The following is a 65,451-nucleotide window of genomic DNA, read 5'->3' as shown; positions in this document are numbered from 1 at the left end:
AGCAAAGACAACACAATACTCCACAACATCCACTAGAGGGAGTCACACACTTTTAAACTTTGAACAGTATGTAATGACACAGTCTAGATTCTTCGTAGAGTTGACAATAACAGAAAATGAAGCACTAAAGATGAAAGGGAAAGTGTTTCATTCAACAGTAACTGATGATAATGAGGTGTTTTGGGATATTGTGTTTATGAACAATACCTCATAACTGATTGTAGCAGCAATTCCCTTGACATCCAACAGAGCTCTATTTCAACTCTGGTTAGCATCACAGAAACAGGTCATAGTTTTGTTCTCATCTTCATAAAATAAGTTTGTTTTTTTCTCTTAAGGCTGATTCATTGTGGTGTACCACAGGGTTCAATCCTAGGTCCCCTCCAATGCTTAATTTGTAAAGTGGGAGGTCCTGGATCGCAGTGGGTTGGTGGATCCGGCAACTCAAAACTGGGGTTGGAGGTTTACGGAACAAAAAAAAAAAATTTACACTGCCTACGTAGCTTCTCTGAATAAAACAACCTAAACAATGCTGTGTGTACATCAGGGCAATGTTTATTTTAATTTCAGAACATGCACTTCCTGGGGATGAAATGTAATGTCTCCACATTCTTGATCGGCGGAAACGATTTTTGCTTGTTTGGGACCCGACTGGCCAGCGTATTTGAAAAAGTTAAGCAAACTTTGGTGTCTTTTTGACATTTCTCCCCTGAGTGAAACGAGGCTAACAGCAATCTCAACCAGCACAAGCGCATGTGTACTTAAAGTGCTTCCCCTCCCTCAGTCCCTCTGCCCCCTCTATTTTACCCTGAAAATTCCCCTCAAAGCGCATTGAAAATGCAAACACAAGATTTGTGTGGTACTTCAATGAGGAATAAAGCCTAAGAAGACAGATAACAACATTGAACACTACAAAAACAGAATTTTGTTTTTTCATTTACGCAATTAATTTTTCATAGTGACACAGCAGGTGCCGTATCCAATAAAAAAGGTTCCGGATCCAATGTCAGAACATGTTCTGCTGTGTTCCGGCTCAAATTAAGCCCTGGTCCCCTCATTGTCTGTTTACATGTGTTTGGATGATATTATTTCCGTTTTTTCAGACAATCGGTAATTCAACATTAAATTAAAATGTAGTAATTGTGGCCACTGGTTTTTATAATATACAGTGTTTCTAAAAATGATTACGCCTGGAATTGAGATTGAATTTTCCTCCCAAAATTCTGTGAATCAGGTCAAATTAAACTATACTAAGATATTTAGTGATAAAATTACATTCATTCAAATTCTTCATCGTTCTTGTGTTTGTAAACCCTGAAAAGTTGATCCACGCAGAAAGAGACATTCAGGGAGGAGCTGAGCTGTTACTGAAATATAGAAGAGAGAGGAACTTCTATACTCAACAGAGTTCAATACACAAGCCATCAACATTACTATACATTATTAGTCAACATGCTGTCACTGCAGGATTTTGTGTTTTATCTGATGTTTCTCATTATTCTAACAGGTTTGTTAGATTCTGCATTGAGGAACACTTTAATTTCAGTATTTTATATATCTGTTCAATTGAATCAATGAGTTTTATAAAATGCTATGAGAAGTTATCTCTTCCTTTAGGCGTCATCTGTGAAGAACTCACTGCAGTCAAGACAGAAGAGAACAGTTTAGAAGGCAGCTCTGTTACTCTGTCCTACAGATACTTGGAATTGTCACCTAGTTATTATTTCTTCTGGCATCGACAATATCCAGAGGCCTGTACTACGAAGCGAGATTTGGCGTTAACGAGCTAACTTCAGGTTCAACCCAGGGTTTTCTGTACTACGAAGGTGGATCACTTGTGATCGGGTTCAATCGCCGTGGTAACTTATGCTGAATGCCTAACCTGGTCAGGAGCAGGTTAAGTTGGAGATCAGAGATCAACTGGTATAAAAGCACCGCCCACTGACCAATCAATACTCGACTGATAACGGCGTCACCGTTCTTAGAAGATCAGTTGGAGCTCGGTGGAGAGAGAGAGAGAGAGGTGCGCTAATAAAAGTTAAAACATTTAGAGACTGACAACCCTGTTAACATTCCCTGATGGGTATCTTTATGAAAGATAGATTTTCAGCGGAGGGAATTACTTATAGGCTATTTGTTGGCTTCTTTAGCTGTGTGTTGCCAATGCGCACATCGGTTTAAATTATGTTTTTATGCTTTTTCTTTTCTTTCTCTCACGATTGCGTACCACTGCTGGGGTTGCAACTGAAATAAAAGCCTAAAGCAACGACAGTTTATGGAAAGCAAAAGTGTAATTATGGTCAGATCTTGGTCCTGACTGATGGGGAAGTGACCAGTTTAGTCTAATGTATTGTAGTGGGTGTACTGTACTGTATATTGGCCAGAATCTGCATCTGGGGGAGGAGGGGGGCATATCATAGTGGGGGGTCTGGGTGTCCTCCCCCAGGGAAGTTTTAAGCATCAACGACTTCATTTCCTGCATTCCGATACACTTTTATGCAAAAAAAAAAAAAAAATAGGTTACCTTAGAAAAAAGCACGGATAACAATTCAAAATCTATCAAAAATATAATCGAAAATATGTTACGTGTCATTGGGCATTTTTAAGTGGGTATATAGACATCCTGGAGCTATCACGTGGACTACACCACTGGAAGTGATATTGATAAGCATTGTGATTTACAAAACAGCGTCGGCTTTTTTGCCAGCTTTCCTTCCTGCGTTTTGCCTGTTAAACCGTGTCTGTGTTCTTCATATTTATGTAGAATTATAGTTTGCTCTTCTTATGTAAAATATGCGGCTCTGGTAGATGTTTGCGATTGGTCATGGTGCGCAAACACCGCCTCTTTTATGTGAACACGCCGCTGGATTGGGAAGTCCTGGGTTGATTGAACTAGTTGTTAACCAGAGTTGTGATACAGGTTATGTGGGACCGTGGTTGTTAGGTTAGGTGAAGTCAGGTAACTGAAAGAAATCCAGGACAAGTTGATCTTGATTCATAGTACAGGCCTCTAGAAAAACACCAGAATTCATCATCTCTCATTTAGGAAAAGGAGGAATATTGAAAAGTCCAATCCCTGGACTGACAATTGAAGTGGAGGATCTGAGAATAATCCACATGAACATCTCCTCAGCTAAGGTGTCTGACTCTGCTGTGTACTACTGTGCTGTAAGGCACACAGTGACAGGAAACACCAAAACTCTGTACAAAAAACTTTAGTGCAAAGACAACACAATACTTTACAACGTCCACCAGAGGGAGTCACACACTGTTAAACTTCAGTATGATATAGTCTAGAATCACTTTACCTCAGTAGTGTAACTGAAAGAAGTGAAACTACAGAGCTACGAGGAGACAGAGAGACTCAGGGAGGAGCTGAGCTGTTACTGAACTATAGAAGAGAGAGGAACTTCTATATTCAACAGAGATCAATACACAAACCATCAACATTACCTTTATTCAACATGCTGTCACTGCAGCATTGTGTGTTTTCTCTGATGTTTCTTTCCATTCTAACAGGTATGTTAGATTATGCAGCTTGAAACAATTGAATCCTAATAACATCTGATTGTGAATAAGTCTTTTACACCATTAAATAACAGTTATCTCTTCCTTTAGGTATCAGCTGTGAAGAACTCACTCCAGTAGAGACAGAAGAGAACAGTTTAGAAGGCAGCTCTGTTACTCTGTCCTACAGATACTCCAAACAAGCAACTGGTAATGATGAGTTTTACTGGTATCGACAATATCCAGGAAAACCACCAGACTTCATCATATTCATTTCAGATTAAACTGTCTGAAGAAAAGCATCGTGTGGATCTTCAGATCTCCTCTGCTGCAGTGACAGACTCTGCTCTGTACTACTGTGCTTTGAGGCCCACAGTGACAGCAAACCCACAGTCTCTGTACAAAAACCTTTGGAGCAACGGAAACAGAATACCTCACAACATCCACTAGAGGGAGTTACACACTGTTAAACTTCAATATGATTTAGTCTAGAATCACTTACCTTAGAAGTTAACAGAAAGAAGTGAAAATACAGAGCTACGAGGAGATGGAGAGACTCAGGGAGGAGCTGAGCTGTTCAACTCAACCATAGAAGAGAGAGGAACTTCTATAATAAACATAAATCAATGAACAAAACAGACCACTTTATCCAGAATGCTGTCATTGGATAATTGTGCAATTTCTCTACTGTATATTTCAATTATAGCAGGCAAGTAATATTCAGCATTTTCTGTGTTTGATGTGAATGTTTTATAACTGATTCATTTATTGAAAATGTTTAAAAATGAAAAGTGATCTCTTCCTTTAGGTGTCAGCTGTGAAGAACTCACTCCAGTCGAGAAAGAAGACAAAAGTTTAGAAGGCAGCTCTGTAACTGTAACCCTGTCCTACAGATACTCCAAGACTATAACTGCTACGGATCATTACTTCTGTTATGAAACCACCAGAGTTTCTCCTGTACATTTCAGGGCTTAGATTTACCAGACCAGGAGAGTCTCTACAATCAGACACAAGGTTCTCTACTAGACTGTCTGAAGAAAAGCTTTGTGTGGATCTGCAGATCTCCTCTGCTGCAGTAACAGACTCTGCTCTGTACTACTGTGCTGTGAGGCCCACAGTGACAGCAAACCCACAGTCTCTGCAGAAAAAAACAAGCTGATCCAGAAGCTTCCGTTATCTGACTCTGCTGTGTACTACTGTGCTGTGAAGCCCAAAGTGACAGAAAACACCAAAACTCTGTACAAAAACCTTTGGAGCAAAGACAACACAATACTCCACAACATCCACCAGAGGGAGTCACACACTGATAAACTTTAAGATAATCACACAACAACTCAACCAACATCAGAAACATCCACCAAAGGTCTTCTTTCTCTTCACTGCTGTTTTATCTTTTCAACTTTCAGCAAAAGGTTATTCTCTGGCCCCGCCCACAGACGTTTAACTCAACCAATGAGATAATTTCTGTCTCCAGAGCAGAAATGTTTGAGGAACTAAAAGCCCAATCAGCTTAAATTTGAGAAGAAGGGCTGCACATCAGAGAGGCTGTTTAGTTTTTCATTCTACTGCAGTGGAAGAACATTGTTCATCTGCTGTCTGTTTGGCTTTAACAACTCCAAAGACATGTTGCTTTACCTGTTTTTACTTTTCTCTCCCTTTATAGGTGAGTGTTAGAACAGAGATCAAAGTCTCATATAACCTGCTGTTTTAACCAGATATTTCATAACTAGAGGTTTATCTGTGTAAGTTAATGATAACTGACGTGAATAATACTCATTTTGCAGCCTTGGGTTCCATGAACAGCATAAACCCAGAAAGTACTGAAGAACATGTTGCAGAGGGCAGAAACATCAACCTGACCTGTACATATGAGGGTGTTATCAACAATATCCAGTGGTACCGACAATACCAGAGATCCAGACCAGAGTTCCTGCTCTACATCACAGAGGGAGGATTGATTCATCCAACTGGTTCTGATTTCTCAGCTCACATTGACAAGAAAACTAAACGTGTTGATCTGGAGATCATCTCAGCTAAGGTGTCTGACTCTGCTGTGTACTACTGTGCTCTGAGGCCCACAGTGACAGGAAACACCAAAACTCTGTACAAAAACCTTTGGAGCAAAGACAACACAATACTCCACAACATCCACTAGAGGGAGTCACACACTGTTAAACTTCAGATAAATTACAAAGTGTTGAGAGTTCCTCAACAGATGATAAAGAGGAAGGACCAATGATGTGAAGGCCCAGATCCATCAGAGTATCAATGCTCTTCCTCTCTCTCCTCCCCTCTCACTGCAGACATGAAACACTGGCTGACTAACATCCTGATTCTGACTCTCTGGCTAGGTAACTATTTAAACTACTGATTGTTCTCCGTTACAGATTGTAAACACGTCTCTTCTCTCAGGTATCTTCCAACAGGCCCTGAAAACTGTCATTAAGCCACTCTTAAAAAAGCACAATCTAGACATCTCACTAATGAGCAACTATAAGCCGATATCAAACCTTCCATTTTTAAGTAAAATCATTGAAAAAACGGTTTCTCAACAACTCAACCTTTTCTTGTCACTAAACAACAGTTTTGATGCCTTCCAGTCGGGTTTTCGACCACACCACAGCACTGAGACAGCTCTTGTTAAAGTCTTTAATTTCAGTCTTAGTATTACTTGATCTCAGTGCTGCATTTGATACGGTCAATCATGACATATTACTAGACCGATTGGAAAACTGGGTTGGCATTTCTGGCTCAGTACTAAAGTGGTTTGAGTCTTATTTAAAGAATAGGGACTACTTTGTGTCTATAGGGAATTATACATCTGAGCATACAAATATGACGTGCGGCGTTCCCCATGGCTCCGTTCTGGGGCCTCTCCTGTTTAACATGCTACATGCTTGCACTGGCTCAAATTATGGAAAACAACAAAATAAGTTACCATAGTTATGCAGATGACACACAAATTTACATAACCTTATCGCCAGGGGACTATAGTCCAATACAACAACTGACTAAGTGCATTGAACAAATTAACGACTGGATGTGCCAGAACATTCTTAAATTAAATGAAGAAAAAACTGAGGTGGTTGTTTTTGGAGCAAAAGAGGAACGATTAAAAGTCAGCACTCAGCTTCAAACAATAATGTTAAAAACAACAGACAAAGCCAGAAATCTTGGTGTAGTCATGGACTCAGACCTGAATTTTAACAGCCACATTAAGACAATTACAAAGTCAGCCTATTACCACCTTAAAAATATATCAAGGGTTAAAGGACTTATGTCTCAGCAGGACTTGGAAAAACTTGTCCATGCTTTAATCTTCAGTAGACTTGACTACTGTAACAGTGTCTTTACAGGTCTCCCTAAAAAATCAATCAGACAGCTGCAGCTGATTCAGAACGCTGCTGCTCGAGTCCTCACTAAGACCAAGAAAGTGGATCACATCACTCCAGTACTGAAGTCTCTACGCTGGCTTCCAGTGCCTCAAAGAATTGATTTCAAAATACTTTTGCTGGTTTATAAATCACTAAACGGTTTAGGGCCAAAATACATTTCTGATCTGCTAGTACACTATGACCCACCCAGACCTCTCAGGTCGTCTGGGACAGGTCTGCTTGTTGTCCCCAGAGTCAGAACTAAACAGGGGGAAGCAGCATTTAGTTTTTATGCTCCACATATCTGGAACAAACTCCCAGAAAACTGCAGGTCTGCCTCAACTCTCAGTTCTTTTAAATCAAGGCTGAAGACCTATCTTTTTGATGTTGCCTTTCTTTAAATAACTGTTCATTTCTTATACTGAAGTTGCATTGTTGACACTGTATGACAATCTATATAAGCATATGAAGAGAAATTCCTATTTTATCTGCTTGTATATATTTAACTGTTTTAATTGCTCTTCAATGTTTCATTTCTTATACTGCACTGTAACTTTTATTCTCGTATTTTATCTGTTTTAAATGTTTTAATCTGTTTTCATGTAAAGCACTTTGAATTGCCCTGTTGCTGAAATGTGCTATACAAATAAAGCTGCCTTGCCTTTAAGGCGAGACATGGCAGGCAAAAACATTGTTTTTTTTTCACCGGTCAATTTTGAGATTTTGGGCTATTTGTCTTTAATAACATGTCTTCTTTCAGACTTGTGGTGAAAAAAAGTCAAAAATACACATTTGGGTCGTAAATTCAACAAAAGTTGGCGTTCTAAATCATCCCGCTGCTCCGCGATCGCTGTCTGCACCCTGTCATCACATATACCGTTGGAAAGCTCTCTCTCTACTCTATAATGCTGTCGGATCCAAATATGGTCATTTCCTTTTCATCAGCAACCAATCATGAAAGTAAAAGGGGGGATTTAACTCTAAATGCGCAATCTCATTGGCTGATGCCAATTTCTGACAACGTGATTTGCTTAGAATGGTCATGTGACGCGCTCTGACATTTCCGCGGTGGTTCAGAATGTCGAAAGAAGTGCGTCGAAAAGGGTCGAAAATCATCTCAGAGATGACGAAAACAGGTGTTATTAGCAAGAAGACACACGGGATTACAAACTAAGACAGCAGATGATGAAATGCCTTCACATACTACGTTGACGTGTCGTTCAGAACACAGGAGTTTTCAGACAGCGGAGGTAATCAGACTCTCTCTCTCTCTCTCTCTCTCTCTCTCTCTATCTCTCTCTCTCTCCCTCTCTCTCTCTCTCTCTCTCTCTCTCTCTCTCTCTCTCTCTCTCTCTCTCTCCCTCTCTCTCTCTCTCTCTCTCTCTCTCTCTCTCTCTCTCTCTCTCTCTCTCTCTCTCTCTCTCTCTCTCTCTCTCAGCAGTTTACAGAAATTCATAGCCTACATGTCATATATTATATAGGTAGGTGTCACATATATACAATTCTACTATAATTACTATAAAGTACTAAACAAATCTGTAATTGTGGGATCCTAAAGTAGTTGTGAGTCCCCCAGGCAGTGCAATACTCCACAACATCCACTAGAGGGCGTCGCACACTGTTAAACTTCAATATGATGAGTCTAGAATTACTTTACCTTAGAAGTGTAAATGAGAGAAGTGAAATACAGAGCTACGAGGAGACAGAGAGACTCAGGGAGGAGCTGAGCTGTTACTGAACTATAGAAGAGAGAGGAACTTCTATATTCAACAGAGATCAATACACAAACCATCAACATTACCTTTATTCAACATGCTGTCACTGCAGCATTGTGTGTTTTCTCTGATGTTTCTTTCCATCCTCACAGGTATGTTAGACTATGCAGCTTGAAAAAATTGAAACCTGATAACATCTGATTGTGAATAAGTCTTTTACAACATTATATAAAAGTTTTTTTCCTTTAGGTGTCAGCTGTGAAGAACTCAATCCAGTCAAAAATGAAGTGAACAGCTTGGAAGACAGCTCTGTTACTCTGTCCTACAGATACTCCAAACAAGCAACTGGTGCTGATCAGTTTTACTGGCATCAACAATATCCAGGAAAAACACCAGAGTTCATATTATTCATCTCAGGGATGAACATTACAAAAGAAGCTGAATATCTGACATTGGACACAAGGTTCTCTACGAAACTGTCTGAAGAAAAGCATCATCTGATTCTGACAGCAAACCCACAGTCTCAGTACAAAAACACAAGCTGACACACTGACAAGCTGCTGGAAGACTTTTTTTCTACACTGTTGTAATGAACATTGTACCTCCACTAGAGGGCGACATTATCAAGTAGGAGGTGCACTACTTCTGCACTGTGTTCAACCATTCAGTCAATAATAAGTGCTGCTGTGAGGAGAACAATTCTCAGACTGAATGTTGAACATCAGCTAGTTTCTCCTGTTGATTTAAACCTTGTTGTAGAGATGGAACTTTGGCTGTGGATTATTCTTGCTGCTCTTTTCTTTGGTAAGATACAAAGAACAACATGGTTTCATTATTTTCTAAATAGTTATATAAACTGCAGTTCAGAGCAGAAATCTCTGAATAGTTGAACTGTTTCTGTCCAGAGTAAAAATGTAGAGTTCATATTTCCCACTGTCTTTTCCTCTCAGCCTCATGAACAATGTTAGTCTGATGGCTTCATTTTTTCTACTTTTTTCAGGAATGATAACTGGAAACAAAATCTCTCCTGTAAAACCGCATGAAGTCAGTGAAAGAGAAGAATATTCTGTTACACTCAAATGTGAATATGAGACAACATCAAATATTCCTGCACTTTACTGGTACAGACATCATTCTGACCTTCAAGCACATCAGTTTATACTCTGGAAAGGAGCAAAAGACAACACATTCGATTATATACCAGATAAGCGATATGAATCCAAAACAACAGTGAAAACAACTGAACTGACCATAAAGACACTAACCCTGGCAGACACAGGTCTCTACTACTGTGCTCTAGAAACACAGTGATACAAAGTGTAGAAGAGGCTGTACAAAAACCTGAACACAGATATCTGACTACTCTTCAAAGAGGAGGGAAGTGGTATTCAAACCACAGCTTCCTATCAGATGGATTCTGATTATTCCAGTTTTATCAGAGTCCCTGTGGTTACAGCTGCTAATGTAACACTGTGGGAGGATTCACATGAGCAGCAAATCCACATCAATGACAAACCAACTGTATGATGGTTCAAACACAAGACACCATGACAACAAATAAATGAACACTGACTTACCTACTAAATCCTCTTCATATCCTGTGGGCCATTAGGCCACAATGAGCTCTTTCCATTGTTCAACATGTTGATCTGCATCCCAAATAGACACTGAAACACTAAATAATTAAACTCTGATATCACTGGCAGTTTATATTCCATTGAAAAGAATGAAATGCCCACACTCTGCTGATACTCCCATAAGTTTATTGTGCTGCAATGTTTCAACCCCTGCTGGGTCTTCCTAAGTCAAAAAGCATATATCAGTGGCTCAAGCATGGACATAGGGCACAAACTGCAATCAGCTGAGCTCATTTAAACTGATTACCAAGGCCTTGATGGGCCTAAGTGCCACCTTTACCATAGTCACCACATAAAACCACTAGTGATAAAATTACATATACACAATCTGCACACAGACAATGAAAAAATGAAGAAAATTACATCATGTGCTCCACTATCCCACATTTACACTATTTTTCACATTAGACCAATCCCACACACAATATCACAAAAAAGACATTACACAAAAGGATTTCTATCAAATTCTTCATTTAACCTGTTTGGAGACATTGTGTTGAGGTAATAAATCCAAAAAGTTTCTCTCTGCCATGATCACGCCCTCTTGGAGGGTTCTTAACATACTCCACCGCAACATTTCTCAATGCACTAACATTGTGACCAGTTCGCTTAAAGTGGGCAGCTACGGGACTGTGTTCGTCCCCCGTTCTAATGCTGCTCCTATGTTCACAGATCCTCGTGCGCAACGCACGCATGTTTTTGCCCACATATGCCAGGCCGCAAGGACAAACGATCATGTATATGACATGTGTGGTGGTACAGGTGATAGCACCACTAATGTGTGTCACTTTGCCAGTGTGCGGGTGGTTGAACGTTTTACATTTATGAGTGTATGAACACTGTACATAGCTGCCACACCTAGAATTTCCATCTGGCACAGGCGGTAGGAGTTCTCTTAGGTTAGCTGCACGCTAAAAAAATCCATACTCCGCTTATCTGGGAACATTTTTTTTAGACTGGGATCTGAATCAATGATGTGCCAGTGTTTTTGGACAGACTTATTACACTAAAAGACCCAGTGGGGAGTATTTTACGCAACACATGGGGGCATTAGTCTTCTTACCAGTGCTCTTTTTTGTAGCCCGAAGGCATTCATCTTGTGAGATGTTGTCAAAACGTTCCATTGCAGTATTTACCCACTCTTGTTTGTGCCCTCTGCTGAGGAACCTATTAGATAAATCCTTAGCCTGTGTAAATGTATGGGAGTATCAGCAGAGTGCGGTCACCTCATTCTTTTCAGTTCAGTGCACACTACCACTACTGCTCTAAGTTTATATTCCATGACATCATAATTCACAGAAGAACTCAGTAGAATCACATTTTTACTAACATAAGAATTTCATGAAAACAGAAGCTTCTCCAACAACTTCACCATCTTTGAATTTGACTTCAAAGGCTGCAGAGGACCAAAAGATACTAAACTGTCACTTTACATTCAAGAAACATTCTGAAAAAAGCATGAAACGTAACATGTTGAAATATTAACTCAGTTTACTTTCAAATTTTCTATGAATTAATATTAAAAGGCATGTACATGTTCACTATAATTACCACCTTTTATACGTTCGACAACAAAGTGAATCTGCACCAGCTGTAAAACAGGAACCATGTCAGCTGAAAAATACAAAGACCACTTCATACAAGAACAGTTACACTAAGAAAGGAGAGAGACACAAAAAGTGTTAGGTGTAAAGTTGTCAGTAGGGGGAATAACCCAGGGCTGTGAATGAGTCCTGTCACTGTGATCAGGTTCCTCCTTCTAATCCACCAACTTAGTGTTGATGAAGACTAAACAGAGAGATCACAGCCTTCTTTATACTTGCTGTAGCTCAGAGTTACTCCACACTGCAGATATGAAGCCTCTGTTCATCTCAGTGTTGCTGGCTGCTATGAGCCTTGGTATGAACACAACTCTGTTTCATTGATATCAATCCAACATTGATATGATTCTTTAACAGCACACTGATTCTGTTTGTTGCTGTTTTACAGAATGCAGAGCACAAAAAGACAACGTGCTGCAACCAAAAGGAGATGTGACTGCTACTGAAGGAGAGGCAGTAACACTTGGCTGTCAATATAACAGCAGTTCAACTACTACTAATTATCTCTTCTGGTACAAACAGGATGGAAACAACAGCCCCAAATTCATTCTGATGCGCATTCAAGGGGATGAAGGGAACACACCAGACGAGTTCAGGGAGAGATTTTCATCTACACACAATTCCAGGTTAAGATCAGTTCCTCTGAAGATCCAGAAGCTTCAGCTGTCTGACTCTGCTGTGTACTACTGTGCTCTGAGGCCCACAGTGACAGGAAACACCAAAACTCTGTACAAAAACCTTTGGAGCAAAGACAACACAATACTCCACAACATCCACTAGAGGGAGTCACACACTGTTAAACTACACATTTTTCATGATGTAGTCTAGAATCACTTTACCTTAGTAGTGTAACTGAGAGAAGTGAAAATACAGAGCTACGAGGATACGGAGAGACTCAGGGAGGAGCTGAGCTGTTACTGAACTATAGAAGAGAGAGGAACTTCTATATTCAACAGAGTTCAATACACAAACCATCAACATTACCTTTATTCAACATGCTGTCACTGCAGCATTGTTTGTTTTCTCTGATGTTTCTTTCCATCCTCACAGGTACGTTAGACTATGCAGCATGAAAACTTTTATTCTAATAACATCTGAATGTGAATCATGTATAAAGTATTTTACAACATGAAATAATAGTTATCTCTTCCTTTAGGTATCAGCTGTGAAGAACTCACTCCAGCTGAGAAAGAAGAGAAGAGTTTAGAAGACAGCTCTGTTACTCTGTCCTACAGATACTCCAAACAAGCTGAATATACTGATTATTTTTTCTGGTATAGACAATATCCTGGAAAACCACCAGAGTTCCTCATCGTTCACTTGGTAACGCAAAATCAAACAAACTCTGGACTGTCTGCTTCAGTGAGTGATGATAAAACCAAAATGGTTCTTCAGATCTCCTCTGCTGCAGTGACAGACTCTGCTCTGTACTACTGTGCTGTGAGGCCCACAATGACAGCAAACCCACAGTCTCTGTACAAAAACCTGACAGCTCCTCACTGAACATATACACATAACATAAATCACTGAATAAATGCAATATTTCATTGTATACAATGAAATACAATGATTATTTGTGCTTACAACTTCATAAAAAAGATGTAGTCCAGTTCATTGTTTTTGTGGTTCTTAACTCTTGTTAAGAATCACAAAAACAAAAACAAAAATGACAAGAAAGATATTTTTCTCTACAGTTTGTTTGTCATTGTTGATAAGTGTTACTTAACAGACATCCTGTTGTCTTCTCCAATACAATCTTTGAGACTCATGACAATCACTACATATGCTAAATATGATGTAAATGTTTAGAGTCCCTTAACAAAAGGCGCAGACTTAAGTCACAAATTTGATGAATTTAGACACTACATGTTAGAGCCATTTTCATTTTTTGTAGGACACAAATTGTCCACTGGTGTCACCAGGTTTTTTTTATTTAACCTTTATTTATTCAGGGGAGGTTCACTGAGAGGCAGCCTCTCTTTTGCAGCAACGCCCTGATCACATTCACACAGTTGCACACATTCACACCTGGAAGCTGCCCAGCACAACCACAGTCTGATCTGCTGGCCACTGAGCAGCTCCACTGGAGCGGTTGGGGTTAAGGGCCTTGCTCAAGGGCAACTCAGTGGTGGTAATGAGGGACACTTTCACTTTCCCACCCAGATTTTATCCTGTTGGTCTGGGGATTGAACCGACGACCTCTCGGTCACAAGCTCTCTAACCTCTAGGCCACCACTGCCCTAAGATAACAGGGGGTGCTGTTAATCGGAGGAGCACAAATAGTTTTTGACCGCATCAAATTGCTACACACCGCAACACTCATGGGGATGTGTACATGTTTGTTGATGGAGTTTAATGGACACATGGATTCTTGCACGTTCATTTGAAGAACATAGTGATCAAAAAATGACCATCAAAACGCAGTAGGCTACTGAGCGGTGTAAGGTAAGAACAGAGCGCGCCATCTAGTTTACTAGCCATAGACTGTTTGTTTCAAGTCCGTATAGCAGCCCCTCAGTGGCTTTAAGTTTTAAGGCTTAGCCATTATACTACTCAAGAAGAAAAGACTTGCAACTCCACTTGGACTTCAACACCAATGACTCATGACTTCACTTGGACTTGAGACCTTTGACTTGAAAGACTTGATACCTTTCCCCAAACTGAAAGAGGAACAAGTATAATAATTGAAACTTGTTTCACCTATAAATTCATTTACATTTATTTCTTGAATCAACTGTTATTACAGTTTTTCTCATTTGCTAAAACACTAAAACCCATTGGCTGAACAAAGTTCTCAGTTGCCTGAACTCATTTAGATACTTGTGCAGTCTGTTGTCAATACCTTAAACCATTTCACATGGTACAACACAATTTGCAAATCTCACGTAGACTTTTCAGCCAAACTCTAAACACATTCTCATTCTCAAAACACATTCTGTACTCAAACACACATGTCATCCATACTGGTAAACACAAGTTGCAACAATCAAATACAAATAGAGAAAACGTCATCGATTGAACACAACCACTCAAAATTGATTTCACTTGTTTCAAATGATGTGACACAACCAATATAAGCCAGTTCAGAGAGCAAACAGGTTGTTGAAGGTGGGAAGGAGAAAGTCTGAGAATGGATAGAAGAAACAATGTGAGAGGATGAAGACGAGGAGGAGTGCGTATGCGAGGTGTCAGGGATGGATACGGCACACAAGAGGCTTCTTCCCCCGTTGCCTCAGGAGGGACAATATTGCTTGTGATGTCGACGAAGTGCTCTGGCCTGACCCAGCCCAAAGACAAGAAGAAACACAGTGATCACATGTTTACTCCTTTGATTTTTGTCTCTTTTAGTATTATATACTGTAGTACAGTGCATTGTAGGCTGTATAATGTACAATGAATAAAGTGTATGGCCCTGAACATTGTGCTATCCATTTGTTACTTTAACAGTACTGACTGCTCAATAGATTTTGACTGGTTGCAGGTTTATAACAACATATAACAAGAATTACAGTATCACAGAGACAAAGGACAAGTTTGTGAGATGCAGGGTACAGGACTGTAGAAATAGGGGTACAAGGAGGAGGAAGAACAAAAAAAAATGAAAAGAGCAAATCAGAGTAGTAATTGCTGATCAATTTTGAGCTACTATGATAGAACATGTTTTCGTTCATCTAAAGACAATGAAGGAAAAATATATAAATTTGTTTTGAGATTAAAAATGTACTTCTTCCTGAGAACTATATGTTTTGAACAACGTGTTTTCTATTTTTTGGTGTATTGTTTACTGACTGCTTGATAATGAATATCATTTTGATCACGTTGTTTATGATTTGAGAGCAGTGTTTGATTTTGATCACAGGTAAAACTGTTTTGAGGCGAAAGTTTAATTTTGCGAGAGGAGTCCGAGGTTTTGTAAATAGTGCTTGAAGATGAGGTTTTGTGTTTAATGTTTTAGAAAATGGAGCAAGGTTTCAGAAATTGTGTTTTGGCAATTGAGAAAAACTGTAATAGGAAGAACCAATGATGTGAAGGCCCAGATCCATCAGAGTATCAATGCTCTTCCTCTCTCTCCTCCCCTCTCACTGCAGACATGAAACACTGGCTGACTAACATCCTGATTCTGACTCTCTGGCTAGGTAACTATTTAAAATACTGATTGTTCTCCTTTAATCAATCATCTTTATTGATTCATCTCTTCCTCTGCATGTTCTCTTCTTCCCCAGAGTGTAAAGGAGAAGACAGAGTGATCCAGCCTACAGGAGATGTCATTACTACTGAAGGAGAGACAGTTACTCTTGACTGTACATTTGGGACAACTGATCCAAGTCCATCTTTATTCTGGTACAAACAAGAAATAAATGATTTCCCAAAGTACATGCTGAAGCGTTACTCAAACTCAAAAGATAATGCTCCAGATTTCCAGAAAGACAGATGATGCTACAATCAACAAGACATCAGTTCCTCTGAAGATCCAGAAGCTTCAGCTGTCTGACTCTGCTGTGTACTACTGTGCTCTGAGGCCCACAGTGACAGGAAACACCAAAACTCTGTACAAAAACCATTGGAGCAAAGACAACACAATACTCCACAACATCCACCAGAGTTAGTCACACACTGTTAAACTTCAACATTTTTCATGATGTAGTCTAGAATCACTGAACAGAGAGACTCAGGGAGGAGCTGAGCTGTTACTGAACTATAGAAGAGAGAGGAACTTCTATATTCAACAGAGTTCAACACACAAACCATCAACATTACCTTTATTCAACATGCTGTCACTGCAGCATTGTGTGTTTTCTCTGATGTTTATTTCCATTCCAACAGGTATGTTAGATTATGCAGCATTAACAAGTTTTTAACATCTTAATGTGAATCATTTATTATGTCTTTTACTACATCTAGGTATCAGCTGTGAAGAACTCACTCCAGTCGAGAAAGAAGAGAACAGTTTAGAAGACAGCTCTGTTACTCTGTCCTACAGATACTCCAAACAACCAACTGGTGGTGATTATTTCTTCTAGTATCGACAATATCCAGGAAAACCACCAGAGTTCATCATCTTTCACTTGGGAACGCAAAATGAAACAAAATCTGGACTGTCTGTTTCAGTGAGTGAGGATAAAACCAAAATAGATCTGCAGATCTCCTCAGCTAAACCTTATGACTCTGCTGTGTACTACTGTGCTCTGAGGCCCACAGTGACAGGAAACACCAAAACTCTGTACAAAAACCTTTGGAGCAAAGACAACACAATACTCCACAACATCCACCAGAGGGAGTCACACACTGATAAACTTCATTGTATTTTATGAGACAGTCTGGATTCTTTTCACTAATGAAACACAGTTTGTGATGAAGACTTGGAGGAATGAAACTAATTCAACATCTGAGTCTCCTCCTACTGACTGCAGAGGTGTCTTCATGACAGAGAACTGTTTGATTCCAGCTGTGAACATCAGACCAAACAACTCACAAAACGTATTCATCCTGAACATTCATAAACAGCATTTCACCTCTGCAGACATGGAAAAACTCACTGCAATTCTGTTCTGCTTCACTCTCATAGGTATGTATCTTTATGATTATAAATCCTGAAATACAAAGACATTTTCAAAGTTTTATGGATCCAGTTCAGATTTTAGTTCAAACTTTAACATTTCAAAGATACAAATCTAGATGTCATCACTGTATCACTAATAAGTGTGATGTTTTTCAAACGTTAGATATGTGACTTTGGAACAGAAGTGTAAATCTAACATGTTGTTTTCCTCACTAGGTAACACGATGGAAGATGATATTACTGCCAGCAGTGCTGAAGTCTTTTCATCAGAGGGCCGTAGTGTTACTCTGTCCTGTACCTATTCAGTTAAAGCTGAAAATCTCCAGTGGTATCGACAGGATCCTGGATCAGCTCCTCAGTTCCTTCTCCTGATCACTGATACAACATCGCCTTCAGTAGTGGAAGCAACACCTCCTCACCCTCGACTGAATGCTACACTGAATAAGGAGAAAAATCAAGTTAATCTGATGATCATCTCAGCTGAAGTGTCTGACTCTGCTGTGTACTACTGTGCTGTGAGGCCCACAGTGACAGGAAACACCAAAACTCTGTACAAAAACCTTTGGAGCAAAGACAACACAATACTCACAGGTATGTTAGATTATGAAGCATGAAAAAGTATTATTCCAATAACATTTGAATGTGAAACATTTATTGAGTCAGTTTCTACATGAAAAAATAAAGTTATATCTTCCTTTAGTTGTCAGCTGTGAAGAACTCACTCCATTTCAAGAAAGAAGAGAACAGTTTAGAAAGCAGCACTGTTACTGTGTCCTACAGATACTCCAAACAAGAGATATATGATGATTATGTCTTCTGGTATCGTCAATATTAAGGAAAACCACCAGATTTTCTCATCTTTCACTATGGAACGCAAAATGTAACAAACTCTGGACTGTCTGTTTATGAAAGTGAGGATACATCAAACATGATTCTTCAGATCTCCTCTGCTGCAGTGACAGACTCTGCTCTGTACTACTGTGCTGTGAGGCCCACAGTGACAGCAAACCCACAGTCTCTGTACAAAAACACAAGCTGACACACTGACAAGCTGCTGGAAGACTTTTTTCTACACTGTTGTACTGAAGTTTATACCTCCACTAGAGGGCGACATTATCAAGTAGGAGGTGCACTACTTCTGCACTGTGTTCAACCATTCAGTCAATAATAAGTGCTGCTGTGAAGAGAACAATTCTCAGACTGAATGTTGAACATCAGCTAGTTTCTCCTGTTGATTTAAACCTTGTTGTAGAGATGGAACATTGGCTGTGGATTATTCTTGCTGCTCTTTTCTTTGGTAAGATACAAAGAACAACATGGTTTTATTATTTTGTAAAGATTTATATAAACTGCAGTTCAGAGCAGAAATCTCTGAATAGTTGAGCTCTTTCTGTCCACAGTAACATTGTACAGTTGACATTTTCCACTGTCTACTCCTCTGAGCCTCTTGAACAATGTTAGTCTAATGACTTCATTTTCTCTACTTTCCTTTTTTCAGGACTAATAGCTGGAGACAAAATCTCTCCTGTAGAAAATGATGTCAGTAAAAGAGAAGGAGAATCTGTCTCTCTCAGATGTGACTATGGGACAAATGACGACGAAGTCTACCTTTACTGGTACAGACATCATTCAGATATTCAGGCACCTCAGTTTATACATTGGAAAGGAGCAAGAGACTCATCCGAATATGAATATATCCCAGAAAAGCGATATGAATCCCAAACAACATTGAACTCAACTGAACTGACCATAAAGACACTAACCCTGGCAGACACAGGTCTCTACTACTGTGCTCTAGAAACACAGTGATACAAAGTGTAGAAGAGGCTGTACAAAAACCTGAACACAGATATCTGACTACTCTTCAAAGAGGAGGGAAGTGGTATTCAAACCACAGCTTCCTATCAGATGGATTCTGATTATTCCAGTTTTATCAGAGTCCCTGTGGTTACAGCTGCTAATGTAACACTGTGGGAGGATTCACATGAGCAGCAAATCCACATCAATGACAAACCAACTGTATGATGGTTCAAACACAAGACACCATGACAACAAATAAATGGACACTGACTTACCTACTAAATCCTCTTCATATCCTGTGGGCCATTAGGCCACAATGAGCTCCTTCCATTGTTCAACATGTTGATCTGCATCCCAAATAGACACTGAAACACTAACCAATAAAACTATGAAATATCATTATTCATAGAAGAACTCAGTTGAATCACATTTTTACCACCAAAGGTTTTACTAACTTAAGAATTTAATGAAAACAGAAGCTTCAACAACTTCACCATCTTTGAATTTGACCTCAAACTGCTACAGAGGACCAAAGATACTAAACTGTCACTTTACATTCAAGAAACATTCAGAAAAAAGCATAAAACGTAACACATTGAAAACATAGACTGTTAATATTAATGGACAGAGTGTGTGTGACGTCACCCATTGGTTTGTGCAGAGCAGCTCTGAGATGTCGAGTTTGCTGTTACGGGCGCTGCCATCTTGGTTGCATTAAAAACGGATGTGAGGATTTTTAGATGAGAGGGAGGAGCTGGGGAGGAGTTAGGGAGGAGACTGACTAAAGCTGTGAACGCTGTTTACACCCACCTGCACCGGCAACCTGGCTGTAGCTGCTGCTAACAAAGTTCAAAGAACATTGCTCATCTGCTGTCTGTTTGGCTTTAACAACTCCAAAGACATGTTGCTTTACCTGTTTTTACTTTTCTCTCCCTTTATAGGTGAGTGTTAGAACAGAGATCAAAGTCTCATATAACCTGCTGTATTAACAAGATATTTCATAACTAAAGGTTTATCTGTGTAAGTTAATGATAACTGACGTGAATAATACTCATTTTGCAGCCCTGGGTTCCATGAATAGCATAAAGCCAGAAAGTACTGAAGAACATGTTGCAGAGGGCAGAAACATCAACCTGACCTGTACATATGAGGGTGTTATCAACAATATCCAGTGGTACCGACAATACCAGAGATCCAGACCAGAGTTCCTGCTCTCCATCACAGAGGGAGGATTGACTTATCCAACTGGTTCTGATTTCTCAGCTCACATTGACAAGTCAAAGAAACATGTTAAACTGGAGATCATCTCAGCTGAAGTGTCTGACTCTGCTGTGTACTACTGTGCTCTGAGGCCCACAGTGACAGGAAACACCAAAACTCTGTACAAAAACCTTTGGAGCAAAGACAACACAATACTCCACAACATCCACCAGAGGGAGTCACACACTGTAAAACTTCAATATTTTTCATGATGTAGTCTAGAATCATTTTACAGAGAGAGTCAGGGAGGAGCTAAGCTGTTAATGAACTATAGAAGAGAGAGGAACTTCTCTATTTAACAGAGTTCAATACACAATCCATCAACATTACCTTTATTCAACATGCTGTCACTGCAGCATTGTGTGTTTTCTCTGATGTTTCTCTCCATCCTCACAGGTATGTTAGATTATGCAGCATGAAAAAGTTTTATTCCAATGACATATGAATGTGAATCATTTATTGAGTCTGTTTCTATATTAAATAATAGAGTTATCTCTTCCTTTAGGTGTCAGCTGTGAAGAACTCACTCCAGTAGAGAAAGAAAAGGACAGTTTAGAAGGCAGCTCTGTTACTCTATCCTACAGATACTCCAAACAAGCGACTGGTGGTGATCAGTTTTACTGGTATCGACAATATCCAGGAAAACCACCAGAGTTCATCATCTTTCACTTGGGAACGCAAAATGAAACAAACTCTAGACTGTCTGTTTCCTTGAGTGAGGATAAAACCAAAATTATTCTTCAGATCTCCTCTGCTGCAGTGACAGACTCTGCTCTGTACTACTGTGCTGTGAGGCCCACAGTGACAGCAAACCCACAGTCTCTGTACAAAAACACAAGCTGACACACTGACAAGCTGCTGGAAGACTTTTTTCTACACTGTTGTACTGAACTTTGTACCTCCACTAGAGGGCAACATTATCAAGTAGGAGGTGCACTACTTCTGCACTGTGTTCAACCATTCAGTCAATAATAAGTGCTGCTGTGAAGAGAACAATTCTCAGACTGAATGTTGAACATCAGCTAGTTTCTCCTGTTGATTTAAACCTTGTTGTAGAGATGAAACATTGGCTGTGGATTATTCTTGATGCTCTTTTCTTTGGTAAGATACAAAGAACAACATGGTTTTATTATTTTCTAAAGATTTATATAAACTGCATTTTAGAGCTGAAATCTCTGAACAGTTGAACTTTTTCTGTCCAGAGTAACAATATACAGTTGACATTTTTCACTGTCTTCTCCTCTCAGCCTCATGAACAATGTTAGTCTAATGACTTCATTTTCTCTACTTTTTTTCAGGATTAATAGCTGGATACAAAATCTATCCTGTAAGGAATGCAGTCAGTAAAAGAGAAGGAGAATCTGTCTCACTCAGATGTGAATATGAGACAACGATCAACTCTCCTACACTTCACTGGTACAGACATCATTCAGACCTTCAGGCACCTCAGTTTATACTCTAGAAAGGAGCTAGAGGAGCTAGTAGTGATGAATATATCCCAGATAAGATAAGATATGAATCCATAACATCAGAAAACTCAACTGAACTGACCATAAAGACACTAACCCTGGCAGACACAGGTCTCTACTACTGTGCTCTAGAAACACAGTGATACAAAGTGTAGAAGAGGCTGTACAAAAACCTGAACACAGATATCTGACTACTCTTCAAAGAGGAGGGAAGTGGTATTCAAACCACAGCTTCCTATCAGATGGATTTTGATATTTCCAGTTTAACCAGAGTCCCTGTGGTTGCAGCTGCTAGTGTGACAGAGTGTGTGTGACGTCACCCATTGGTTTGTGCAGAGCTGCTCGGAGTCGTTAAGTTGGCCTTCATGGGCGCTGCCATCTTGGTTGCATTAAAAACGGATGTGAGGATTTTTAGTAGCCGTCGCTGCTACGTTACCTGGATCGTTGGTCTGATTGGTTAAAGGACTATCCAATTGCGCCCAGAGGCATTTGAGCGGCGTCCGTTGGTGACGCCCCTTTGGAAATGGACTGTGAATGAAGATTGCCCAGACTCACTCTCAGTTACCACTGAGAATATATATATATATATATATATATATATATATATATATATATATATATATATATATATATATATATATACACTTTTCTCTTTATTTCTCTTAAAATAATTCTTAATGACGTATGGATAAATATGAAAGATTTAAAAAGGTCTTCAAATCAAAGAAAGAACAAGAAAATCTAATTCTAATTATCTAATTTGTAACAAGTATTTATTTTTTAATAATGCATTCACTGCCTTTTAATTGAAATAGAATATATGGCAATTTGTCCATGCTAGTATTTATCCTGTTATATAACTTTATTATATTTCAGTGTTGCATCAGCAGAGGGCAGCACAGACCACCCAATAAATCAGGGGTTCTTAATAATGTTCCCCTAGGGGGACACGTACCCCCATTTGAGAACCACTACAATAAGGGATGTGTAGAGAGGAGCTTCTTCTTTTATTTAAATAGAAACACACCTCTTATCTTTTCTCTGGACAATGAGCTGTTCTATTCACACATAGGCTCAATCGGATATTACACAGACTTAAGCTAAAGAGCGTTTAATGTCTGGTCCAGCTGAGTCAGACATTTACGTTCTCACATGCAGCTTCTCTGGGTAATGTAAGAGACGTTGTGTTAAAGGGGCTCAGGAGTCACCTAGTTTTATTCACAGTGGAAGGATTTGGAGTTGTTTGAAGGCAACTTTTGATGGGTTTTTCTCTGGCCGATGCCGATCTTTAGAAATCAGTAAATACATGCTGCCGATTTATTTTGGCCAATATTTGGCCGATATGTGCTTGTTTTTAAACCTCTATTTGAAAGATGAAATCTAACACTTAAGATACACAAAATTTCTCAACAAAAACATTTATTTAACACTTCACCAATCTACACTTGTATACTTAAATTAAAAATGTATAATGTAAAAACATATATTGTATAAATAATGTATACAAAATATATTAAATAAATGAAACAGTTAAGAAGAAATTAAACTTTGTCAAATAAACTTTTCAATGAAAAAATAAAGTTTAGTGCACTTAGCAGCATTTATTAAACTTCTGAGAACACAAATCTGCAAACTTTCATAAACAAAATAAATTCACAATTTTAATAATAGTAGTGCTGCACACAGTAGCAACTAGCAGCATTTCTTTGTTTTTGGTCTGAAGAAAATGTATAACACTTGAACACAAAAAATCGGCTTGATATACTCGGATATCGGCCGATGCCGATTATTCAATTCAATTCAATTTTATTTATATTATCAAATCATAACAGGAGTTATCTCAAGACACTTTACAGATAGAGTAGGTCTAGACCACACTCTATAGTTTACAAAGCCCCAACTATTCCAGTAATTCCCCCAAGAACAAGCATTTAGTGCGACAGTGGCGAGGAAAAACTCCCTTTTAGGAAGAAACCTGGGACAGACCCAGGCTCTTGGTAGGTGGTGTCTGACGGGGCCAGTTGGGGATGTGATGAACAGTGGCAATAAAAGTCACAATAAAGATTATGGAACAGTGATTACAAATGGTAGTCGTAGTAGTTCATGTCATAGCAGCGCACTGCAGGGCGTTACAGGATGTAGTGTGGCAGGACACTGCAGGGTTCAGCAGGACGTAGCAGGACACTGCAGGTCACTGCAGAGCGTAGCAGGACGCAGCATGGTTCAGCAGGACGTAGCAGGACACTGCAGGGTTCAGCAGGACGCAGCAGGACACTGCACGGCACCGCAGAGCGTAGCAGGGTGTCGCAGGGAGTGCTGCAGGACCACGGCGACAGCTGCAACCAAGATCTTGGTGCCATACTAATCCAAGGAAATATGCTGGGCGAAAAAAAAAACATAAGGATTCCGGGAAGTAAACTCCCCAGAGCTAGGTTAGTAACAAGCATTGCTGGGACAAGGATGCACACAAATGGAAACAAATGGAAAGAGAGAGGAGAGAGCACCTCAGTGTGTCAAAGGAAGGAAGGAAGTCAGCCAGCAGTCTATAACAGCATAACTAAGAGAGACAGGTTAAGGAGAGGAGCCTGCTCGGGCTAGAACTCTCCCCAACTGGATGGGGCTGTACTGGCCTGCCTCCTTCTACTCTGATTTTATTATTGATTATATGGTAGATTAATCTGACGACTATGAAGAGAAGCAGGGGGGCTGGGCTAGGCGGACGCTGCAACTCCTCACTCCCTAACTATAAGCTTTATCAAAGAGGAGGGTTTTCAATGTATTCTTAAATATGCTGACGGTGTCTGCCCCCTGAACCCAGACTGGGAGCTGGTTCGAGCTGGTTCGATTAGATTATGTAAAGAATGTCAAAAATCGGCCGATTAATTGGCCGACCTCTAGTGAGTAACCAAAGTACAGTAACACATTGTTAGTAATTAGTGATTACCCATTTTGAGTAACTTGCCCAACATAGTGACAGGGGCCACTGGTCCAAAAGGTTGACGCTTAGATTCAGCAGAAGTCTGCAGCCACGCTGACATCGATTCTAGGGTCAGCTGTGAAGAGGTTACTCCTGGATCAACAATATCTAGGAAAACCACAAGAACTCCCTGTTAATCAGTACAAGACCAGCAGAGTCTCCGAGATTAGACACATGCTACTCTTGTAAACTGACTGGATCAAATCACGGTGAGGATCTGCACATCTCCTCTGCTGCAGTGACAGACTCTGCTCTGTACTACTGTGTTGTGAGGCCCACAATGACAGCAAACCCGCAGTCTCTGAACAAAAACCTTCCAGCTCCTCCTTTTATTGAACAACAGCGTTCTGAAAAACCAGGGTGGCTGATGTGCTGTAAATGTTGAGAGATCTTCAACAGACGAGAAAGAGGAAGGACCAATGATGTGAAGGCCCAGATCCATCAGAGTATCAATGCTCTTCCTCTCTCTCCTCCCCTCTCACTGTAGACATGAAACACTGGCTGACTAACATCCTGATTCTGGCTCTCTGGCTAGGTAACTATTTAAAATACTGATTGTTCTCCTTTAATCAATCATCTTTATAAATTCATCTCCTCTTCTGCATGTTCTCTTCTTCCCCAGAGTGTAAAGGAGAAGACAGAGTGACCCAGCCAACAGGAGATGTCATTACTACTGAAGGAGAGACAGTTACTCTTGACTGTACATTTGAAACCAGTAACCCAACTCCCACTTTGTACTGGTACAAACAAGAATTAAATGATTACCCAAAGATGTTGCTGCAACGTTTCTCTGTAAAAGCTGATAATTCTAAAGAGCAAGAGAGAGTTGATGCAACAATCAAGGATAAGTCCGTTCCTCTGAAGATCCAGAAGCTTCAGCTGTCTGACTCTGCTGTGTACTACTGTGCTCTGCAGCCCACAGTGACAGGAAACACCAAAACTCTGTACAAAAACCTTTGGAGCAAAGACAACACAATACTCCTCAACATCCACCAGAGGGAGTCAAACATTGTTAAAGGGGTGTTAGAATGCAAAACCGAGTTTACCTTGTCATAGTTGAATAACTACAGTTCGGTGGGTAAAATAGGCATACCTAGAAGCTCAAAGTCCTATTGACACCTCTTTCCTATGCAAATATCACAATTTCAAACTGCCGCTGAAAACGGGCGAATCCAAACGAAGCTAGTTGACGTCAACTCGGTGGCTGTACCTTAATTGGCTCTAGTCTGTACCTTTGTCACGCCCCAAAATTTACATACAGACCACTGGTCTGAGACCAGCTGGTGTTTTGAATATAGGTCACGCATGCAGATCTCAGACACGAGCTTAGCTGCGAGCTAAGCTGTGTACTTTAGAAAGAATAAAGTTTGGAAGTTTTTCAACGATATTGAAAATGAGCCACTGTCGTAAATGCAGTGTTCAAGGCTGTACAACGGAATACTGGCCCAGAGAAAAGTGTTCAGATTGAGTAGATATGGGACAATGGAGCGGGACTTGTGGATCTAATGCAGCGGCGCAGAGGATATGCCTGTGGGCTTCACTCTCCGCTAAATGTCCCCGTGCTAAGACACTGTACTAGCTACAGGGTGAGTTGTGATTCCTTGTCTGGAAGTGGAGCTTTTTTATGTCCCAAGGGTAACGTTACAACAACACTAGTTGTAATGAAAGTCTCAAAACTTTGCATTGGTGTCTTTGTGTGCGCGACTACTGTGCTCTGCAGCCCACAGTGACAAGAAACACCAAAACTCTGTACAAAGACCTTTAGAGCAAAGACAACGCAATACTCCACAACGTCCACTAGAGGGAGTCACACACTGTTAAACTTCAATATGATCGAGCACGGCTAATTATTAGCTTCCTTTTGCCAACTTTTGTAATGAGAGAGCTAAAGTAAATGTTTAAAATTATATTCCGTTATAAAGGAAATAAGTTACATTCAGTTTGACACCTTTAAACTAACTGAAAACATTACAAGATCATTTTTATTTGTATTTAAATACATATTTTGATAGAACGTTAACCAAAAAGTGTCCAAGCATGGACACAGTTCCATTATGTTATGTTTGTAAAATGATTAACACACTGATCATCTGTTGATAACTGGATTATGCTGCTGGAGTAGTTTGAAGTTTTGTTTTTGAATAGTATGGCATTTCTTAATGATTCTGATGTCCAATAGATGACTTTGTAACTGCTGTTGGTGTAAGTTGAAAACAGATACTGTCTGAGTGATGGAGTGAGTTAAGTGTCTCAGACGGACATTTTAACCTTTCAGGTGATTAGTATTTAAAACTCAAAAGGACTTAAGATTACTTAAATAAGCTTTTACATTACATATTCAAAGTAAATCTCTCATAATTAGCAGAAGTTGGTTGACTGTCAAAATGCATAGGATAAACGGGACGGAATGATATTTCTCTGGTACTTAAAATAATTGCAAACATTTAATTTAAGTCATGGAAAGGACTAACTCTATTACTGATATTACATTCCATTGACAAAAAGCATTACTGTGCAGCCGTCTAAATTGATCTGTCCAAGGCCTTTGACTCTGTTAACCATCGCATTCTTATCGATAGACTCAACAACCTTGGGTTCTCTCATGACTGCCTCGCGTGGTTCAATAACTATTTCTCTAATTGGGTACAGTGCGTTAAATCTGAGGGCCTGTTGTCAGAACCTACGGTTGTCTCTATGGGGGTGCCACGAGGCTCGATTCTCGGGCCGACTCTTTTCTCCCTTTACATTAATGATGTGGCTCTTGCTGTCGGGCGCTCACAAATCCACCTCTATGCAGACGACACCATCCTTTACACATCCGGCCCTTCATTGGATAATGTGCTATCAAACCTCCAGGAGAGCTACAATGCCATACAACACAAACCTCCAATTACTTCTAAACTTTGTCAAAACCAAGTTCATGCTTTTCAATCGATCACTGCCTACCCCTGCCCATCGGACTGGCATTAACAAGCTCGATGGGTTGGAATTAGAAAATGTGGCAGTGTACAAATACTTAGGAGTCTGGTTAGATAGTTCCTTCTCCTTCCAGCCACACATAAACCACCTCCAATCTAAAGTTAAGTCTAGGATCGGTTTTTCTATTCCGCAACAGGGCCTCCTTCACTCATGCTGCCAAACTCGCCTTGGTGAAAATGACAATTTTACCAATTCTCGATTTTCAGTGATGTCATATAGAACTGCCTCAAAGTCTCTCCTGAAAAAGCCTCTATGCATTATTTGGCTGGCCCTCGTTAGACACTCAACGCTTAACTCACTGGTACCAACTCATTTACAAGTCCTTGCTAGGCAAAGCCCCGCTCACTGGTCACAATAGCTTTACCCACCTGCAGCCTTTGCTCAAGCAGTTACTCTTTGGTCATCCCAAAAGCCTGCACCTCCTTTGGCTGCCACTCCTTCCAGTTCTCAGCTGCAAATGACGGGAATGAACTACAACAAACCAGGAATCTAATCCATCTGCCCTGGAATGCTCAACTGTTATTTGTCCCACCATTGTTGTCATACAATTTTGCACATCTACTGATCTACCGCACTAACTAGACCACAATTTGCACTCACTGTATATTATGTATATTGACTCTTTACTACATTTCAACATTTATATAGACTGTCTATTCATTTATATTGTGTTATTACCATATCACTTTTGCATATCCATTGACTTACCTATACCTCACTTTGCACCAGCTTGTAATACTTACTTAATCTGTACTTTATGTAGCCTATTGTATTTTGTATTTTTGTACAGTATTGAATGTGAAACTGTATGTTGTCTTGCATGTTTATGTCTTATTCTTGGCCAGGTCGCCGTTGCAAATGAGAATCTGTTCTCAATGGCCTACCTGGTTAAATAAAGGTTAAATGAAAACAATTAAAAAGTAGTGGAAAGGACACTGATGTTGCAACCACCGTCATATAACTCATGTTTTAGAGATGACGGCAGAGGAAATGTAACTGAGAGAAGTGAAAATACAGAGCTACAAGGAGACGGAGAGACTCAGGGAGGAGCTGAGCTGTTACTGAACTATAGAAGAGAGAGGAACTTCTATATTCAACAGAGTTCAATACACAAACCATCAACATTACCTTTATTCAACATGCTGTCACTGCAGCATTGTATGTTTTCTCTGATGTTCCTTTCCATCCTCACAGGTAGGTTAGATTATGAAGCATGAAAACATTGAATCCTAATAACATCTGATTGTGAATCATGTATTAAGTCTTTTGCAACATGAAATAACAGAGTGATCTCCTCCTTAAGGTGTCAGCTGTGAAGAACTCACTCCAGTAGAGACAGAAGAGAACAGTTTAGAAGGCAGCTCTGTTACTCTGTCCTACAGATACTCCAAACAAGTAACTGGTAGTGATGAGTTTTACTGGTATCGACAATGTCCAGGAAAACCACCAGAGTTCATCATCTCTCATTTAGGAACAGGAGGAACATTGAAAAATCCAATCCCTGGACTGACGATTGAAGTGGAGGACAAAAAAATCCATATGAATATCTCCACTGCTGAAGTGTCTGACTCTGCTGTGTACTACTGTGCTCTGCAGCCCACAGTGACAGGAAACACCAAAACTCTGTACAAAAACCTTTGGAGCAAAGACAACACAATACTCCACAACACCCACTAGAGGGAGACACACACTGTTCAAGGTTTCAGGTTCACTATAATTACCACCTTTTATATTTTAGGGAACAAAATGAATCTGCACCAGCTGTAAAACAGGAACCATGTCAGCTGAAAACTACAAAGACCACTTCATACAAGAAATGTTAAACTAAGAAAGGAGAGAGGGACAAAGTCAGTAGGGGGAATAACCCAGGGCTGTGAATGAGTCCTGTCACTGTGATCAGGTTCCTCCTTCTAATCCACCAACTTAGTGTTGATGAAGACTAAACAGAGAGATCACAGCCTTCTTTATACTTGCTGTAGCTCAGAGTTACTCCACACTGCAGATATGAAGCCTCTGTTCATCTCAGTGTTGCTGGCTGCTATGAGCCTTGGTATGAACACAACTCTGTTTCTTTGATATCAATCCAACATTGATATGATTCTTTAACAGCACACTGATTCTGTTTGTTGCTGTTTTACAGAATGCAGAGCACAAAAAGACAACGTGCTGCAACCAAAAGGAGATGTGACTGCTACTGAAGGAGAGGCAGTAACACTTGGCTGTCAATATAACAGCAGTTCAACTAATGATTATCTCTTCTGGTACAAACAGGATGGAAACAACAGCCCCAAATTCATTCTGATGCGCATTCAAGGGGATGAAGGGAACACAGCAGACGAGTTCAGGGAGAGATTTTCATCTACACACAATTCCAAGTTAAAATCAGTCCCTCTGAAGATCCAGAATCTTCAGCTGTCTGACTCTGCTGTGTACTACTGTGCTCTGCAGCCCACAGTGACAGGAAACACCAAAACTCTGTACAAAAACCTTTGGAGCAAAGACAACACAATACTCCACAACATCCACCAGAGGGAGTCACACACTGTTAAACTTCTATATTTTTCATGATGTAGTCTAGAATCACTGAACAGAGAGACTCAGGGAGGAGCTGAACTGTTACTGAACTATAGAAGAGAGAGGAACTTCTATATTCAACAGAGTTCAATACACAAACCATCAACATTACCTTTATTCAACATGCTGTCACTGCAGCATTGTGTGTTTTCTCTGATGTTTCTTTCTATTCTAACAGGTATGTTAGATTATACAGCTTGAAAAGTTGTATTCCAATAACACCTAAAATGAGTCATTTGAGTCTTTTGCAACATTAAATAACAGTTATCTCTTCCTTTAGGTGTCAGCTGTGAAGAACTCACTCCAGTCTAGAAAGAAGAGAACAGTTTAGAAGGCAGCTCTGTTACTCTGTCCTACAGATACTCCAAAGGTTCTGCTGATTATTTCTTCTGGTATCGACAATATCCAGGAAAGCAACCAGAGTTCCTCATCTCTCATCTGGAATCAGGAGAAATAATGCAAAATACCAACTCTGTTTCAGTGAGTGAGGATAAAAACAAAATGGTTCTTCAGATCTCCTCTTCTGCAATGACAGACTCTACTCTGTACTACTGTGCTGTGAGGCCCAACTGACTGACTCCTAACTGTCTTCACTCCTCAACACCAACAGCTGTTTTCACAGAGTCGAGGTTCTGCCGCACCTTAGATAGTCCTACTTCTAGCTCAAAAACCCTAACTCCTATCGCTTAATATTTAATACTGTGAGAGATATCATGACACCCTGCTGATCATCCTGTGCAAGAATGGTGTGTGTTGTGTCAGAAATGTGAGGACAGTAGCTGTCCGAAAAGGGCCTGTTTCTGTTGTCCTCCTGGTATTTCAGTGCAGCAGTTGGACACGGCTTCACTTGGAAGCTCACTGTGCCTTAAATAATGCCACTCTGAGTCTGTACATTCTATCAAAAACACACTAATGTAAAAATGTCAGAAGGGCTTTCTCAAAGTCTCAAAGAAGGTTGAATATCTTAAAAAGTGTTGTCATTTGAAAGTTGAATACTACCCTGAATGTATGAAAGATGTTTCTCGAAAATTCTGAATAACCCAACACAAACTCCTATCCTATCCTCCTATCATGGAGACTCTTTATTGTAGGCCGTGTCAAACAGCAGATTTACTGTTAGCCAGTGTTATTCGGATGTGCACCAAGGTTATTATAGTTTTGCATTTTTCATTAGTTTTTATTTTTATTTCGTTTTGACTTTTTTTTTTCAAATTCAGTTTAGTTTTAATTAGTTTTTAAAGCGGGTTTGCTAGTTTAGTTTAGTTTTTATTTTTTGAAAATGCTTAGTTTTAGTTTAGTTTTTATTAGTTTTAGTCTTTTTTGTAATATGGGTTATTTATCGGGGGATTCAAAAAGATCAGAAAAAGTATTGTGTAATAATAACTGAACAAAAACATCATACATTTTTAGAAATATGTACTCACAATGTATTCAACACTAACACCAGTACATAAAATGTAGCCTACATATGGTCATAAATATGTAAACAGTCTACACAAGACGCTGCAGTATGTGCAAAATGTGTAAGTGACGTGTTCCAGGAAAAAAACCTAAATAACCAACAGACTAAAGAAGACATGAACAGGTGTTTTCAACTTTGGTTCAAGTAAAGTGGCGAACTTTTTGAAGTCAATTGACTCACACAGTTGTGTAGACATCCCAGAATAATCCACATATTAACCCACGCTTCCTCCCGCTTTTGGTGTTCCTGCGTATTTACAAATCAGCAGCTATCAGTCGCCGGTGAAAGCCCTCCTGAAGTGTTCTCTGTCCTACTGTTGTCTCTGTCATGCTGCCTGGCCCTGTATCCATACATCCATGTCCTGTATCTATACATCCATGCCCTGTACCCATACATCCATGCCCTGTACCCATACATCCATGCCCTGTATCCATACATCCATGCCCTGTATCCATACATCCATGCCCTGTACCCATACATCCATGCCCTGTATCCATACATCCATGCCCTGTATCCATACATCCATGCCCTGTATCCATACATCCATGTCCTGTATCCATACATCCATGCCCTGTATCCATACATCCATGCCCTGTATCCATACATCCATGCCCTGTATCCATACATCCATGCCCTGTATCCATACATCCATGCCCTGTATCCATACATCCATGCCCTGTACCCATACATCCATGCCCTGTACCCATACATCCATGCCCTGTATCCATACATCCATGCCTGTAACGTTACCGGGGTTAGCTTCTGTTTCGGGGAAAGGGGGCTTTGCGTTCTCCTTTATCTTGTTAAGGTAAGCTAGGTTAGCCTCCTAGCTTGTGTGCGCTTCTCAAATGTACTTTCATATTCGTGGGATTTTTCCCTGTAATAAACTGACCACATATTTTACCACCTTCCACTGCAAGGCGCTTTTATCTGACACAGTCATAATCAAATAGGACTGCCGCTTTCTTCTGACTTTCGGTACCACTATGATGCCAGGCGAGAGGGACGGAGCCACAGACATGTTGTGTTCAATTTGACGTGGAATGTCGGAATTTCTGGGTTCCCAGTCCTATACATGTCTACATGAAATGTCATGGTCGGAGAGATATAATGTTATTTGCTCTATGAAAGATCGACAAAGACGAAAACTAAGGACATTTACTCGATAATTTTATTTTATTTTAGTTAGTTTTGCCAACAGATATTAAAGTTTTAGTTTAGTTATCGTTTTTTTGTAATGCCTCGTTTTTTTTTTTATTTCAGTTAACGACAAAGTTTTTTCCCACCTAGTTTTCGTTAACGATTATAACCTTGATGTGCACCAAGTAGTAGGCACACTGTCAACATTTCTAGCAGAATTTTCTAGTTGGAAATAAAGATCATTCCATTTACATATAAAGACTAAATGTGGTGGCCAACAAAAAATTAATTGCAATATGCAAAACATGCAGGACAAAAATTACAAATGGATATGCAACAACTTCAAACTTTGTTTGATTGAAGCGGCACGAAGAACGGTAAGTTGAGGCTGAGTAATTTCATTAACAGCGGTGCCATGTCGGACATTAACGACTATTCTTGTGGATTCTTTGGGTTTCCTCCTTAATTCATCATTTGATGTTCACCCAAACTGAGATGACGTCTAAAGTTAAAGGCTACGTGCTGCAATCTGCTAAGGTTATAGCAGTAAAACCATGGGGGTAATGTGAAGTTACTCCCTTCATTTAAAAAAAGATTTCCGACTCTATGTGATCCAGTTGGTGTGTTTTGAACCTGAGCTAGAGGTATGTTCATTCAAATATTTACATTCTCTTTTACACATGCATTTACAGATTATTGATCCATAAAGTAAGTGACTAATTTTACTACTAACTGTAGAACTCTAGGACCTATTTGTTGCAGACTGCCACAATATCATTGTTTTTTTCCCTTATTTAACATATATCTTTTTTTTTTTAAACATTAAACATTATGAAAGTATGAGAGTGCAGAGTCAGAGTTAATAAGTCCAGTAGCACTTGATAAAAACATGAATGCATTAATTTATTATAACTCTGTTGTCTACATTTGGTGAAGATTGCTTTATTACTTGTTTAGGACTCCAAACACAAAGTTAAGGAATTGGAACTTGACTTAGGACTTCACTCGGCACATCCTTGTCCTGACTTGGGACTTCAGTAAAAAGACTTGAAACTTAGTTGTGAATTGCAAAACAGTGACTTGGTCCCACCTCTGTCCTCAACAGATGATAAAGAGGAAGGACCAATGATGTGAAGGCCCAGATCCATCAGAGTATCAATGCTCTTCCTCTCTCTCCTCCCCTCTCACTGCAGACATGAAACACTGGCTGACTAACATCCTGATTCTGACTCTCTGGCTAGGTAACTATTTAAACATACTGATTGTTCTCCTTTAATCAATCATCTTATTGATTAATCTCTTTCTCTGCATCATCTCTTCTTCCCCAGAGTGTAAAGGAGAAGACAGAGTGATCCAGCCAACAGGAGATGTCATTACTACTGAAGGAGAGACAGTTACTCTTGGCTGTACATTTGAGACTAGTGACACATATCCCACTTTGTTCTGGTACAAACAAGAAGTCAATGATTTCCCAAAGTACATGCTGAAGCGTTACTCAAACACAAAAGAGAATGCTCCAGATTTCCAGAAAGACAGATTTGATGCTACAATCAACAAGACATCAGTTCCTCTGAAGATCCAGAAGCTTCAGCTGTCTGACTCTGCTGTGTACTACTGTGCTCTGAGGCCCACAGTGACAGGAAACACCAAAACTCTGTACAAAAACCTTTGGAGCAAAGACAACATAATACACCACACATCTATCAGAGGGAGTCACACACTGTTAAAACTAAAAAATACTTTTCATGATGCAGTCTAGAATCATTTCACCATAGATGTCTAAATGAGAGAAGTGAAAATACAGAGCTACGAGGAGACGGAGAGACTCAGGGAGGAGCTGAACTGTTACTGAACTATAGAAGAGAGAGGAACTTCTATATTCAACAGAGTTCAATACACAAACCATCAACATTACCTTTATTCAACATGATGTCACTGCAGCATTGTGTGTTTTCTCTGCTGTTTCTTTCCATTCTAAAAGGTAAGTTACATTATGCAGCATGAAAAAGTTATATTCCCATAATATCTGCATGTGTATCATTTGAGCATTGTACAACATGAAATAACAGTTATATCTTCCTTTAGGTATCAGGTGTGAAGAACTCACTCCAGCTGATAAAGAAGAAAATAGTTTCGAAGGCAGCTCTGTTACTCTGTCCTACAGATACTCCAAACAAGCTAAATATAATGATAATTTCTTCTGGTATTGACAATATCCAGGAAAACCACCAGAGTTTCTCATCTTTCACTCTGGAACGCAAAATGAAACAAACTCTGGACTGTCTGTTTCAGTGAGTGAGGATAAAACCAAAATGGATCTTCAGATCTCCTCTGCTGCAGTGACAGACTCTGCTCTGTACTACTGTGCTGTGAGGCCCACAGTGACAGCAAACCCACAGTCTCTGTACAAAAACACAAGCTGACACACTGACAAGCTGCTGGAAGACTTTTTTCTACACTGTTGTACTGAACTTTGTACCTCCACTAGAGCGCAACATTATCAAGTAGGAGGTGCACTACTTCTGCACTGTGTTCAACCATTCAGTCAATAATAAGTGCTGCTGTGAAGAGAACAATTCTCAGACTGAATGTTGAACATCAGCTAGTTTCTCCTGTTGATTTAAACCTTGTTGTAGAGATGGAACATTGGCTGTGGATTATTCTTTCTGCTCTTTTCTTTGGTAAGATACAAAGAACAACATGGTTTTAGTATTTTCTAAAGATTTATATAAACTGCAGTTCAGAGCAGAAATCTCTGAACAGTTGAACTGTTTTTTTTCCAGAGTAACACTGTAAATTGACATTTTCTTCTCTCTTCTCCACTCAGCCTCAAGAACAATGTTAGTCTAATGACTTCATTTTCTCTACTTTTTCAGGAATAATAGCTGGAGACAAAATCTCTCCTGGAGAAGATGAAGTCATTAAACAAGAAGGGGAATCTGTTACACTCAGATGTGAATATGAGACTAATGATAACGATGTTTACCTTGACTGGTACAGACATCATTCTGACCTTCAGGCGCCTCAGTTTATACTCTGGAAAGGAGCAAGAGACAGTAGTAGTTTTGAATATATCCCAGATAAGCAAAGATATGAATCCATAACAACAAAGAAAACAACTGAACTGACCATAAAGACACTAACCCTGGCAGACACAGGTCTCTACTACTGTGCTCTAGAAACACAGTGATACAAAGTGTAGAAGAGGCTGTACAAAAACCTGAACACAGATATCTGACTACTCTTCAAAGAGGAGGGAAGTGGTATGCAAACCACAGCTTCATATCAGATGGATTCTGATTATTCCAGTTTTATCAGAGTCCCTGTGGTTACAGCTGCTAATGTAACACTGTGGGAGGATTCACATGAGCAGCAAATCCACCTCAATGACAAACCAACTGTATGATGGTTCAAACACAAGACACCATGACAACAAATAAATGGACACTGACTTACCTACTAAATCCTCTTCATACCCTGTCAGCCATTAGGCCAAATTGTTAAAATTTCCCATAGACTTTAATGGGAAATCTTCGGGAAATTGCTTACGATAGCTCAAAACAACCGCCCTTTGAGGCCATGCTGTATCGACATACTTTAATGTGGAAAAATAATTTAAAGTTTAAACTGAAGACAAGTCATTGTCCTTTATTGGGCTGAATGGGCATTCTGATATCAAGCACGGTTTCTACCAAATCACAGTTTATGTATCGTCCAGTTTTCAGACCGTTTCAGATTTTCCAATGTGTGTGTATGGGACAGAATGTTGAGAGCCAGAGGGGAGGACAGAGGGGGGAGCTGCAGTACGATTCTCTGAAATCTTTCCTCACAAATTGCTCTCTCCACTACAGTTTTTACTCTTCATACATCATGGTTGGTCAAAATGTAGGAGATGTTGTGCCGGTTGCAGACATGTAACTATGGAATCCACCAGACTTAAACTTTTGGCTCTGTTCATACCAACTGCCGATAGAAACAATGAAAATAGATAGGCCACAATGAGCTCCTTCCATTGTTCAACATGTTGATCTGCATCCCAAATAGACACTGAAACACTAATAAAACTGAAATCACTGGTAGTTTATATTACATAACAACATAATTTACAGAAGAACTCAGTAGAATCACATTTTTACCGCAGAAGATTTTACTAACAAAAGAATTTCATGAAAACAGAAGCTTCTCCAACAACTTCACCATCTTTGAATTTCACCTCAAATGGCTGCAGAGGACCAAAAGATACTAAACTGTCACTTTACATTCAAGAAACATTCTGAAAAAAGCATAAAATGTAACATGTTGAAATATTAAGTCTCAGTTTACTTTCAAACTTTCTATGAAGAAATATTAAAAGGCATGTACAGCTTCACTACAATTACCACCTTTTATACGTTTGAGAACAAAGTGAATCTGCACCAGCTGTAAAACAGGAACCATGTCAGCTGAAAACTACAAAGACCACTTCATACAAGAAATGTTACACTAAGAAAGGAGAGAGGCACAACGTGTTAGGTGTAAAGTTGTCAGTAGGGGGAATAACCCAGGGCTGTGAATGAGTCCTGTCACTGTGATCAGGTTCCTCCTTCTAATCCACCAACTTAGTGTTGATGAAGACTAAACAGAGAGATCACAGAGAAATTTTCATCCACATTGAATTCCAGCTTAAAATCAGTTCCTCTGAAGATGCAGAAGCTTCAGTGACAGGAAACACCAAAACTCTGCAAGTATATCTCGCTGCAACATGCGAGACATGAACATCAAGCCCCGCCTACATCCAAGTCAGCCATTTTTTTTTGCTCACGTCACTCCCCATACGCTCGAACGGACCAAGACAGCCTGGTAGAATGTTTTACGAGGGAAATTATTTGGATAAATGTCATGTTTTTTATTTTGAATTGTGGAATCTTTTAATTTTATTTGAAAATTTTATATCTATAAATGTAAATGATCTGAAAGAAAACCAAATAGGCTAGTCACCAATTTAAAAATGACATGAAATTATATTTTAAAACTTTAAAAAAGGACTGACAAATAAGAAAGCCATCCGGACTCTGAACATTTACAATGCCTTACAACCTCTTTAATGTAAATTTCATGCGCCGCTTTTTCGTGTATATATGTATGCATTTAATGTTTTCAATGTGTTTATGGATCTGTACTTGAATAATAAATGTTTTTGAAGACAAAAAAAAAAAAAAAGACAGCCTTGATTCACATTAGATAGAAACTGATGATGTAGGCTAAACACAAACGATATTTCATGCAACAGTGAAGTTTTCATGTAGTTAATACTGATTTCTGATTTTGAAATGATATCCAAATTTGAAATATTGGTCATTTTAAAGCCTGTTAATATTGATGAAAATGTGTTCAAACGGAAAACGAGCCATATTTCATTTAATTTAGCCCTCAAAAGTAGAATGGTGTGTTGTTTCGTTATGGACTTTCATATTAACAGCAAGAATTCAGTCACAACCAAATGTACAAAGGGGTGATTTTGCTTTAACAATTAACAGGTGAACCAGAAGCATACAGGTGAAACTCGAAAAATTAGAATATTGTGCAAAAGTTAATTTATTTCAGTAATTCAACTTAAAAGGTAAAACTAATTATATAGATTTATTACATGCAAAGTGAGATATTTCAAGCCTGTATTTGTTATAATTTTGATGACTATGGCTTACAGTTTATGAAAACCCTCAGAAAATTTGAATATTGTGAAAAGGTTCAATATTGTAGGCTCAAAGTGTCCCACTCTAATCAGCTAATTAATCCAAAACTCCTGCAAAGGGTTCCTGAGTCTTTAAATGGTCTCTCAGTCTGGTTCAGTAGAACTCACAATCATGCCAGATGCTCCTCGGATATTACCTGCACAGTAACACACCTAATCTAAGTATTTCAAAAGGTCGAACACACATACAGATGTCTAGATACAGTAAAATGCTACGTGATTACCGTTATATCCGAGGGTTGAAGTTGCATTTTAACGGGGCAGTGCAAGTTGCTGCTGTGGTTTAGCTGAAGCTAACGCAGCCTGAGCTTTCACGTTACAATATAAAAGGTGTTGACCGTTGACTTAGCTAGCACGCAAACAGTTCATTTACATGTCTACGAGCATGTTAGCAAACTACACCAAAAGACAAATACCGAGGAATATTGATAGAAAGCAGGGGAAACTAGTACTTTAATACTTTTTAGCATTGGCTAATTAGCAACCTGCCTGCCATGATCAAATGTAGCTTCCGAGCTAGCTAGCAGCTAGCCCCAGAAGTTCATGAAAACAAGGCTTTCACCGGAGCAGTCTTACGCTATTTCCGAACCACTCTTTTCGTTTCAAAGTCGGAAATCAAATGAACGAAAAAGTACACGGGCCCAATTACAGTTCACTGTTGTTGCATGAAATGTCGTTTGTGTTTAGCTTACATCAGTTTCTGTCATCTAATGTGAAACAAGAGGATATCAGCTTTGCTACAGTCTTGGTCCGTTCGAGCGTATGGGGAGACGACGTAGGTAAAAAAAAAAAAAAAGACTGACTTGGATGTGGGCGGGGCTTGATGTCAAGCCCCGCCTTCCCGCAGACTGCAGCGAGATGCTCCTCAAACTCTGTACAAAAACCTTTGGTTCAAGGAAAACACAATACTCTACAACATCCACCAGAGGGAGTCACACTCTGATAATCTTCAATGTGATGTAATTTAGAATAACTTTACTTCAGTAGTGTAACTGAGAGAAGTGAAAATACAGAACTACAAAGAGACGGAGAGACTCAGGGAGGAGCTGAGCTGTTACTGAACTATAGAAGAGAGAGGAACTTCTATATTCAACAGAGTTCAATACACAAACCATCAACATTACCTTTATTCAGACTTTACTTTATCCAGCATGCCGTCATTGGATAATTGTGTGATTTATCTACTGTGTATTTCAATTATAACGGGCAAGTTATATTCTGCATTTTCTATGTTTGATTGCTTTTGTTTCATAACTGTGATTCATTTCTTGAAATTGTTGTAACAATAACAGAGTTATCTCTTCCTTCAGGTGTCAGCTGTGAAGAACTCACTCCAGCCGAGAACGAAAAGTACAGTTTAGAAGGCAGCTCTGTTACTCTGTCCTACACATACTCCAAGACTATGGATGCTAATGATCATTTCTTCTGGTATCAACAATATCCAGGAAAACGACCCAAGTTACTCTTTTACATCTCAGGGCTTGGTTATACCAATCCAGGAGAGTCTCTACAATCAGAGACAATGTTCTCTCCTAAACTGTCTGGAGAAAAGCATCTGAATCTGCAGATCTCCTCAGCTAAGCTGTCTGACTCTGCTGTGTACTACTGTGCTCTGCAGCCCACAGTGACAGGAAACACCAAAACTCTGTACAAAAACCTTTGGAGCAAAGACAACACAATACTCCACAACATCCACTAGATGGAGTCACACACTGTTAAACTTCAAATATTTTTCATGACGTAGTCTAGAATCATTTTACAGATAGACTCAGGGAGGAGCTGAGCTGTTACTGAACTTTAGAAGAGAGAGGAACTTCTATATTCAACAGAGATCAATACACAAACCATCAACATTACCTTTATTCAACATGCTGTCACTGCAGCATTGGGTGTTTGCTCTGATGTTTCTTTCCATCCTCACAGATATGTTTGACTATGAAGCATGAAAAAGTTTGTTTCCAACATCATCTGAATGTGAATCATGTATGGAGTCTTTTACAACATGAAATAGTAGAGTTATTTCTTCCTTTAGGAGTCAGCTGTGAAGAACTCACTCCAGTAGAGAAAGAGGAGAACAGTTTAGAAGGCAGCTCTGTTACTCTATCCTACAGATATTCCAAACTGTCGTTAAGTGATTATTTCTTCTGGTATCGACAATATCCAGGAAAACCACCAGAGTTCCTCATCTTACACTCTGCTTTAGGAGAAGTAGGAACTAATCTATTCCCTGGATTGAAGATTAAAGTGGAGGACAAACACATCCATATGAACATCTCCTCAGCTAAGGTGTCTGACTCTTCTGTGTACTACTGTGCTCTGAGGCCCACAGTGACAGGAAACACCAAAACTCTGTACAAAAACTGAGGAGCATCTCTCTGCAGCTTGCGGGAAGGTGGAGCTTAACATCAAGCCCCGCCCACATCCAAGTCAGTCTTTTTTTTTTTTTTTGCCTACGTCGTCTCCCCATACGCTCGAACGGACCAAGACGGTAGCAAAGCTGATATATAGCCTCTTGTTTTCACATTAGATGACAGAATCTGATGTAAGCTAAACACAAACGACATTTCATGCAACAACAATGAACTGTAATTGGGCCCGTGTACTTTTTCATTCATTTGATTTCTGATTTTGAAACGAAAAGAGTGGTTCGGAGATAACGTAAGACTGCTCCGGTGAAAGCCTTGTTTTCATGAGCTTCTGGGGCTAGCTGCTAGCTAGCTCGGAAGCTACATCTGATGGCAGGCAGGTTGCTAATTAGCCAATGCTAAAAAGTATGGAAGTAGCCTACTAGTTCCCCCTGCTTTCTATCAATATTCCTCAGTATTTGTCTTTTGGTGTAGTTTTTTAACATGCTCGTAGACATGTAAATGAACTGTTTGCGTGCTAGCTAAGTCAACGGTCAACACCTTTTAAAATGACCCATTTTTCAAATTTGGATATCATTTCAATATCAGAAATCAGTAGTAACTACATGAAAACTTCACTGTTGCATGACATATCGTTTGTGTTTAGCCTACATCATCAGTTTCTATCTAATGTGAATCAAGAGGCTATATCAGCTTCACTACTAGGCTGTCTTTTTTTTTGTCTTCAAAAAACTTTATTATTCAAGTACAGATCCATAAACACATTGAAAACATTAAATGCATACATACATACACGAAAAAGGGGCGCATGAAATTTACATTAAAGAGGTTGTAAGGCATTGTAAATGTTCAGAGTCCGGATGGCTTTCTTATTTGTCAGTCCTTTTTTAAAGTTTCAAAATATATTTTCATGTCATTTGTAAATTGGTGAATATTTGGTTTTCTTTCAGATCATTTACATATATAGATATAACATTTTCAAATAAAATTAAAATATTCAAAATAAAAACATGGCATTTATCCAAATAATTTTCTTCATAGTAAAACATTCTACGAGGCTGTCTTGGTATGGGGGTATGGGGAGTGACGTAAGCAAAGAAAAATGGCTGACTTGGATGTGGGTGGGGCTTTATGTCAAGCCCCGCCTTCCCGCAGGCTGCAGCAAGATACACTTGCAAAAACCTTTGGAGCAAAGACAACACAATACTCCACAACATCCACCAAAGGGAGTCACACACTGATAAACTTTAATGTATTTTATGAGACAGTCTGGATTCTTTTCACTGATGAAACACAGTTGTGATGAAGACTTGGAGGAATGAAACTAATTCAACATCTGAGTCTCCTCCTACTGACTGCAGAGGTGTCTTCATGACAGAGAACTGTTTGATTCCAGCTGTGAACATCAGACCAAACAACTCACAAAACGTATTCATCCTGAACATTCATAAACAGCATTTCACCTCTGCAGACATGGAAAAACTCACTGCAATTCTGTTCTGCTTCACTCTCATAGGTATGTATCTTTATGATTATAAATCCTGAAATACAAAGACACTTTCAAAGTTTTACAGATACAGTTCAGATTTTAGATGGAGTTCAAAGTTACACATTTCAAAGATACAAATCTAGATTTCATCACTTTATCTCTAATAACTGATTAATAAATTGTTAACAGTATAATGTGCTTTACTTAAAAATGTCAGAGTGATGTCTTTCAACTGTTAGATATGTGACTTTGGAACAGAAGTGTAAATCTAACATGTTGTTTTCCTCACTAGGTAACATGATGGAAGATGATATTACTGCCAGCAGTGCTGAAGTCTTTTCATCAGAGGGCCGTAGTGTTACTCTGTCCTGTACCTATTCAGTTCAAGCTGATAATCTCCAGTGGTATCGACAGGATCCTGGATCAGCTCCTCAGTTCCTTCTCCTGATCACTGATACAACATCGCCTTCAGTAGTGGAAGCAAAACCTCCTCACCCTCGACTGAATGCTACACTGAATAAGGAGAAAAATCAAGTTGATCTGAAGATCATCTCAGCTGAAGTGTCTGACTCTGCTGTGTACTACTGTGCTCTGCAGCCCACAGTGACAGGAAACACCAAAACTCTGTACAAAAACCTTTGGAGCAAAGACAACACAATACTCCACAACATCCACTAGAGGGAGTCACACACTGTTAAACTTCAAGACAATGACAAATTGTTGAGAGATCTTCAATAGATGATGAAGAGGAAGGACCAATGATGTGAAGGCCCAGATCCATCAGAGTATCAATGCTCTTCCTCTCTCTCCTCCCCTCTCACTGCAGACATGAAACACTGGCTGACTAACATCCTGATTCTGACTCTCTGGATAGGTAACTATTTAAAATACTGATTGTTCTCCTTACTGATTAATCCCTACCTTTGCATGTTCTCTTCTTCAACAGTGTGTAAAGGAGAAGACAGATACCCTGTATACACTGGTAGTTTCGAATTCATGTCATGAAAACCCACAGAAAATTTCAGTAGAATCACATTTATATTTAAAATGAATTTAGTAAAAGGTATTATGTGTACTTTTGGTGAAACGTTGACGCTCTTCACACATCTTCAATCGGCAGCACAGAAGATCTATACAATCACCTCATGTGTGTATGTGTTTGTTGTGTTATGGTTGTCTAAGCTACTGGATGCCGAAGATTTCTCTCGGGATGAATAAAGTATCTATCTATCTATCTATCTATCTATCTATCTATCTATCTATCTATCTATCTATCTATCTATCTATCTATCTATCAGTTTTAAGATTAGTGTCACCAATCCAGTATCCAACCAAATGTCTCCACTTCTGTTTCTGAGTTATGGAGTTGAATAACGGCCACAAATGCATTTTTGCAGCTCATTGCAATGTCACAGTTAAGACTTTTACCTTGACCTTTAATCTTTTGGGTAAAAAATGTCATAAATTCTTCATCTTATCCTAATCCTACATTTGTAATAGTAGACACAGTGTCATAATTAGCATATGAATTATTGAGTTGTGGCCATAAAGGGGTTTTGTGAGGTCGTAGTGATCTTGGCCAATCAAAATCTAATCAGTTCATCGTTTAGTACACGTGAATTTTTATTGCAATTATGAAGAAAGTCTGTTCAGACATTGTTGAGATATTGAGTTTATGAGAATGGATGGACTGACGAACGGATAACACAAAAAATATAATGCCTCTGTCCACGGCTGTCGCCGGCATGAAGCCATTAAAGCATGCTATAAAAAGGGCATGACAAGTCAGATGTTCAAGTATTTCTTGTTGATTTTACACTTTCTGCCAAACAAATAAGAGACAGTTACAACAGGGCTGTCAATCAAACTGGCAAACAACCAATATTTCTACTGGGGGATTTTACGTCACCACACATCTACCTAAGCTGGAGTAATATGTTACAGTCCCCACTAGAATGCACAACATACTGGACCTATGCTATGGCAATATCCTAAATGCATATATACTAAAACCCCGTCCTCCTATTGGTCCAACACGGTCTCACGGCAGTTCGTGAAATGGTCATGTAATTTTGAATCTATTGATTCGTGTACACGGACACGTTCATAAAAATATTTCAGTGATGGTCAGCACGCGGGACACGATCCCCGTTCTCCTGGGTGAAAGTCCTGTGACACGCGGGACACGATCTATGAGTCCTATGTTGTTTGACCCATCCTCTACCCCAAAAAACCTCCCTACACGGATTTTCGGCCTTTCATACTACTGGCTACCGTAGTCGTGTTGTGATCACGAAAGATGCTTCCCATTGAAATACATAGTTTAAAAAACGTGCTGACCACCACGAAAAAAAACGAGATAAATGTGTCTGTGTACACGAATCAATAGATTAAATTACGTGACCATTTCACTGCCGTGAGACTGGGTTGATTGGTCGTCCTGACCACAAACTTATTCTGTTGCTGCCAAAGTACAGGTCACAACTCAAAAGGGGAGCACCAGTTAAAAAACAACTAATGTTTAGAAAGAAGAGACTTTTCAGACACTGAAACATTAGCCACTTTCTGACCAAGTAGTTACAAGAACGTAATTATAGGACAAGTCCACTTCTAAGCAGATCTACTAACTACTCTCCCCCAAAACAGTTTTTTTCATTTGCAATCGCACTGGCCAAGTGGCCATAGGGACTGGTAGGAGGGGTAAGGGAGTGACGCAAGCACGGCAACGGTCTTTATAGCGTTAAAATCCGAAAACAAATACACCAAAAAAAGTATGAACTAAACACTAAATCTAATGTATATAGCATATTTGTCATAATTTAAACAAGTCTCCCGAAGAGAAACGGGTATCTCTCTCTCCCCCACCTCTGCCTGCTGCACTGTGGAAAAGTGTGTGTGTGTGTGCCTCTGTGAGTGTGTGTGTGTGTGTGTGTGAGACTGTGTGTGTGCCTGTGTGTGTGTGTGTGTGTGTGTGTGTGTGTGTGTGTGTGTGTGTGTGTGTGTGTGACGGCCGACCAGCCTGCAGGACACGCTTGTGGAGTTTAACTCCGAAAACTCTCCAAAAACTATAACTATTAACCACAGGTTCCCGTTAATCTTATGATGGACATGTGTTGTGATATTTAAACAAACGAACTGTTGTGATGAAGACTTGGAGGAATGAAACTAATTCAACATCTGAGTCTCCTCCTACTGACTGCAGAGGTGTCTTCATGACAGAGAACTGTTTGATTCCAGCTGTGAACATCAGACCAAACAACTCACAAAACGTATTCATCCTGAACATTCATAAACAGCATTTCACCTCTGCAGACATGGAAAAACTCACTGCAATTCTGTTCTGCTTCACTCTCATAGGTATGTATCTTTATGATTATAAATCCTGAAATACAAAGACATTTTCAAAGTTTTACAGATCGAGTTCAGATTTAAGATGAAACGTTAACATGTCAAAGATACAAATCTAGATGTCATCACTGTATCACTAATAGGTGTGATGTTTTTCAAACGTTGGATATGTGACTTTGGAACAGAAGTGTAAATCTAACATGTTGTTTTCCTCACTAGGTAACATGATGGAAGATGATATTACTGCCAGCAGTGCTGAAGTCTTTTCATCAGAGGGCCGTAGTGTTACTCTGTCCTGTACCTATTCAGTTAAAGCTGATAATCTCCAGTGGTATCGACAGGATCCTGGATCAGCTCCTCAGTTCCTTCTCCTGATCACTGATACAACATCGCCTTCAGTAGTGGAAGCAAAACCTCCTCACCCTCGACTGAAAACAAAGTGAATCTGCACCAGCTGTTAAACAGGAACCATGTCAGCTGAAAACTACAAAGACCACTTCATACAAGAACAGTTACACTAAGAAAGGAGAGAGACACAACATGTGTTAGGTGTAAAGTTGTCAGTAGGGGGAATAACCCAGGGCTGTGAATGAGTCCTGTCACTGTAATCAGGTTCCTCCTTCTAATCCAACAACTTAGTGTTGATGAAGACTAAACAGAGAGATCACAGCCTTCTTTATACTTGCTGTAGCTCAGAGTTACTCCACACTGCAGATATGAAGCCTCTGTTCATCTCAGTGTTGCTGGCTGCTATGAGCCTTGGTATGAACACAACTCTGTTTCTTTGATATCAATCCAACATTGATATGATTCTTTAACAGCACACTGATTCTGTTTGTTGCTGTTTTACAGAATGCAGAGCACAAAAAGACAACGTGCTGCAACCAAAAGGAGATGTGACTGCTACTGAAGGAGAGACAGTAACACTTGGCTGTCAATATAACAGTAGTTCAACTAATATTAATCTCTTCTGGTACAAACAGGATGGAAACAACAGCCCCAAATTCATTCTGATGCGCATTCAAGGGGATGGAGGGAACACAGCAGACGAGTTCAGGGAGAGATTTTCATCTACACACAATTCCAAGTTAAGATCAGTTCCTCTGAAGATCCAGAAGCTTCAGCTGTCTGACTCTGCTGTGTACTACTGTGCTCTGAGGCCCACAGTGACAGGAAACACCAAAACTCTGTACAAAAACCTTTGGAGCAAAGACAACACAATACTCCACAACATCCACTAGAGGGAGTCACACACTGTTAAACTTTAAGACAATCACACAACAACTCAACCAACATCAGAAACATCTACCAAAGGTCTTCTTTCTCTTCACTGCTTTTTTATCCTTTTTAGAGTTTAGAGTTTAGACCCACTGGCCGGGTCGGCCGACATTTCCCGCCACTATCCTCGGGCCGGGCTGGGCCCTTGATCAACCATTTGTGTTTTTTTAATCTTTACTTTATTAGCATAATTGGGTGGGGAGAAAGCCATGCCTCTCCAGCTTCTCCCATAGCTCTGGGTGTATGTCCTGCACTGACTTGAGTGTGAGGTAAACTGTGCTACATCCTGTCTCCTCCTTCTGTAGCACTGTTGTCTGTGAGCAGAGGGGGCGTGGCGTGAGCGGCCGCAAGCAGACCCTTCTCCTGATGTCTGACAGTGCATCAGCACGCAGACCGTGGCGAAGGACAGTATTAATTAGGTGATTGAGATAAGAATTTCTCCTATTTGGTTCCAGGGCTTTGATTATGTTGCTGCCTTGATCTGTTACCCCCATGCATGCTTCGTCCTTGTTGTATTATTCATTATCATCATTTTTAACAGATTTTTGAAGTTCTAACAACTTTGAATTCTATTTGAGAAAGTCAGTTATAACGGCCCACGTATTAAAATATTGTCAGGTTTAAATCGGGATTGGGCTCATAATTACAGTTAATGTGTCGGGGCGGGCTCGAAAACAACGTGCATGGGCTCAGGTAGGGTTGGGCTTGATTTTTTGGGCCCGATCTAAACTGTAATCCTCATACCATTTAGAGAAAGGTTATTCTCTGGCCCCGCCCACTAACGTTTAACTCAACCAATGAGATCATTTCTGTCTCCAGAGCAGAAATGTTTGAGGAACTAAAAGCACAATCAGCTTGATGTTGAGAAGAAGGAAACTCCAAAGACATGTTGCTTTACCTGTTTTTACTTTTCTCTCCCTTTATAGGTGAGTGTTAGAACAGAGATCAAAGTCTCATATAACCTGCTGTATTAACCAGATATTTCATAACTAGAGTATTCACTGTATAAGTTAATGATAACTGATGTGAATAATAATCATTTTGCAGCCCTGGGTTCCATGAACAGCATAAAGCCAGAAAGTACTGAAGAACATGTTGCAGAGGGCAGAAACATCAACCTGACCTGTACATATGAGGGTGATATCTACAATATCCAGTGGTACCGACAATACCAGAGATCCAGACCAGAGTTCCTGATCTACATCACAGAAGGAGGGTTTATTCATCTAACTGGTTCTGATTTCTCAGCTCACATTGACAAGTCAAAGAAACATGTTAAACTGGAGATCATCTCAGCTAAGGTGTCTGACTCTGCTGTGTACTACTGTGCTCTGCAGCCCACAGTGACAGGAAACACCAAAACTCTGTACAAAAACCTTTGGAGCAAAGACAACACAATACTCCACAACATCCACCAGAGGGAGTCACACACTGTTAAACTTCAATATTTGTCATGATGTAGTCTAGAATCACTTTACAGAGAGACTCAGGGAGGAGCTGAGCTGTTACTGAACTATAGAAGAGAGAGGAACTTCTATATTCAACAGAGATCAACACACAAACCATCAACATTACCTTTATTCAACATGCTGTCACTGCAGCATTGTGTGTTTTCTCTGATGTTTCTTTCCATCCTCACAGGTTTGTTAGACTATGCAGCTTGAAAAAATTGAATCCTAATAATATCTGATTTTGAATAATTTTGTATGTCTTTTACAACATGAAATAACAAAGTTATCTCTAACTTTAGGTATCAGCTGTGAAGAACTCACTCCAGTCGAGACAGAAGAGAACAGTTTAGAAGGCAGCTCTGTTACTCTGTCCTACAGATACTCCAAAGGTTCTGTTGATTATTTCTTCTGGTATCGACAATATTCGGGAAAGCCACCAGAGTTCCTCATCTCTCATCTGGAATCAGGAGAAATAATGCAAACTACAAACTCTGGACTGTCTGTTTCCGTAAGTAAGAATGAAACCAAAATGGTTCTTCAGATCTCCTCTGCTGCAGTGACAGACTCTGCTCTGTACTACTGTGCTGTGAGGCCCACACTGACAGCAAACCCACAGTCTCTGTACAAAAACACAAGCTGACACACTGACAAGCTGCTGGAAGACTTTTTTCCTACACCTTTGTACTGAACTTTGTACCTCCACTAGAGGGCAACATTATCAAGTAGGAGGTGCACTACTTCTGCACTGTGTTCAACCATTCAGTCAATAATAAGTGCTGCTGTGAAGAGAACAATTCTCAGACTGAATGTTGAACATCAGCTAGTTTCTCCTGTTGATTTAAACCTTGTTGTAGAGATGGAACATTGGCTGTGGATTAATCTTGCTGCTCTTTTCTTTGGTAAGATACAACGAACATCATTTTTCTTCTCTCAACACTTTTGATACTGACAAAAAAGCAAAACTGATCATTTTTGTTGGCTTCTAATACCTTCTTAATAACTCTTTATTTGGTATAATCTGACATCAGAAAGCAGTCAGTGAAGATTTTTGTCTGAACCTCTGGCAAGGTAACACTTTAAAAGTACTGATTGTTGTCCTTTAATTAATAATTTGTATTAATTCATCTCTTCTTCTGCATGTTCTCTTCTTCCCCAGAGTGTAAAGGAGAAGACAGAGTGATCCAGCCAACAGGAGATGTCATTACTACTGAAGGAGCGACAGTTACTCTTGGCTGTACATTTGAGACAACCACGGGAAGTCCAACTTTGTTCTGGTACAATCAAGAAGTCAATGATTACCCAAAGTACATGCTGAAATGTTTCTCAAAAACAGCAGATAAATCACCAGAGTTTCAGAATTACAGATTTGATGCTAAAATCAACAAGACATCAGTTCCTCTGAAGATCCAGAAGCTTCAGCTGTCTGACTCTGCTGTGTACTACTGTGCTCTGAGGCCCACAGTGACAGTGTCTAGAATGACTTTACAGAGAGACTCAGGGAGGAGCTGAGCTGTTACTGAACTATAGAAGAGAGAGCAACTTTTATATTCAACAGAGTTCAATTCACAAACCATCAACATTACCTTTATTCAACATGATATCACTGCAGCATTCTTTGTTTTCTCTGATGTTTCTTTCCATTCTAACAGGTATGTTAGATTATGCAGCATGAACAAGTTTGATTCCAATAACATCTACATTTTAATAAGAGTTATCTTTTACTCTAGGTATCAGCTGTGAAGAACTCACTCCAGTAGAGAAAGAAGAGAACAGTTTAGAAGGCAGCTCTGTTACTCTGTCCTACAGATACTCCAAACAAGCAACTGGTGCTGATCAATTCTTCTGGTATCGACAACATCCAGGAAAACCACCAGAGTTCCTCATCTTTCACTTGGGAACTCAAAATGAAACAAAATCTGGACTGTCTGTTCGTGTAAGTGAGGATAAAACCAAAATTATTCTTCAGATCTCCTCAGCTGCAGTGACAGACTCTGCTGTGTACTACTGTGCTGTGAGGCCCACAGTGACAGGAAACACCAAAACTCTGTACAAAAACCTTTTGAGCAAAGACAACACAATACTCCACAACATCCACTGGAGGGACTCACACACGGTTAAATCTTGAATAGTATGTAATGACACAGTCTAGATTCTTTGTAGAGGTGACAATAACAGAAAATGAAGCTCTAAAGATGAAAGGAAAAGTGTTTTCTTCAATAGTATGATAATGAGGTGTTGTGGGATATTATGTTTATGAACCTACCTCAAATACCTCATAACTGATTATAACAGCAAATCCCCTGACATCCAACAGAGCTCTATTTAAACTATGGTTAGCATCACAGAATCAGGTCATAGTCTTGGTCTTCTCTTTATAAAATAAGTTTGTGTTTTTCTCTTATAGGGGAACTATGCAGTTTCTTTAGCTTAATTTACATTAACTGAACAGCTTTAGAGTAACTGGAATGGTTATATGACTTTTTTTCATGTTGAATGGTGGTCGTCCGCTTCCCCCTAGCGCCTGTGAGCAGAAAACCCACCCTTGCAACTTTCCAATATGTTTCGTCCAGCGAGCCGGTAGCCTCAGCATCAGGAAGTATCGCTTGATATCAGGTCTCGCGATGTAACGAATTGCTTCAAGGCACTGCACACATCCAGGAACCGACTAGCTATAAGGAGAAGGTAGCGATGGAGTTTTTCACACTATTGTCATGGCTGAGCCGTCAACAAAGAAGCAGAAAGCTAGGAAAGCATTGTCGGAGGAGCAGAGAAAGAGGAAACGGCAGACTGACCGAGCGAGGAGTCAGACACAAGTAAACATAGGAGCTGCCAAATATCTATTCTGAAGCTGTAGGGGGAGCTCTGTAGAGAAACCTGCGAGCAAAAAGCCAGAAAACAGCAAAGAAATGGCCAAAACTGCATAGCGCCCCTTTAAGGCTGATTTATTGTGGTGTACCACAAGGTTCAATCTTAGGCCCATCATTCTCTGTTTACATGTCTTTGGATGATATTATTTCAGTTTTCCTGACAATCTGTAATTCAACATTAAAGTCCAGTAATTGTGGCCACTGGTTTGTTATCATATAAAGTGTTTCTAAAAATGATTAAGCCTGGAATTGAGATTAAATTTTCCTCCCAGAATTCTGTGAATCAGGTCAGATTAAACTATACTAAGATATTTAGTGATGACATTCTGTTGTTTCACCTCTTCATCCTTCTTGTGTTTGTAAAACCTGCAAAGTTGATCCAAGCATTAAAACATCACATATAATTGTATATAACTCCAGCATGGTCTCACAGAATTCTGTGAAATTATCACAAACTGTTAACACCGCATTACGTGGTGGTGGCCACCACAGAAAACAATGCTAATGTAAAGTCAATGAGAGGATGACGTAGTATAATGGCAAAATTACATTTAAGCATGATTCTTTATATTCTTAACTCATTTCTGTTTTAGTTTCTCTCACAATGCTGAAAGTGAGTTTATCTCATTCTCACATGTTGATTCTGATTCTCACTAAACTAAGGGAGCCATAATGTCTGGAACATAATGTGTACGCTGAACAGATAAGGTACAAGATCACCCTAAACTATGTCTCCCGGTGCATTCATTTCTCCCTAGGTAGTTGAGACTTGTCTTCGGACAGTTGAGATAAAGCGATGTGTGACATCAAGGGTAAAAGTGATACAGGGGGAAGAGGCGAATGGGCTCCTGAATGTCTACGGTGTCTTGATTGATTGTAAGAAATGCCGAGTTTTTTTAAGCCAAGTGTGTGTGTACTGTCACTCTGAACATGTATTTAATCTCAGTATTCCTGTTGACTCGTTAAAGAGACTTTTTCACACTGAGCCCCTGTGCATTTTGTGAAATTGTGTTAATCCTATATTTGCAAATATATAATAAAATACAAAAAAACGAACTTGGTTTAGTCTTCCACTGTCTTTATTTGTTTCACTTTTCTATTTCCTAAAATTCACTCCTGCTGCAGAGTAAACTTTCATCACAGTAGTATTTGGAGTGACTACGGTAGAGAGTAGTACGGAAACCCGAAAAAACGCTTAGGGAGGTTGGTCAGGGTGGAGGACACAGGACTTTCATCTAGGAGACTGGGGAACATGTCCCCCGTGTCACGTTTCCTAAACCCAACCTTCCCGATGTTGTCCCGCGTGTCATGGAAATATAAGCCCACCCATGACCTTTTCCTTAACTTAAGGGGCCGTGTTCATTTCACGGAAGTCTTCCGTGGGCCCATCACAGAATTTTTGGGGATTCCTTGAAACTGCCACAGATTTTGAGTTAAGGGGCCATGTTCATTTCACGGAATTCTATGAGATCAGGTTGGTAACTCTTGGTTTAGAATGATAAATAACAAAATGGTACACAATATTGCCACCAGTGTGTAAACCGGAGGAAGCATACCAGAGAGGTGAAGATACAGATCTTAGAGGAGACCGAGACATTCAGGGAGGAGCTGAGCTCTTGCTGAACTATAGAAGAGAGGAACTTCTATATTCAACAGAGATCAACACACAAACCATCAACATTACCTTTATTCAACATGCTGTCACTCTGCATTGAGGAAATCTTTAATTTCAATATTTTATTTATTTGTTCAATTGAATCAATGAGTTGTATAAAATGCAATGAGAAATTATCTCTTCCTTTAGGTATCAGCTGTGAAGAACTCACTCCAGTAGAGAAAGAAGAGAACAGTTTAGAAGGCAGCTCTGTTACTCTGTCCTACCGATACTCCAAACAAGCTGTTAACAATGATTATTTCTTCTGGTATCGACAATATCCAGGAAAACCACCAGAGTTCCTCATCTCCCATTTAGGAACAGGAGGAATATTGACAAGTCCAATTGCTGGACTCAAGATTGAAGTGGAGGACAAACAAATGAAAATGAACATCCCCTCAGCTAAGGTGTCTGACTCTGCTGTGTACTACTGTGCTCTGCAGCCCACAGTGACAGGAAACACCAAAACTCTGTACAAAATCCTTTGGAGCAAAGACAACACAATAATTCACAACATCCACTAGAGGGAATCCCACACTTAATCTTGAATATGACGCAGTCTAGAATCACTTTACCTTAGTAGTGTAACTGAGAGAAGTGAAAATACAGAGCTACGAGGAGACGGAGAGACTCAGGGAGGAGCTGAACTGTTACTGAACTATAGAAGTGAGAGGAACTTCTATATTCAAAGACTTCAATACACAATCCATCAACATTACCTTTATTCAACATGCTGTCACTGCAGCATTGTGTGTTTTCTCTGCTGTTTATTAACATCCTCACAGGTATGTTAGATTATGCAGCTTGAAAGGTATATAATAACATCTAAATTGGAATCATTCATTAAGTCTTTTACAACATGAAATAACAGAGTTATCTCTTCATTTAGGTATCAGCTGTGAAGAACTCACTCCAGTCCAGAAAGAAGAGAACAGTTTAGAAGGCAGCTCTGTTACTCTGTCCTGCAGATACTCCAAAGGTTCTGCTGATTATTTCTTCTGGTATCGACAATATTCAGGAAAGCAACCAGAGTTCCTCATCTCTCATCTGGAATCAGGAAAAATAATACAAAATACAACCACTGGACTGTCTGTTGATGTAAGTGAGGATAAAACCAAAATGGATCTGCAGATCTCCTCTGCTGCAGTGACAGACTCTGCTGTGTACTACTGTGCTCTGCAGCCCACAGTGACAGGAAACACCAAAACTCTGTACAAAAACCTTTGGAGCAAAGACAACACAATATCACAACATCCACCAGAGGGAGTCATACTCTTATAAACTTCAACATGATGTAGTCTAGTAATCACTTTACCTTAGTAGTGTAACAGAGAAGTGAAAATACAGAACTACGAGGAGACGGAGAGACTCAGGGAGGAGCTGAGCTGTTACTGAACTATAGAAGAGAGAGGAACTTCTATATTCAACAGAGATCAATACACAAACCATCAACATTACCTTTATTCAACATGCTGTCACTGCAGCATTGTGTGTTGTCTCTGATTTTTCTTTCCATTCTAACAGGTATGTTAAACTATGCAACATGAAAAAGTTTTATTCCAATGACATCTGAATGTTAATTATGTATTAAGTCTTTTAAAACATGAAATAACAGAGTGATCGCTTCCTTTAGGTATCAGCTGTGAAGAACTCACTCCAGTAGAGAAAGAAAAGAACAGTTTAGAAGACAGCTCTGTTTCTCTGTCCTACAGATACTCCAAACTGTCATTAGGTGATTATTTCTTCTGGTACTGACAATATCCAGGAAAACCACCAGAGTTCATCATCTCCCACTCTGCTTCAGGAGAAGTAGGAACTGATATATTCCCTGGACTACAGATTAAAGTGGAGGACAAACAAATCCTTATGAACATCCCATCAGCTAAGGTGTCTGACTCTGCTGTGTACTACTGTGCTGTGAGGCCCACAGTGACCAGGACCATCTCGCTGCAGCCTGTGGGAAGGCAGGGCTTGACATCAAGTCGGAGTGGTTCGGAGATAACGTAAGACTGCTCCGGTGAAAGCCTTGTTTTCATGAGCTTCTGGGGCTAGCTGCTAGCTAGCTCGGAAGCTACATCTGATGGCAGGCAGGTTGCTAATCAGCCAATGCTAAAAAGTATGGAAGTAGCCTACTAGTTCCCCCTGCTTTCTATCAATATTCCTCGGTATTTGTCTTTTGGTGTAGTTTGCTAACATGCTCGTAGACATGTAAATGAACTGTTTGCGTGCTAGTTAAGTCAATGGTCAACACCTTTTATATTGTAACGTGAAAGCTCAGGCTGCGTTAGCTTCAGTCACTAGAAAAATGCCTTTTTCTCATCTCTCTCCACACCGCTGTCTTCAGACTATTGCGTTTTTCCCATTTAGACGGTAATGCAACGGTGGAGCGTTTTTAAGATTTCCCCTCTGGAGGGTGGTTTCACTTTTTTGCGTTTTTAAGCCCCAAAAACGCCGTCGTCGTATAAATGAAAGGAACATCCAATAAAATATTTTTCCGGTTTCACCCGTGAGCGTCATGGTGTAAACAGGGCATTATTGTGGTGTACCACAGGGTTCAATCCTAGGTTCCCTCATTCTCTGTTTACATGTCTTTGGACAATATTATTTCCATTTTACTGACAATCTGTAATTCAACATTATATTAAAATCCAGTAATTGTGGCCGCTGTTTTTTTTTTATCATATAAAGGGTTTCTAAGGCAGAAATTGAGATTACATTTTCCTCACTAAATTCTGTGATTCTGGTCAAATTAAACTATACTAAGATAGATAGTGCATAATGTGATTATCTAGACCACATTATGCAGCAATTGTATACTGACTTTTTACTACATTTCAGCATTTATATAGTCTGCTTACTCATGTACATTGTGTTATTACTGACCTACATCACTACCTAGACCACTATTTGCACTAACTGATGCTATAGCTGTAGGTCAATGACAGGCATCATCCGTGGTCTACACACAGATTCCCTGATCACAGCACGTTTTTCTAACAGTCGGGCTGCGGCAGAGAAGCTGTATAGCTTTGCTATTATTATTTTTAGCCAATAACAGCTGTTTTAATCAACATTTATTCACCAGATCTTATCATGGTTTACTTCTATTTCTTTTAGTGTTATTATTTTGGTCTATTTCGGCCAGGGAAGCTGGATTGCTTTGTTGTTTATGGATTTTTTTAAAACTATAACGCTAGATCTATCAACATTTATTTAGATGTTATCATAGTATACATTTCTTTATTTTCGGTCTTATTACCGGTGAAATATTACAGTATGCTGTGCTGTAATACAGAACATTACGATATGATCCGAGCTACTGACACGCATTCAAAGCCGATATCCCACAATGCAATGCGGGCATTCATTCACAGAATCGGGCAGCGATCAGCGGGTCTTTAACGACAGTATCGCTTCAATATACATATATACAGTCAGTGTTTAGTCACCAGCAACAATACGTTGCTCAGCTTTGTTCTAGTAAGTTATGCACCGTAGCAACGTTTAAAAAAATTGACGTGGTACATTCCGCTCGGCGGATAAGAACATAAAAAATACATAATATTTGTAATATTGATGTTTTTTTCTAACGTTGTATTCGAGGATGTAAACAATGAAGATATTAATAATAATAAAATACAGTTTCATGTATTTATCCCTTTATCAGCTAACAGCCTAATGTTAAATGACAGGTTCAGTTAGCCTAACGTTAGCTCGGGATGCATTTAGTTTGAAGTTCCTGTGACGTGACGTTTCCAGTCTATGGTTCAGACTCAATCACACGGAGCTCTGAAGCAGACCTGTGCGTCGCTTAGTGTCCACTCTCGCTGTAAAATGCAGGCCAGCTTCAGGTTGATGGATGCGCTCACAGCTGTGGACATGCTGCTGCAGATGTGTTGCGTTTGTGCTCCCTTTATTTATGTAGTAGTTTCGGGTTTCCACCTCCGACATATAGCAGCGTACAGCCACTTCCTTAGCTAAACTATTTGTCTCATTCAGAGACCAGAGACCCAAACGGAGCTCTGAGTCTGTCAGAAGGTCTGAGATCTACCGTATCAGCAGAGATATCACGTAATGCACAGCAGACTATGGTGCAGGTATACATTATTTTCTGAAATATAGTGACTTTATTCTTGTATTCTTATAGCCTATTATCACTTTATTTTTCTCAAAATATCATGACTCCTCCAAATCACAGAGAACACAGATATACTGTATTTTGAATATGCACAAAGTGTTGGACATGAGCAGAAATGTATTAATACATTAACAACAAAAGACGCAAAACAGGAGGGAGGAGTAAATTATGCCTAGGCTACATGTGTGCTGATTTAGATATAGAATAAATAGTTGAAAGCAATACAGAATGCCTGAGAGCTTTACTGCAATATATTGCATTATGTTTTTATGTTTGGACTGTAATCTATGTTTCTCTTCACATAAAGATATTTGCAGCATACATTGATTCAGAAAAAGGTAGAAATGGAGCTCAACGTAAGTTCTTACAGTAAGACTTCAAATTCCTTTTTTCATCACTCCTAATTAGTGGGAATGCTGTTCAGCAGCATTCCAACTATTGTTGTTCCTGTCGGCCATTTTGTTTATTTATTTTTCTTTTTATTCCCTCTTCCGTACGTTTTTTGGCTCTCNACCTGGGCTAGCACATGCGTGCACAAGCACTACGGTCAAGTGCAAAGTGTCCCGATTTTAGTTCCAGGAAATCTGGTCACCCTAAATTTGTAGGATCCTCGATATTGGAACAGTCCTTCGACGGACTTCGATGACGTAGCATCGTCCAAATTCTGGCTTCGGAGGATCCTTCCTCGACTTTGAGAAACACCTACAGAAATGGCACATCCTAAAATGGTATAAAAATGAATACATGATTAAACAGGAATTAATTATTTGGGTAAATTTAATTTATTATAACTCTGTTGTCTATATTTGGTGAAGATTGCTTTATTACTTATTTAGGACTCGAAACACAAAGTTAAGGAATTGGACCTTGACTTAGGACTTCACTCGGCACATCCTTGTCTTGACTTGGGACGTCAGTAAAGCACTTGAAACTTAGTTTTGACTTGCAAAACAGTGACTTGGTCCCACCTCTGTCCTCAACAGATGATAAAGAGGAAGGACCAATGATATGAAGGCCCAGATCCATCAGAGTATCAATGCTCTTCCTCTCTCTCCTCTCCTCTCACTGCAGACATGAAACACTGGCTGACTAACATCCTGATTCTGACTCTCTGGCTAGGTAACTATTTAAAAATACTGATTATTTTTCTCTAATCAATAATCTTTATTGATTCATCTCTTCCTCTGCATGTTCTCTTCTTCCCCAGAGTGTAAAGGAGAAGACAGTGTGATCCAGCTAACAGGAGATGTCATTACTACTGAAGGAGAGACAGTTACTCTTGACTGTACATTTGTGACTGACCGAACTCCTACTTTGTACTGGTACAAACAAAAAGAAAATGATTACCCAAAGATGCTGCTGCAACGTTTCTCTGTAAAAACTGAAAATGCTAAAGCACAAGAGAGAATTGATGCTACAATCAAGGACAAGTCAGTTCCTCTGAAGATCCAGAAGCTTCAGCTGTCTGACTCTGCTGTGTACTACTGTGCTCTGAGGCCCACAGTGACAGGAAACACCAAAACTCTGTACAAAAACCTTTGGAGCAAAGACAACACAATACTCCACAACATCCACTAGAGGGAGTCACACACTGTTAAACTTTAAGACAATCACACAACAATTCAACCAACATCAGAATCATCCACCAAAGGTCTTATTATTATTCTCTGGCCCCGCCCACTGACATTTAACTCAACCAATGAGATCATTTCTGTCTCCAGAGCAGAAATGTTTGTGGAACTAAAAGCACAATCAGCTTGATGTTGAGAAGAAGAGCTGCACATCAGAGAGGCTGTTTAGTTTTTCATTCTACTGCAGTGGAAGAACATTGTTCATCTGCTGTCTGTTTGGCTTTAACAACTCCAAAGACATGTTGCTTTACCTGTTTTTACTTTTCTCTCCCTTTATAGGTGAGTGTTAGAACAGAGATCAATGTCTCATATAACCTGCTGTATTAACCAGATATTTCATAACTAGAGGTTTATCTGTGTAAGTTAATGATAACTGATGTGAATAATACTCATTTTACAGCCCTGGGTTCCATGAACAGCATAAAGCAAGAAAGTACTGAAGAACATGTTGCAGAGGGCAGTAACATCAACCTGACCTGTACATATGAGGGTGCTATCAACAGTATCCAGTGGTACTGACAATACCAGAGATCCAGACCAGAGTTCCTGCTCTACATCACAGAGGGAGGATTGACTTATCTAACTGGTTCTGATTTCTCAGCTCACATTGACAAGAAAGGGAAACGTGTTGATCTGGAGATCATCTCAGCTAAGGTGTCTGTCTCTGCTGTGTACTACTGTGCTCTGCAGCCCACAGTGACAGGAAACACCAAAACTCTGTACAAAAACCTTTGGAGCAAAGACAACGCAATACTCCACAACATCCACTAGAGGGAGTCAGACACTGTTAAACTTCAATATTTTTCATGATGTAGTCTAGAATCACTTTACAGAGAGAGTCAGGGAGGAGCTAAGCTGTTACTGAACTATAGAAGAGAGAGGAACTTCTATATTCAACAGAGATCAATACACAAACCATCAACATTACCTTTATTCAACATGCTGTCACTGCAGCATTGTGTATTTTCTCTGATGTTTCTCTCCATCCTCACAGGTATGTTAGATTATGCAGCATGAAAAAGTTTTATTCCAATGACATATGAATGTGAATCATTTATTGAGTCTGTTTCTATATTAAATAATAGAGTTATCTCTTCCTTTAGGTGTCAGCTGTGAAGAACTCTCTCCAGTAGAGAAAGAAAAGGACAGTTTAGAAGGCAGCTCTGTTACTGTGTCCTACAGATACTCCAAACAAGCGACTGGTTTTGATCAGTTTTACTGGTATCGACAATTTCCAGGAAAACCACCAGAGTTCATTATCTTTCACTTGGGAACGCAAAATGAAACAAACTCTGGACTGTCTGTTTCAGTGACTGAGGATAAAATCAAAATTATTCTTCAGATCTCCTCTGCTGCAGTGACAGACTCTGCTCTGTACTACTGTGCTGTGAGGCCCACAGTGACAGCAAACCCACAGTCTCTGTACAAAAACACAAGCTGACACAGTGACAAGCTGCTGGAAGACTTTTTTCTACACTGCTGTACTGAACTTTATACCTCCACTAGAGGGCGACATTATCAAGTAGGCGGTGCTCTACTTCTGCACTGTGTTCAACCATTCAGTCAATAATAAGTGCTGCTGTGAAGAGAACAATTCTCAGACTGAATGTTGAACATCAGCTAGTTTCTCCTGTTGATTTAAACCTTGTTGTAGAGATGAAACATTGGCTGTGGATTATTCTTGCTGCTCTTTTCTTTGGTAAGATACAAAGAACAACATGGTTTTAGTATTTTCTAAAGATTTATATAAACTGCAATTCAGATCAGAAATCTCTGACCAGTTGAGCTGTTTCTGTCCAGAGTAACAATGTACATTTTATAGAGTTCATATTTTCCACTGTTTTCTCCTTTCAGTTTCATGAACAATGTTAGTCTAATGGCTTCATTCTCTCTACTTTTTTCAGGATTGATAGCTGGAGATAAAATCTTTCCTGTAGGACATGAATTCAGTGAAAGAGAAGGAGAATCTGTCTCACTCAGATGTGACTATGAGACTAATGAAGAATATATTGAACTCCACTGGTACAAACATCACTCAGACCTTCAGGCACCTCAGTTTATACTCTGGAAAGGAGCAAAAGGCTACGCATCATCCGAATATATCACAGATAAGCTAAGATATGAATCCAAAACAACAAAGAAAACAACTGAACTGACCATAAAGAGACTAACCCTGGCAGACACAGGTCTCTACTACTGTGCTCTAGAAACACAGTGATACAAAGTGTAGAAGAGGCTGTACAAAAACCTGAACACAGATATCTGACTACTCTTCAAAGAGGAGGGAAGTGGTATTCAAACCACAGCTTCCTATCAGATGGATTCTGATTATTCCAGTTTTATCAGAGTCCCTGTGGTTCCAGCTGCTAATGTAACACTGTGGGAGGATTGACATGAGCAGCAAATCCACATCAATGACAAACCAACTGTATGGTGGTTCAAACACAAGACACCATGACAACAAATAAATGGACACTGACTTACCTACTAAATCCTCTTCATAACCTGTGGGCCATTAGGCCACAATGAGCTCCTTCCATTGTTCAACATGTTCTGCATCTCAAATATAGCAGGTCACTGAAACACAAATACAACTCTTTAATCAGTGGTAGTTATTATTTCAGATATCAAAATCTTAAAGGTCCAGTGTGTAACATGTTCAGTTGTTCATTATCAAAATCTGTGTTGCCTGTTCACAAACTTGTTGTTTTCATGAATATTTACCACCACCATCAATTCCAAGTATTCCTTTTGGCTTGAAATTTTCAATTTGCACTGCACGAAGTGGGGTAGACACTGCATAATCATGCGCCATCTTGAAATATGTTAGCCGGTAAGGGACATACTGCTCCACCTTTTGCGTTTTCGCTGTCACATGATAAACTCACAGGTGCTGATAATGCTGCTAATGGGTATCGTCGCTTCCCAGCCCCGGCAAGTTTGAAGAAGGAAACGTGTAGGACCACATATTATCTTATTAAATGGAGTGGGACAAAAAAATCTACCGGGAAATTTCATAGACCACCGGCCCTCGGGGAGCGGGGGAGAGGTGAATGTTCGGAAATAAGAGGCTGATACGGCCCGCCGTACAGGTTAGTTTGACCAGCGGGCAACGGCGGCCGGAGCGAGCAGCTTCGGCGGCCGGAGTGTGTAGCGGAGCTGGCCGGAGTGGGTGATCAGACCGGCCTTGAAAAACTACCGGCCCACCGGGAAAATTCCCTAGTCTCCCGATTGGGACTCTGCCTCATGCACGTATTCAAAATCCAAGTTTCAGGAACTTCGCCCAGAAAAAGAAAAAGGATATTGAAAAAAGCAAAAGATCGGCTTTTTGCGTGAAGGCTACCGTAGCTGTAGAACTTGCGTGCGAGAGAGATGATTGCAATGTACGATATCAATGCTAGAAATTCCTACACACTGGACCTTTTAAGAATTTCATTAAAACATAAGCTTCCACAATAACTCCACCATCTTTGAATTTGACCTCAAACAGCTGCATAGGACCAAAAGATACTAAACTGTCACTTTACATTCAAGAAACATTCTGAAAAGAGCATAAAATGTAACATGTTGAAATATTAAGTCTCGGTTTACTTTCAAACTCTCTAAAAAGAAACATTAAAAGGTAAGAAGCAGGTTCACAACAATTATCACCTTTTAAATGTTCAAGAACAAAATGAATCTGCACCAGCTGTAAAACAGTAAACATGTCAGCTGAAAACTACAAAGACCACTTCATACAAGACAAGTTACACTAAGAAAGGAGAGAGACACAACATGTGTTAGGTGTAAAGTTGTCAGTAGGGGGAATAACCCAGGGCTGTGAATCACTGTGATCAGGTTCCTCCTTCTAATCCACCAACTTAGTGTTGATGAAGACTAAACAGAGAGATCACAGCCTTCTTTATACTTGCTGTAGCTCAGAGTTACTCCACACTGCAGATATGAAGCCTCTGTTCATCTCAGTGTTGCTGGCTGCTATGAGCCTTGGTATGAACACAACTCTGTTTCTTTGATATCAATCCAACATTGATATGATTCTTTAACAGCACACTGATTCTGTTTGTTGCTGTTTTACAGAATGCAGAGCTCAAAAAGACAACGTGCTGCAACCAAAAGGAGATGTGACTGCTACTGAAGGAGAGAGAGTAACACTTGGCTGTCAATATAACAGCAGTTCAACTACTAATTATCTCTTCTGGTACAAACAGGATGGAAACAACAGCCCCAAATTCATTCTGATGCGCATTCAAGGGGATGGAGGGAACACAGCAGACGAGTTCAGGGAGAGATTTTCATCTACACACAATTCGGAGTTAAGATCACTTCCTCTGAAGATCCAGAATCTTCAGCTGTCTGACTCTGCTGTGTACTACTGTGCTCTGCAGCCCACAGTGACAGGAAACACCAAAACTCTGTACAAAAACCTTTGGAGCAAAGACAACACAATACTCCACAACATCCACCAGAGGGAGTCATACTCTGTTAAACTTCCGGAAAATCACAAAGTGTTGAGAGATCTTCAACAGATGGTAAAGAGGAAGGACCAATGATGTGAAGGCCCAGATCCATCAGAGTATCAATGCTCTTCCTCTCTCTCCTCCCCTCTCACTGCAGACATGAAACACTGGCCGACTAACATCCTGATTCTGACTCTCTGGCTAGGTAACTATTTAAACTACTGATTGTTCTCCTTTAATCAATCATCTTATTGATTAATCTCTTCCTCTGCATGATCTCTTCTTCCCCAGAGTGTAAAGGAGAAGACAGAGTGATCCAGTCAACAGGAGATGTCATTACTACTGAAGGAGAGACAGTTACTCTTGGCTGTACATTTGAGACCAGTGACACATATCCCACTTTGTTCTGGTACAAACAAGAAGTCAATGATTTCCCAAAGTACATGCTGAAGCGTTACTCAAACACAAAAGAGAATGCTCCAGATTTCCAGAAAGAAAGATTTGATGCTACAATCAACGAGACATCAGTTCCTTTGAAGATCCAGAATCTTCAGCTGTCAGACTCTGCTGTGTACTACTGTGCTCTGCAGCCCACAGTGACAGGAAACACCAAAACTCTGTACAAAAACCTTTGGAGCAAAGACAACACAATACTCCACAACATCCACCAGAGGGAGTCACACACTGTTAAACTACATCTTTTTCATCATGTAGTCTAGAAATACTTTTACCTTAGAAGTGTAACTGAGAGAAATGAAAATACAGAGCTACGAGAATATGGAGAGTACGGTGCTAAAACAGTCTCATAAGTATTTGCAACTTGTAAAACACAATTCACAAATAAAGACAGAGTGATTTGTATTCGTAAATCTGTGTTGTATCTGTGCCTCTAATTTGTGACTTGTTAACTACAATTCACAAATGAATGTAGAGCGATTTGTATCTGCAAACGCAATCCACAAATCATTTGTAAATGAACTTAGTATTTTTCAATGTAAATATATGTGTAAATCTCCTTCTATTCGTGTGGGTACTTTTGAGACTGTTTTTCCGCGCCGTTGTTGCCACTTAACAATTTGTGTCTCCAGTGACGATCCCAGTGTTCTCCAGTTGATGGCGGTAATGCAACACTTATGGATGCCACCCGCTGTTAAACTACATAGAAGCCCATGAAGAAGTCTTGTTGAATGTTTCAGAGACGCTGGCAGAATCTACTTGAGGTTCCTCCGGGTAATTTGATATTATTAGGACTTTGTCGTCAAATAAATTACATTTATGTTTTCAGCATCATTGTTGCAGTGCATTTACAATTTGCTTTATGTTACATTCACGTTCTTGTAGAGTGATGCTAACTTAGCTCGTTAAAGTCAGCCCTATAACATGGTCTTTGTATGGAATTGGCAGTCTGAAATGTTATTAAGCTCTGCTTAAATTGTTAGTGGGCTCAGTTGTAAAGCTAGTGAATATATTTGGCATCATATGAAACTAGATGATCTAAGGAATCAATCGATGATGTTGCAAGTTAAACTATGAAGAATTTAAATTTAATAATTGCTCGACATATTGTAAATGTTTATTAGTACAGTAATTGTCACGCACCGGGTTAAATACAGTACATGCTGTTCCTTTATTCAAGACTAAATGTATGTGCAGTTGTACACCGTGATAAAACATGATAGCCTAGTTTAATCTAAAACTGAATCTGCCGTGTTTTACAGATCTGACTGACCACTGATGAGGTGTACTTGGACCCACCAGACTCTCCTCACAGTATGAGAAACCATCAGGGGGAAGTTATAGCTCGACAGGTGTCACTTCTCAACTGCTCAGTATCTAAAGTATCAACAGCTAGTGAGGACTGTACTGTGTCCATAGACATTGATCAGGCTGTGTAAAATGGACTCGTTTCACAAAGTAACTTAGAGATTTTCACTTGAAGTTTTTATTTGTCCGTTATTGTCATATCTATGCTGTGAAATGTTTTTC

The 65,451-nt window shown here is 39.7% G+C and overlaps 8 gene segments (V, D, J or C); all 8 read left to right on the top strand.

The window, feature by feature from the left end:
* Positions 1 to 5,030: 5,030 nt before the first annotated feature.
* Positions 5,031 to 5,848, top strand: LOC116037176. The segment is given in 1 exon segment: positions 5,031 to 5,848. A coding segment is annotated over 1 exon segment (405 nt).
* A 6,124-nt stretch (positions 5,849 to 11,972) lies between these two features.
* On the top strand, positions 11,973 to 12,530 carry LOC118495930 (the record flags this gene model as incomplete). The annotated part of the segment is given in 2 exon segments: positions 11,973 to 12,132; positions 12,223 to 12,530. Coding segments are annotated over 2 exon segments (426 nt in total), but the record flags the coding sequence as incomplete, so codon positions are not given.
* A 4,612-nt stretch (positions 12,531 to 17,142) lies between these two features.
* LOC118495856 lies at positions 17,143 to 18,898 on the top strand. The segment is given in 3 exon segments: positions 17,143 to 17,400; positions 17,611 to 17,906; positions 18,893 to 18,898. Coding segments are annotated over 3 exon segments (516 nt in total).
* Positions 18,899 to 20,694: 1,796 nt separating this feature from the next.
* Positions 20,695 to 21,470, top strand: LOC118495933. The segment is given in 2 exon segments: positions 20,695 to 20,850; positions 20,960 to 21,470. Coding segments are annotated over 2 exon segments (393 nt in total).
* Positions 21,471 to 29,769: 8,299 nt separating this feature from the next.
* Positions 29,770 to 30,324, top strand: LOC116037171 (the record flags this gene model as incomplete). The annotated part of the segment is given in 2 exon segments: positions 29,770 to 29,929; positions 30,020 to 30,324. Coding segments are annotated over 2 exon segments (423 nt in total), but the record flags the coding sequence as incomplete, so codon positions are not given.
* Positions 30,325 to 34,163: 3,839 nt separating this feature from the next.
* LOC116037174 lies at positions 34,164 to 34,682 on the top strand (the record flags this gene model as incomplete). The annotated part of the segment is given in 2 exon segments: positions 34,164 to 34,296; positions 34,384 to 34,682. Coding segments are annotated over 2 exon segments (345 nt in total), but the record flags the coding sequence as incomplete, so codon positions are not given.
* An 11,129-nt stretch (positions 34,683 to 45,811) lies between these two features.
* LOC118495855 lies at positions 45,812 to 46,432 on the top strand. The segment is given in 2 exon segments: positions 45,812 to 45,998; positions 46,209 to 46,432. Coding segments are annotated over 2 exon segments (369 nt in total).
* A 197-nt stretch (positions 46,433 to 46,629) lies between these two features.
* LOC116037173 lies at positions 46,630 to 47,158 on the top strand (the record flags this gene model as incomplete). The annotated part of the segment is given in 2 exon segments: positions 46,630 to 46,751; positions 46,842 to 47,158. Coding segments are annotated over 2 exon segments (435 nt in total), but the record flags the coding sequence as incomplete, so codon positions are not given.
* Positions 47,159 to 65,451: the final 18,293 nt, after the last annotated feature.

Source organism: Sander lucioperca, chromosome 9, assembly GCF_008315115.2.
Source record: "Sander lucioperca isolate FBNREF2018 chromosome 9, SLUC_FBN_1.2, whole genome shotgun sequence".
Lineage (NCBI taxonomy): Eukaryota > Metazoa > Chordata > Actinopteri > Perciformes > Percidae > Sander > Sander lucioperca.
Note: the sequence above shows the minus strand (reverse complement) of the source record. Positions and strands in the feature narration are given on the sequence as shown.